This window comes from Triturus cristatus, chromosome 6, assembly GCF_964204655.1.
Source record: "Triturus cristatus chromosome 6, aTriCri1.1, whole genome shotgun sequence".
Classification (NCBI taxonomy): Eukaryota; Metazoa; Chordata; class Amphibia; order Caudata; family Salamandridae; genus Triturus; species Triturus cristatus.
Genome location: NC_140589.1, coordinates 1,921,391,612 through 1,921,463,700, shown reverse-complemented (window position 1 = coordinate 1,921,463,700; position 72,089 = coordinate 1,921,391,612). Strand labels below are relative to the sequence as shown.

The following is a 72,089-nucleotide window of genomic DNA, read 5'->3' as shown; positions in this document are numbered from 1 at the left end:
AATATTTCTTTTAGATGCATACATAACATAGTACTTCTCCTTGCTCCATTCAATTAGGCAAAACCCTTTAAGAGCGCAATATACCTAGTGCTATTCTATATGTGCTTGTGAGGATGGTGACGTTATATGTTAGGCGGCCGTCTGTGGAGTGAGAAATGGGGAAAACAAGCCAGCTACCTCACACGACCTAATTGTGTTATCCTGGGCATTTCATTTTCATCTTAGCAACTTACAACATCTTTCTTAATAATGGGAACCCAGGCCACCCAGATCATTCATCTTTTAGCTCAATAGCTAATATGTTCAAATGCACACTTTGAAAAACCAGCACTTGAAACAGGGACAATACCTATCAATGCACGGAAATAACATGATAACTGGCAGGAGGATCCTCTGTTCCCCCTGCTTTTTAATTAAGTAGCCTTTGCGCAATGTAATGGAATCTTTTGTCCTTTAAAATAGCAAATGTCTCCTGTTGTAAATCACTCTGGGAGATGGGGTGGGGGACCTGTGGATAACATCACTCTGGCCCTCACAATGTCAATTGACAAGACACCAAACGGGCACGCACGACACACATCTTTTCTCTGACGTTCTTGCATCTGAAAATGTTGAACCAAAACTTATTAAAGAGCATATACACAAAATAACATTTCCCTTCATCAATCTTTAAATGAACCTTAAACAATAATAATTTCTAACAGTTATTCAATCCTATTTTGTTAATATACCCTTAAGAATGGGCATTTCCTTCCATTCTCCGCTGCGAAGAATACATATTTTTTTTGTATAACCAGTTCTGTTTATACCCACAGAAAACTGTTGTAGTGTGTGGTGTAGTCTTGGCGCAATGCCCAGAATCTGTGGCCAGCCCACGATCGTTATTTCAAAGCCAGTCCAAAAGAGTTTTCTTTAACCCCTTAATGTATCATATAATCAAAGGCCGTGCTGGCCATTTCTCAGTAACTATTGCTTTATTTTTTTTCTCACTCTTTCTACTCTACAAAATTATCAGGCGTTCCCTTCCATCTATTTGTCTCCCTTCCTGTCTCATTAGTTCTATGTACCCTCTTCTTTGTTCTACATGTAATTTCAGAAATACGTTGGTAAAGGACATGAGATCTGCTCTGGACCATGAGACATGTACAAATTCCACTTTATTCTCCTTTTCCCCAGGTGGAGGGGGCACATTTCACAGGGGCATTATCAATGTGGTGCGTTGTGGGCACTTGGAAAGAAATCAGGGAACGTAAATTTGACAACATCGCAACTATAATATGGAGAGAGGGGGGCTGTTCCCGTATTCTGTGTTTGTCTTAGGGCCATAGCTTTCTGCTTAGAAGCACAGTGGGCCTCAGGACCTTAGCCCATTAAGACGCGGTATTGTATTTTATTTTTCGGTGCATAATCTTAACAGCTTATTTTTCTTTCTGCAGAACTTGAAAGGTGCATAGGCTGCGTCCAATCCCATAGTTACAAGAGACGCAGTATTTTGAAACATCCTGTCAAAAGTTCTATTTGGTTAACTTCCCCATTTATGAGTTTGTGCACGAGAAATTTGCAAAAGGTCTGCTCATCATGGGACAGCTCGGTGGGTTGTGCCCCTGTGGTAGAGAATACCAGTGCATAAATATGTGTTTAGCACGCACAATGTATCCTCTCTAAAAACACATTTACTTTGCACTGGTAAGGGTAAACACACTTCAGCGCGCCCCCCACTTCCTCACAGAGGAGAAGCGTGCTCACTCATGTACATTAATCTAACTGAAGGGATGTCTATCAACCCCTTACTGACGATAGAGTGGGCCTGCCCAAAATTTGTTGTGCAAGCTCAGGGTCCACGAGCTATGTTGCTAGAGTATTACAAAACAAACCCTATAATTAAATAAAAGTACTTCAAATAAATGCACATAATACAGATCTTCAAATTAATGCATATAATGCAATACCAACACCAACACCCTCCTTGTTGTGAGTAGGTGGGCACCTATTCACATCTGGAGACCACCCTTGGTATCCATCAGGAGGCAGTGCACCAGAGCCAACTGATCTCTGGTCACCACTTTTTCATGTCGTACATTCCTTGACACGGGGACTGTAAGTCCGGTCTTCTAGCAGTCATGTCATGCCATTATGTACAAACAGTATGGAGTGGAGTCCTTGGCTTAGGGCCACTTTGTATGCCAGGGAGTCTTTGGGGGGGGGGGCTGGCTGAGCGTTATCTAGTTTGTTTTTACCTAGTGAATTTCCCATTGTGAGAGGTGAGTGTGGAGTGTGTCAAGTGCAAGTGCTAAACAGGGACAGGGCAGACACACCGGACAGATGGGTGGGGGCCTCGCGCCGGACAATGGACAGACACCACCACAGTGGGTTAACGTATGTGATCATACTCTTCTCAGCCACTCTCCAGCTGATGTGATAGCAGAGGGAGCCATTCGTCAGGCAAACAGACAGATCAGTTACTTCAAGTTCACCCAAGCGGTTATAAGTGAGAATGAGAAATAGTTCTGGGTGCTAAATACTGGCGTCCCATGAACGGAAGAAAAGGTGACAGAATAGTGTCGGAAGGAAGGTTAGTAATTCCGCCTCCTTGCAGTCTTCCGTTATCCCATAAGCTGGCGGAAGGGGCGGCTAGGCGGAATTGGAGTCTGTCAGGCAATCCACTAGATAGTGCAGGGTGGTGAACTCTACATGCAGTGCAGGCAAACATATGAAACAAAACACATCCCTACGCGCAGCGCTGTCAAAGAGGCTGTGTACTAAGAGTATGTGTATTGCCCTTACGCTAATCCCAAAATAGTAACGGGGGGACTTTTATTACGTCAAGAGTTCTCAGGGTCAGGACGCAGAGGGTCACTTGCCCTGTATATTATTATTGAACGATGGCGTACAGGACAATTGATATGGGGCAGTCAGACAGATTAGCAGCGTCAACTGTTAGTGGTGTTAGCGTCACAATACCCAAAGAAGAGATAACATCATACAGAGACTAGTAAAGCTCTGGAACCCTAACCAAACCTTGCCACTATATATAAGAGGCCTATGTAGTACACAAAAAAATGCAAGGAATCCCCATAGCAACAAACAAATCAGCAACCACGAATAAATCAACAACAACAAACAGGTCAACTACAACAAATAGGTCAACTGATACTCCCCCCCCCCTGTGCCTAGGAAATTCCCTAGGCACAGCTGGAGACCGCCTCAGGCGTCCAGTAGGAGGCAGCGCCCCATTGGGTACCCGGGTCCAGCGGCGCTGAGGTGAGGCAACTTGGCCCAGACCTGAGTACAGGGACCTGGAGAACTGGCGCCCTAAGAAACCGTTGCAACCAAAAGAGGGGCAGTCCAGGGACCGCCACTCCCACGATATCGTACCTGTACCAAACAGGATGCACGCTGTCAGGGGTGCAGAACCGCCACCACCTGAACCTGGGGAGCCAAACTGCCACAACTCTAAAACGAGGGGCTACCTGCTACCACCCAAAACCTGGGGAGCATAACTGCTACAACTCTAAAACGAGGAGCTACCTGCTACCACCCAAACTGGAGTACATAACTCCCAAAGGAAACTTACCGGCGTCTGTTGAGGCTGGCAAAGCGTACCGACCTCTGGTCAAGTCAATGGGAAAAATCCGTGAATGTCCTGCCCCCCCCAACGGCTGAGGACTCTCTGCTAGCAAGACAGGGGGGTGCAGTAGGTCGCCCTCCTCGGCACGCCATCAGCCAGGTGCTGCCTGGCAGCAGGGAGTCACTGCGTGCTGGGAACCTGCAGAAGGGCGCTGTCACCAGGTGGGGAGGAAATCCGGACCAGGAACTGAACGGTAGAGCAAAAATGCACATGTAAAAATTCAGGCAGAGAGCGGCAGCAATGTCAGAGATCAAGAGCTACGCACGGAACCAGAGGAGAAAGCCTGTCTGCATCCTCTAACGAGGGGCAGACACAAAACAGGAACTCAGTCCACATCCGAATGACGACAGACCGCAAGGTAAATCACAAGAGCCACAAAAAGAACACAGAAGAAAGTGATAAGTACAGGCGTAATGATAGCCATTGAGGTGTCCCACAAGTCGGGGAAGCAGACCTTATATATGTCGCCCTGGCACAAGCATATTACCCTTGACATAGGAGAGAGAGAGAGAGAGAGAGAGAAAGGAAAAGGGAGCAGGAGCCAGAGGCAAAGCGAAGTCAACAGACGGGCAGACAGTCCCCCAGCGTTCCAAGGGAGGCGGAGGAGAGAGGAAGGCAAATGGAAATCGTCCTTCATCCACACGTCTCCGAACCCTGATGGAAGCTGGAGTCCAGGCCGCCAGTCCGTGAAATCGCCAGTGGTCTGGAAGCTGCATTCTCCACCAAATGTGGAATCTGAAATATAAGCAAGAAATGAATCCACACAAACGGTCCTCAGTCAAGGGTAAGATAACAGCGTTTATTAGTAGAACCAACAACGAAATAACGTGCAGCACGGGGGCACCAGCAAAGTCACTGAGTGCCCAAAGATGTGACATTGGTGATAAGCTTTTATAAGCCAAAACCACAAAGGATACGGCATCATCACATACGTAGCACAAATTAAGCATAGTTCATTTGACCAATTTGCAAGGGCCTAGATAGTTATATACCATTTAAGGTCCGAAAAGTACTGTTGCAGACTGTGTGACCTAGGTCTGCTTCTGGGACTTTCCACTGTAATGTAAGATATAGGTCTGGTGCTTTTTCAGTTAATAGTTGCAACATAATAGAATGGACCAGACATATTACAAAATGTGCTATGCTGAAATGTCTGTGTCTACATGAGCATCTTCTGTTTTCTTCTTGATCGAACCGTGTGTTACAAAAGCTGTGTCTCTGAAGCGAATGGTAAAGTACAGGCATTTTGTGCACTGCTTTCCATGTCAACTTAGCAGGGCCTAGAAGCTTACAGCATTTGGTATCATACAAAAAAGATGGCTTCTACACCTGCATTATGGTTACTTGGGAAGCAGTTACGCTGTGGTTTTAAATTTCAAATATGCCTCGCGCATCTTACCTTGTCCGTGGTTTTGCGCGCAAAAGTTCCAAAGCCTTTCATGACATAGTCGATTCTTGCTCATTTTCAATGCTTCCCATTGACGTTTTGCAACAGGAGCGCGCCGTGAGCCACTCGGTTTTTGTTACCTATTCTATCGGTGAGTTTTTACAAGTTCTTTTTCTGCTGCCGAGTACTTTGTCCTTCGGTCTTCAGTGGAAACTGTATTTTCTGGGAGGTACTTTCTGGTGGCAAGTCTCTTGGAATTATTGAATGCCTGTTCCTTATCACGGTGACAGGCACACCATTGTCATTTTCGAAATACAAGTTTGTTGTGTAGTTTTATAAGATTCAACGCAAAAATGTTTTATTTCACAGGAAAATAACATTTATAGGTTTACAGTGTGTTATGTTGTTGCTACATGTCAACATTGTTGAGTTTACAGTGTGTTTTGTTATTGCTACATGTCAACATTTTTGAATGGCATTCCACACGTACATGTTTTGTTGGCATGGGAGTGGGTATTAGTCCCATGTCTCTTATTTATGCATTTTATTGTTTTAGATATTTTATCCCTGCCTAGGGATGGGAGTGGGTTTTTAGTCCCATTACCCTATTTCACATATGTTATCCCTGCCTAAGGGATAGGAGTGGGTTTTAGTCCCATTTCCTTTAATGGTATTTTTTATCCCTGCTTAGGGATGGGAGTGGGTTTTTAGTCCTATCACCCCATGTTTCAGATATTTTATCCCTGCTTAGGGATAGGAGTGGGTTTTAGTCCTATCACCCCATGTTTCAGATATTTTATCCCTGCCTAGGGATGGGAGTGGGTTTTTAGTCCCATGACCCCTATTTCACATATGTTATCCCTGCCTAAGGGATAGGAGTGGGTTTTAGTCCCATTTCCTTTAATGGTATTTTTTATCCCTGCTTAGGGATAGGAGTGGGTTTTAGTCCCATTTCCTTTAATGGTATTTTTTATCCCTGCTTAGGGATGGGAGTGGGTTTTAGTCCCATTTCCTTTAATGGGATTTTTTATCCCTGCTTAGGGATAGGAGTGGGTTTTAGTCCCATTTCCTTTAATGGTATTTTTTATCCCTGCTTAGGGATGGGAGTGGGTTTTTAGTCCCATCACCCTACGTTCACAGTAATGTTTTGTTTAAGGGGGTGTGAGTCCCACCTTTGTTACGTTTGTGTTGGGTATTAGTCCCTTCATTTAAATTTTCGCTGTCGTGTGTGTGGGTAGCCATCTTTTGATGCCACACTGTGCTGCATTTCTGTTTTACATGCTGCACAATTCCGTGGGTTTTAGTCCCATGTGACGTATTCTGTACATTTGGGTGTCAGTCCCAAACAATGTTTATTTCACTTGGGTTTAAGTCCCATAGTGTCCCTCACATGAGGGGTGGCGTATTGGGTTTCCTCCACAGTCTTCTCACGTGAGAAGTACTTCCTTGGGTGTCCTTCTACCCATAGTATTATAGTCTGGGTATCATATTCACTTGTTTTATGTGAGCTCTTATTTCACTTCTTAAATGTTTCCTTGTTCAGTATTAAAGGAGGAGGATGGTGTTAGTGTGTTGATCTATGCTTCATCTTCCTTTCTTCTTAGTGTGTCCGTTTTCCCTCTCGTGATGTATTTCTTCATGCATCGCTGGGTTTATGGACTCTTTACATCTTTTGTACATTTCTGTGTATAGTTGCTTTCATTTTGTTTGAGTTTAGCTTAGGTCATATTAATTTTCAGTGTAAAGGGAGAGGATGTGTAGTATTCTCAGGTTATGTTAATATGTTCCCTTTCATTCTGTACCTAGCTGCTCAGCCAGTGTGAGTGTTCCGTGTAGAATGTTAGTGTGAGTGGAATGTTTGGGTGCATGTGTGTGTGAGGGACAGTTGGGAAGATGGGCTGAGCAGCTAGGAGGCTGCTCCTGGTGGGGCTTGTTCTGGGCTTGTTCTAGCTTGCTGTAACTTCCACTTATGGACTTAATAAACTACATAAAATCATCTCGGCTACGTCTACTTCATCACCTGAACACGTGGGGTTAGCTCACTACAGTTCCTCTCTGAACTCACAGCAATCAGCTGTGGAGTGCCTCAGGGCTCATCCCTGCGCCCCACTCTTTTCAACATCTACATGACCCCCCTCGCAGCCGGCATAAGGAACCACAGACTCAACATTGTCTCTTACGCCAATGACACCCAGCTGATTCTCTCCCACACCAATGAACCCCCAGTCGCCAAAAACAAATTTCACAACGAGATGAAGCGAATCACCACCTTGATGAAAATAAGCTGCTTCAAGCTTAATTCAGACAAGACCGAAGTCCTCATCATGGGCTCCACCCCCTCTGCCTGGGATGACTCCTGGTGGCCCACAACTCTTGGAACCCCCTCACACCCACAGACCACGCGCAGAACCTCAGCCTCATGCTGGACTCCTCACTCACCATGAGCCGCCAGATCAATGCAGTCTCATCATCCTGCTTCCACATGCTACGCCTGCTCTGAAAGATCTTCAAGTGACTCCCCACCGAGTCCAGAAAGATGGTCACCCACTCACTCATTAATAGCAGAATAGACTATGGCAACGCACTGTATGCCGGCATCACCCAGAAACTCCTCAAGAAACTGCAGAACATTCAGAATGCCTCTGCCAGACTCATCCTCAACATCCCCCACTGCAGCCACATCACCAGCCACCTGAGAGACCTTCACTTGCTCCCAATCAACAAAAGAATCGCCTTCAAGCTCCTCACACACACCTACAAAGCCCTACACGACATAGGACCTGTGTACCTCAAACACCGCCTCGCATTCCATGCACCCACCAGGGATCTCCACTACCCTCAATTGGCCCTGGCTACTAGCCCACATATCCACCAGACCACAGCCGGAGGAAGATCCTTCTCCTAGCTCACAGCAAAGACCTGGAACACCCTGCCTCTCCACCTAAGGCAATCACCTTCACTGCCTCAATTCAGGAAGGACCTCAAGACCTGGATCTTCAACTGAACTACAGCGCCTTTGATGGACCTGCAGTTCCCCCGAGCACCTTGAGACCCTTACGGGTGAGTAATTGCACTTTGTAAGTCACTTGATTGGTTGAACCCCTCGCTCATTGGACGCAGAAGAACACCCCTATCAAGTGCCTTTGCAAACACCTCAAGTAGCTTATCCAGCAGTGTCTGGAGGAAACATTTATGAAATTCCACCAGCAAACAGTGGCTGCTCGGCAGCTTTGCAGGTTTCAAGGCAAACATGACTCTCAGCAGTTCCTGCTTGGAGACTGTAGTCTCCAGATCCTTCCTCTCTCCAGGGCACAAGACTGCAGAGGGAGTGCATCCAAATAATCAGTGAGATCTTGTGGGAGCATCACCCCTGAAAATGTTCCACAAAGGCATTATTAATGACCTGTTGAGTATGGTAGTCAACGCTCGAAATGTCTTTAATAGTCACGATAGGACATGGCGCTGCATTAGCTCATATCAATCAAGCCAGAATCCTTTCTGCCTTGTCCACCTCCAGGTGCCACTGCCGTCTCGCTGATTTCCTAGTGAACTTCTCCAATTGATCCGAGAGCTCACATACCTTCCACTTCTGGTCAACCCATTCTACCTGCGCGGATGGGCTTGCCGGTGAGGGCATCTCCCAGGCCTACTAATTCCCGCTCCTGTTGTGCAATGTCAGAGTCAAGGGCTTGTCACACCCCCAGTGCCGTGACCATACACACTCCCCTCACCACCAACTTCATGGCATCCCATGGTCCGTCCTACCGCATAATTAGTATCGCCCGCCAATAGTACCCCAGCGTCTGGCAACAGCTGCATGGTTTCACTGCCAATCCCAGAAACCCCAGAAGTCATGACCATCCAGCATCCCCTCAAGGTTAACATAGTGCCCCTCTTTATCTCGGAGAACCCAGGTGGGTTTAAATGGGATGACTAGAGCCACCCATATCAAGGCCCCCCTAGCATTGTCAGAGGAGGTGCGAAAAGAACTGGCCCCTTCACTGCTTCTTCAAAGTGGTGACACAATCCCCCTATGTATGGGTCTCTTGCAAGAGTGCTATCAATACCCCATATCTCTTAAGGAATTGCAGCACTCTGTTGCATTTCTATGGACTATTTAGCCCCTGGATATCCACGTCATGAACATATACTTGGAATCCATAACAACCATTCATACACACTACAGGTCCGAACCTGGCCCTGTCCCTCAAGCACAGACCTCCCTCCTAGCCCAGTACATTGCACATCTGTGGAAACCTTCCTCACCCAACTGCAAAACACATTTCCACACAAACTCTTGAGGCATGTCAACAAACCTTAGTGACAAACAGCTTACAATATATCCCCACCTCCATTGGGCAGTAGCCACCACCCCTCCTGGCACAACCCGCAGTCAAGAGGGTCTCAACTCCTGCCCAATCGCCCACCCCTCTCATCCAACATCAGTAAGTATTAGAAGTCACCAGTGTGTGTATACACTGATTGGGACCGCCATACATCTGCTGGTCACAAGCCCCATCACAGAGCTCAGCAACTCACAGCTGTCTGGGTCCCAGAACTCCCCAGCCCGGGAAGAAAAAAAACCCGACATCAACAGTTTCAGCAACTAGTACATCAAATAGCACGCCCCCTCATGGCAACCCAGAAAGGAAAAGGGTTAATTTAAACATCACTTTTCCCTACACCTGGCTCCAGCCGGTAGTAGCAAGCAGGACCTCAGCAATGGCAATCCGTTTTCTCGTGCTTCTCCCTGAGGGCATACCATCACTCTGAGTCTCTGGGACCTTGTCCAAAGGTGAGTAGGAGTCTCAAGGGCTGGTGTTCAGATCTCAATGTACCCACCTGATTGACTAGGATCTGTCTCCCTGCACGGTCCGAAGTTGATCCATTCTTTTGTGCAGAGGGCTCGCAGTGGTGTTGCAATCGCCTCATTCCCCTGCGTCTCAGTTCCGTCCATTCAAGGTTCTGGTCCTGGTGTGGGAGGCCAATCGAGTCCATCCAGTCGAGCGCCTCCTGGGGAGTCTTGTAGAAGAACCTTTTACTCTCATGGTGTACTCAGAGTTGCCCCAGGAATAGCAAATGTTCTCACAGACGTCACTTGACCATCAAGAACTTCTTATGCAGTTCCTGGACTTTCTGGGCCTGATTCACAAAGGCAATCTGAGACAAATGTTTAACGGCCCAGGTGCGGAGAGCACGGTCCGGATGCGTAGATTCCGGGCCGACTGCAGATGTAAAGATACTACTCGTAAATGATCTCTGTGAATACCAAAAGTCGTAAAGTTAGACTTTTGCCTCAGATTGCCTTGGTGAATCGGGCCCTCTGGGGGTAAACTGGGTACATTTGGATTGGGGCATCTTCATAACAAGGCAGGCCATGGGCTTGGACATGCTGCAAATTATGTCTCTCGTCTAATAAACAAACAGGTGACAATAGCCCGGGGCAGTGCCCCGGGGCATGGCAATGGGCCCAAAGCCCTGTGAGCATACTCAACAGTGAATAATCTGGATAATTTCATTCGTCGAAGTGCTGAGGTGAGCCAGTCCTCCAGGAACAATTTGGCCGAGGGTCCCTCCGGGCAACCAAGAAAATGCTAATTCTTGTGCTGGGACCTCCCCTCTGCATCCTCCTGGCGCCGATCAGTTTGCATTGTACTGTATTTGAGCCCAGTCACTTTAGATTGCAAGTCCTGAACTGTGCTTTTCAGGCCTCAGTAGTCGTGATACTCTCCACCACCCCACGGAGTTCACTCTGCAAAAAAATAATATTGATGGAAAGGAGTCAATTTTGGTCTTCATGGCAACCCTGACCCTTGGATAGCCTCCAATATTGTCGCTGTTCCCTGTGGTGCCCCCCTCGTCCTCTGTCTGGGGTGATATCACCTGGTCGGTCCCTGGGGGGCCCACCCCAGGGATCATGTACTGTCAAATTTTGTTACCACCTCTCGCCCTGGGTTTATCTTTCACCATACTGTCGTGCAGGCAGGCACAGGAGGCTCCCCAAACGTGGGGACCCAAACCAGTCCACCAATGCCAGATCACTCTCTGCCGGCTACCTCTAATGCCTCGGTCTCCGACTCAGCCTCCACAACAGTCAGTTCACACTCAACAGCCACTATACTCTTGGCAGCGAGGAAGGTGTGACCCTTCCTATAGATCCCAAACCAATGCAGGCATCATGGCCGGGCAAGTAACACGTCCAGGCAACTCCAAACGGACCGACTGCAGCAGCAACAGCGTCTAGGGCAACCAGGCAGGCATAAGTAGCCTGCAGTCTAGCCGCTCCAGCTGCTTACTTCCAGGGACCAGACTGTCCCTCTAGGAATGGGTTGCCACGTGGCCCCCTGCACTCGACCTCTGGCATCACTCAATGGCTTCCATTGGCCTCCAACTCCTGCTGGCCTCAACACATCACCGGCCTTCACTTAGGGCCCAGGAACTATCTGCTTTCTGTCCGGCTTCTTTTCTCCTCCCCCAGAGCCAGGTAGAACCAACAGGAGTCCAAGGGAGTCCCAAACAACAGGCCTCTAACTCTCCACTTTGCACCACCACCTGGTTCGAGCCGCCACTACGCCACTGTGCCATGGCAGCTCTGGCAGCCCCTCCAGACAAGCAGCCTGTATGGTGTGCCTCCCCTCAGTGTCAGCAGCATCACACGGAGTCCCTGCCTGGCACCCCGCTCACCTGTCTTATGTCGCCTTTCAGCCGTTCAGCTCAGAAAGATCACCAGAGGCACCGCTCCGATGCAGAATGTCATGCCAACCCCAGGCTCAAGCGACAGTTTCACAGGCACCCCTGGAGCCAAAAGAGAACTCAGGGGTCTCACTCATCTTCCCCAGCTGGTGCTCAGGCGAGGACACACCCCCACCCCAGTGCAGGTTCCAGGCAGAGGTCAAGTCAGGATAGTGCATGCCCAGCCTAACACCCTCCAGGCCACTCCGATTAAACTATGAGCCGAGTCCACCCTCTGGCTCCAACAGGCCTCTGCAATGGCTGGCTGCCATCCAGTCACTAGCGGTAGGCTCTGGTTCCGCCGCAGCCCCCAATTGCTGGCAGGGCTCCTGTGTCCAGCACCAGTATATTATCAGGACAGGATGACGCTCACCTGAGAGGACTCACTCCGGGCCCCTCCACCACTGACACAGGTTGAGCCTGCCTACTGACTTCAGCAGGCCTCAGCCACATTCGTCCACCGACTTCACTCCCTGTGGCATGTTTCGGCTTTGCCACAGCCTTCAGTTGGGCACACGCACCCCTCGTTGGCAGTGTTAGCAGGAGTTATGCTGCTAGATTACTGTCTGTGTATAAGGATAGTGCAAGATTATTGTGCCTGGTCTGGGAGCTCCACAGAGGCACATCTAGTCTACCATCTCATCAGGTCACGCCCCTAAATGAATGCGTCTTTCTGTCCCAGTGCAGAATCGGTCAGAAGGCTCAAACAGATAGCAATCTGCATTACGGATATAAAGGCTGCAATGAATTCCCCATATACCCTCATTTCTGTGATTTCTATGCTGACGAGTGCTGTCAATTGATGAGTGCTCTCACTTGAGCCATTCTGTGCTCTTTAGTCACTGCAAAACTGTTAGTTCTACTTATATGTTTGCCGCATTTCCCAGAGTTCGGTTTTTAATAATTTGGTCATCCTACCCTTCATCCATTGTGTGATATGAGATTCCCCACTACAGTGCAATTTATAGTAAATACTTTCTCACATTCATTTCATTCTAGTGGTTTCTGTCTGGTGTGAACTTTCTTGTTACATTATATATTCCTTTCTAATGAATGTCTTGTCAGAGTCAGAATACTCATGTTTTGTACCTAGTGGGGACACTGACCCTTGTCACGTTCAATAACATTCACAAGGTTTCTCTCCGGTGTAGCCATTCTGATATACTAGTATGTTTCCTTTTATAATTAAATCTTGATCACATTTGGTACATTCGTATGGTTTCTCCCCAGTGTTGGTGTCCTGCTATTGCATTGGCTTAACCTTTCTACTAATCACATTGTCACATTCAGCAAGTTCATATGGTTCTTCCCCTTGTGGAGATTCAGATGTGTATTTAATGATGAGTTTGTAATGAAAGTCTTTTCACATTCAGTACATTTATTAGGGTTCTCACCAGTGTCAGATTTCAAATGATATAGTAGCCCAGTCTATGTAATGTATGCCGGGTCACATTTAGTACACTGATGTGGCTTCACCCTGTGGAATATGTCAAATCAGAAAACACTCTTTCTTTTGGTGAATAAATGACTTGTCACATTAGGGCTCATTCCGATCAGCGGAATGGCTTCCACCCCGTATGAACCTACCAATGTAAAAATAGTCCTTACTTTTCAACAAATGCTTTGTCAGATTGAGTACATTGATAGAATTTCACTCTGGTATGATTTCACATGTTTTCTCTTCTGTTTGGTTTCTATGATATTGCAGTGTTTTTTCTAATGAATGATGCCCTGTCACACCGATTACAAGCATATGATGCACACAGAATGAGGGTAGAGGCTATAGAGGGTGACTATAAGAGGGGACGCATCTTTACTTTTGCTAGAAAGTTTGATGACTTTGTTTCCAAACCTCAAGAAAAGGAAAAAACATGTGAGAAACCGGTCAGTATTTCCTCAAGTAACACCTCAATCTCCTCCTTAGGAAGTGATCCTGGTGAGGGAACGAGCAGTGTTCCATCTATAGATCCCCCCTCTGTTTTTTTACAAGAAGTACGGCGGTACCGTTTGGGAAACCGTACAAAAACCTACAACGAAGAGGCAGGCGGAGGGGTGGCAAAAAACACAAGATCAGGCATGAGGGCAAGGGAACAGAACATGGGAAACAAGAAGTAAATTGTCCAATACTGAATGAAACTCTAAACTCTGATATTCTCCCCCCTTGTAATGCACTGACCATTGTAAATTTGTCATCGAAATGCTTGTCCTCTCAGGAGGAGTTTGTTCTTAGCAAAGGCCTTAACTTTTGCCCAACGAACAAATGTGATTTTGTCAATGTACATACGGACTTATTTAAATTCACTCGCAAATTGAAAATAAAAAAATTCTTTGAAGACAGACCTAGTGCTCAATGTGTTCCCTTTTTGAACAGCAATGTTTATTGTGAATTTTCTATTTCTGACATATATAACACTCACTTGCTGGCATCATTGTATGATGAAGAAGATGTTGGTAACATCATGCAGGTAGCAAATAATTTGGGCGTTATACAGGACTACACAATAGACAGTGGACTACGATCCAACTCTAAGTTTATACCACCTCAAATACACAACTCAGCCATTGATAGCTTTCATAAACAAGTCACAAATGACCTTTATGAATTAGAAGACTTACATTACAAAAGAAGAGGCTGTATGCATCCTGATAACCTGAATGCCGATGAGTATAAACTTCTACAGACTCTCAGAGAAGATAAGGATCTGATTATTAGAGAAGCGAATAAGGGTGGCAACGTAGTTCTCATGAATACCATCGACTATTCGAAAGAAATAGATAGACAGTTGAATGATACCTTGTGCTATGAGAAGTTGGCTACCAATCCCATCGCACAAATAGAAAAGGACATCAATTCTAAACTTTGGGATTGGCATGAATCTTGTCTGATATCAGATCAAGAATATAAGTTTCTACAGTCTCATCATTCCAGATTACCGTGCATATATATTCTACCTAAAATTCACAAGGGGGGTTCTTTCCCCCCGGGTAGACCCATAATCTCTGGGAATGGTGGACCGACAGAGCATATTGCCCAGTATGTTGACCACTTTTTGCAACCAATTGTAAAGAATTTACCATCCTATCTAAGAGATAGTTCTGATCTTCTATGCAAATTGGAAGATTTTCAATGGGATTTGAATAATCTACTCTGTGTCTATGGATGTAGAAAGCCTGTATACCTGTATTCAAATGCGTGAGGGAATGAGAGCTCTCAAATACTTTCTGTACAAGTGTGGTGCTCAACATCTTGAGCATACCAACATGCTGCTTGATATGACAGAGATCATTTTGACAAAAAATGCTTTTCTGCATAATGACAACTGGTTCCTTCAGGTTCAAGGGACAGCCATGGGCTCCAGATTTGCTCCCTCATACGCCAACCTTTTCATGGGGCTGTATGAGCTGGAGCATGTCTGGGGCCCGGGAGCTCAGAACTGGAATGACAACATTATCTTCTATGGACGATACATAGATGATATCATCATGATCTGGCATGGCACAGTTGAGAGTTTAAACATGTACTACAACTATTTGAATCTTAACATTTTCAATGTCAAATTGACCATTCAATACTCCAGCACCCACATGGAGTTTCTTGACCTAAGACTTTTTATAAATGGAACAAGAATAGAAAGTGACATGTATAAAAAGAAAACATCTTGCAACAGTTATTTGCATGCCACCAGTGCTCATCCTCAATCCACCATTAAAGCCATACCGTATGGTGAAATGGTGCGAGCCAGAAGAAACTGTAGCATGGAGAAAGATTTTATAAAGAACATACATCATCAAATCTAATTTTTCAAAGAGAGGATATAATCAGACATATTTGGATAATGCAGAGAAAAGAGCTCTTTCTCTAAACAGGAAGGAAGTACTGATTCCTAGAACATATAACAAGCGACCTGTTACTAAACATAATTCTGAAGTTTTATTTATCACTGAATATAACATAATCAGTAACCATATATATAACATCTTGAGAAAAAATTGGCATTTACTAGAGACAGAAGATCTTATGCGCCATATCATCTCAAAAAAGCCCAAGGTGGTCTATTCCAAAAGTAAAACTCTCAAGGACATACTAAGTCCAAGTTATGTCACTGACAATAAAACGTCCATCAAAACATGGCTGCCTGAAAAACCTTCAGGCTTCTACACATGCAATGATTGTTGTGTATGCAAGTTGGGGCAGAACAAGTTAAAGAAATTTAAGAGCAATCAATCAAGGGAGTTCACTATAAACTGTTTCATTAACTGTAATACCACCTTCACAGTCTATATGATCACATGCTCTTGTAATAAGATATATATTGGTAGTAGTATTCACAGTTTGAAACTGCGAATTCAAGAGCATGTGCGAGCAATCAGAAACTGTGACTCAAAATACCCTATGGCCCAGCATATACACCAGGAACATTCAGGAGAAAAGAATATCTCCTTCTGTGGGATTGACCATGTTAAAATGCCAAGGAGAGGAGGGAATAGAGAATTATTGCTTAGACAACGGGAAGCGAGCTGGATATGCCGCTTGAGAACAAATAAGTTTGGTTTAAACATTAATGATGAGTTACATCATTTTCTATAGGCCAGCTGTATCATATGTGCCTGTAGTGAAAACTCATCAGCCATGGCTATGGATACCCAGCTCATATTATCTAATTGTTGCCATATTTTTGTTAATGAATTCCTACTGCACTCTTTATATGTCTTAGCACCTGATCTTGAAATCTATCACTGTGTTTTCCCTCTGACATACATGCAACTTTATCTTATTTTCGGTACTGGTCTCTGGTGTATTACTTATTGTTCTTTAGTCGTTTAAGATCCTTCCTGTGCTCAACTTTAGGAGTTTAGACACACACTAAAACCGTTCGCTGAATATATGCGACAGGGTTTAATGTAGTGTTGTCCTTAACGATATTTTCGTTAGTGGCTCCTTACTGTTATATTGGTGTATACTGCACTAAGATGGCCGCCGTACTAACAAGGTTTACCTTACAGAGAACAACTGAACAAGTGAAATATCAGTTAAAGAATTGACTACAGCACATTTAGGCATTACCTATATGTGTTTAATGCTTGTATAAATTTTAATTATGCATTCAATAATGTGTTCCACCTAGATTAATATAAATATATCGTACTAAGAGGGTTGCTACAGTTGCGATAGAATTTTCCGTTTAATTGACATCTGACAAATATTGGTCCTTGTATAAGAATTTTCTGTGAGATATATTGTATCTAACCCTGGGCGTAGTTCGCGAAGTGCTACTTCGCGAAGCTACGCAAAGTGCAGTTCGCAATACGCGAGCTACGCGTAGCACTTCGCGAACTGCGTAGTACCTTGTTCGCACTGTGCCAGATGTCGTTTTCAATGATTGCACAGTGTGGACAAGCAACCGGCACTGTGCAATCATTGAAAATGGCATCCTGCACAGTGCAAGCTGTAGTTTTCTGCTGCTCGAGTAGATCTTTACTCAAGCGGCAGCTTTCTCAACGCGAACTGGTAGTTTCTCATCGCGAGTGGTCGCGAGCATACGCGACCACTCGCAATGAGAAACCTGACCGCCTCGCGTTGGGAATCTCGCCGGGAGGTTTATTTTCCATGCTTGCGATCGCCAACTTGATGTTGCTGATCGCGAACAAGGAAAAAGTCTCACCGGGATGTCATTTTGCTTGCTCGCGGTCGCCAACTTGATGTTGAGGACCGCGAGCAAGCAAAAAATGACCGCAGCACTACGCAACACTACGCTACGCGTGTTCGCACTGTGCTACGTGCAGTTCGCGTAGTGCGAAGTAGCGCGAACTTCGCAAACTACGCGAGCGTAGCGTAGTGCTTTGCCCAGGCTTAATTGTATCATTATAATCTTCATGTTTTGAGTGACTTCTTTAACTATGTTTATATTCAGCACCACGTTGAGTGAAACATGATCATCCTTCTAAGATGGCTGCCATGTGAGTGCCAGTACGTCATCTTTACATATTTACATCGCTATGTAGCGTGATGGAACACATTGCGTTTAAACTTAATACTTTTTAAATAGGATATTAATCGGATATTCTGATAACATTTTTCAGACATATCAACAATAAACATATAATTGCTTTACTTTGCGCAAGATTCCTGAGCTTGAACTGGAAATTATCATTCTTACTAGGCCTGGGCGAAGCACTACGCTACGCTCGCGTAGTTTGCGAAGTTCGCGCTACTTCGCACTACGCGAACTGCTCGTAGCACAGTGCGAACACGCGTAGCGTAGTGTTGCGTAGTGCTGCGGTCATTTTTTGCTTGCTCGCGGTCCTCAACGTCAAGTTGGCGACCGCGAGCAAGCAAAATGACATCCTGGCGAGACTTTTTCCTTGTTCGCGATCGCGAGCATGGAAAATAAACCTCCCGGCGAGATTCCCAACGCGAGGAGGTCAGGTTTCTCATTGCGAGGGGTCGCGTTGAGAAAGCTGCAGCTCGAGTAAAAATCTACTCGAGCAGCAGAAAACTACAGCTCGCACTGTGCAAGATGCCATTTTCAATGATTGCACAGTGCCGGTTGCTTGTCCGCACTGTGCAATCATTGAAAACAACATCTTGCACAGTGCGAACATGTTACTACGCAGTTCGCGAAGTGCTACGCGTAGCTCGCGTAGTGCGAACTTCACTTTGCGTAGCTTCGCGAAGCGCTACTTCGCGAACTACGCCCACCCTTAGTTCTTACATTCTGTTAATATGACGCATTATCCTCTTAAAAATGGCCGACACATAAACCCTGAATCCTTAACCATTTGGGCCGTCGTTGATCTTTATGTTCACACAGGTGAATGAGATTATAGAGCGGATGATTTAAAAACGCTCGCTTCTGGTAACTCTGTTCCTCTACTGAAAAGAACAAGACCAGAAGACACGGGTTACCATACCCTTATAGGTAAGATTATGAAAATGATAATATGCCACTTATCTGTTGCTCAGATATGTCTTTTTTACTAGGAGCAACTAAATAGTGGAGCTCTCATTTTATTAAACATGAATTCTTTTTAAATGTATTGCAGTGTTTCTCGGGTGTGGGTGTATATTAAATTAGTGTGCAACCCAAGTAATTTTCACCCAACTCTGCCAGCTTAATAAAATCTAATGCGACCGCGAGTAATTTTAGAAAATATATAAATTTCTCCTCATTGAGCTCATTTACAACTCGCTATACATAGTCTTTGCAGTATTGATTGGCCGTAGCTTTTATCCACAGGAGCAAAGAACCTCTTGTAATTATTGATTGAGCGAGAGATTTCTCGTTCTTTGACAGGGTCTTTAGTTAAGGCAGCTGCTTGCATATAGAGCAGTTCCTATGCTGTAAACAGAAATTTTTAGATGTCTATCGCTCGGGCTCTTATTTGCTGTTTGTTAAATTTTATTCAAATAGGACTCACAAAAATAAATATTAATCTTTTTCCTTCGTTGATTTGCTTATAGATACTCATTTGTTGGATTGTCTGTGAATTGGTATGTATGACCTTATTAGAAAATGCTTATATTATAATTATTTGAAATATCCAGTTCCCTGATATGGGTTGCTTTCTGTGCATTTTACACAACATTGTTTTGATATAAATGATTTTTTTGCAATGGGTGAAACTTTTCCATTTGAACAAGATGGTGATAACTGTTGCTTCATTGGTAGCATGAGGTTACAGCTGGTATGCCAGTAAGTTCTTTAGAATAATAACCAGGATACGATGTATTAAGCTTTGCTCTCATTGGTTGACAATTTCTTCTATACAAAAAAAAGATATTCGAATAATTAGCAATGATCTTCTACTTGATTGAATGTCTATCCAGATTGTCGATAGCTGTTATATGTTCTAAAGCTGACTTTGGTGTTTACCACAATCCTTTTTATTTTAGCAAACCCATGACAACATGAAGTAGATGATATATGCATATTGATGTTGTTTATATATACATTTGTGTCATCTGATTTGTCTCAAACATTGACTTTTATAGACTAACAATCGTCATTGAAATCCTTTTGCCAGCGTGAAAAACTTGGGTTGCTGGCTCTATTTTCAAATAATTTGCAGTCTTCATCAGTTAAATGTTGTGAAAAAAGGTATGAAATTCAATACTCACATGATGAAATATAAATATTTCTGTGCTCAATGTGCTTAACATCTTTTATTATATTTCTTATGGACATGCTCAATTGATTATTTGTATTCAAACAATATGCATTTCTAACTTGGGTTTGTTATCTCAAAGGCCTGATTTAATAATTTTTTTTAAAAATGACGCAGATACATTCTTGGCTCTGTTGCTTTTATATTGAAATTGTTTTATTAGTTCTGGTACTCTAGATATGTATAGTTTGATAGCTGTACTTGTGCACACGTTGACTTATTTTCACGGTGATAATTGTATGTTATATATGTTTTTCTATTAGCCCTGAAGAAGTCTCCTTGTAAGAGACGAAACGCGGCGGCTAAGATCCTTCATGTCCAATGTGATTATGACTCTTCATTTCCATGTGATTGCACAATAAAGAAAAAGAATCTTCTCAAGAAACTGACTGACGTCTTGAACATTTCTTTGAATATTTATTGACTATTCCTGAACGGTGCTGAACCTTTTTGAATGAAAGATTACAAGCATATGGTTACTTCCTGGTGTGGATTTTCTGAGATGGTACTAATAGGTGCTTTAAAGCGAATGCCTTGTCCTATTCAGTAGATCCATAGGGTCTTTCCCCAGGGTGGACTTTCTGATGCTGCATTAGAATGTTGTTTGCAACAAATGTCTTGTAACTTTCTGTACATTCATATAGTTTCTCCCCAGTGTGGACTTTCAGATTTAGCATTAGGCAGTCCCGTGGAAACCCCTTCTCACATTCACTACAATCGTATGGTTTCTTGCCAGAGTGGATTTTCTGAAGTTGTACAAGCTGTGCTTTAGAGTGAATCACTTGTCACATTCAGCGCATTCATATGGTTTCTCTCCAGTGTAGATTTTCTGATGTCGCAGTAGCTTGTGCTTTGGAGTGAATGCATTTTCTAGTTCAGTATATACATATGGTTTCTCTCCCGTGTGGGTTTTCAGGTGTTGCATTAGGTGTGTCTTTCTCCTAAATGCCTTGCCACATCCAGTACATTGATATGGTCTCTCTCCTGTGTGGGTTTTCTGATGTTCCAGTAAGTGGTGTTTTCTACTGTATGCCTTGTCACATTCAGTGCATTCATATGGTTTCTCTCCAGTGTGGGTATTCTGATGTACCATTAAGTGTTGTTTTCTGAAGAATGCTTTGTCACACTCACTACAACCATAGCGTTTCTTTCCGGTATGGATTTCCTGATGCTGTTCTAGCTGGTGCTTTAGAGTGTATGCTTTGTCACATTCAGTACATTTATACGGTGTCTCTCCAGTGTGGACTTTCTGATGTCGCGTTAGGCTTCCCTTTGCAAAAAATGCCTTGTCACATTCATTGCAGTTATATGGTCCCTTCCCAGTGTGGGTTTCTTGATGTTGCATTAACCGCTGTTTTGTAATAAATGTCTTCTCACATTCACTACAACCATATGGTTTCTTTCCGGTGTGTCTTTTCTGATGTAGTATAAGGGTGTGCTTTGCAGTGAATGCCTTGCCACAGTCAGAGCAATCATATGGTTTCTCTCCACTGTGAGTTTTCTGATGTTGCTTTAATTCCCCTTTTGTAACAAATGCCTTCTCACATTCACTACAACCATATGGTTTCTCTCCAGAGTGGAATTTGTGATGCTGTTTTAATTGCAATTTTGTAAAAAATGCCTTCTTACATTCACCACAACTGTATGGTTTCTCCCCAGAGTGGAATTTCTGATGTTGGTTTAATTGCAATTTTGTAACAAATGCCTTTTCACATTCTCTACAAGCAAATGGTTTCTCTCCAGTGTGGATTTTCTGATGTCGCAAGAGATAGGTTTTTGTAAAGAAGGCCTTCTCACATTCACTACAACCGTATGGTTTCTCTCCAGTGTGGATTTTCTGATGTCGCAAGAGATAGCTTTTTGTAATGAATGCTCTGTCACATTCAGTGCCTTCATATGGTTTCTCTCCAGTATGGCATCTCTGATGTAGAATAAGGGCTCCTTTTGTAATGAATGCCTTATCACACTCAGTGCATGTATATGGTTTCTCACCAGTGTGCACTCTCTGATGTCGTTTTAGGGATGCACTTGTATTGAAAGCCTTGTCGCATTCAGAGCATTCATATGGTTTCTCTCCAGTGTGGATTCTCTGATGTCGTATTAGTTCTCTGTTAGTAATGAATGCCTGCTCACATTCACTACAACCGTAGGGTTTCTCTCCAGTGTGGATTTTCTGATGTTGGTTTACCAGAGCTTTTGTAAAGAATGCCTTGTCACATTCAGCACATTCATAAGGTTTCTCCCCACTGTGGACTGCATAATGTCGATGTAGCTCTCCCCTTGTAACGAATGCCTTGTTACATTCAGTACATTTATATGGTTTCTCCCCTGTGTGGACTGTATGATGTCGTATCAGCTCTTTTTTTGTAATGAATCCCTTGTCACATTCTGTACATTTATATGGTTTCTCTCCAGTGTGGATTTTCAGATGTCGCATTAGGGATTCTTTTTCAACGAATCCCTTGTCACATTCAGTACATTTATATGGCTTCTCTTCAGTATGCATTTTCAGATGTCGCATCAGGTTTGCCTTTGCCGCAAATGCCTGGTCACATTCTGTACATTTATATGGTTTCTCTTCAGTGTGAATTTTCAGATGATGCATTAGCGCTCCTTTAGCAACGAATGCCTTGTCACATTCACTACAACAAAAGGGTTTCACTCCAGTGTGGAATTTCTGATGTTGCTTTAACAGCTCTTTTCTATAGAATGCCTTGTCACATTCTGTACATTTATATGGCTTCTCTCCAGTGTGAATTTTCAAAAGTCGCATTAAGTTTGCCTTTCTGATGAATAACTTGTCACATTCTCTACATTCATGTGGCCTTTTCCCAATGTGGATGTTTTGTTGTCGTATTAAGTCTGTCTTTGTAATGAATGCTGGATTACATTCAGTTAGGTTAAAAGGTTTCCCATCAGCATGACCATTCTGATATGCCTGCAAGTTCCCTTTTGTAGTGAATGTGTTTTCTTCAGCATGGCTTGCCTGTTGTACCGGTAGCTGTCCTTTTGCATGCATTGCCTTTTGACATTCAGTACATTCATATAACTTCTTCCAGGTGTCAAGACTCTTTTGATTGAATGTCTGCCCACATTCCCCACATTTACCTGTTCTGAGTCTTGCATGGGCGACCTTGTGTAACTTTAGACGGCCAGTGGCCCTGAATGTTTTATCACATTCTGAACACTTATGCCTTTCCATTGTGTGTGCTTTATGTTCAAACCCTTCTTACAATCAATACATATTGTCTTTCTTGTATGCCGACTTCATCCACTCCTTATAGAATGCTATAAGAAACAGTTTTGAGTGTTTTAGTACATTTAGAAAGTTCTCTATTCCCTAGTGTCTCTCACGTTAGTCTTTTCAAGCAGAGTATTTGTTTTCATGCTACTTCAGTGTATAGATTAAGATATCTTCTTGGTTTTTGAGCGGATCTTCATGGGATGAATTTTCAATGCCCAACCTTGCAGACTTTTGATTTTAAAAATGTATCCTAATGTCCTTTCCATTTTCCATTCCTAAAGCATTCCTTTCACCTGTAATAAAAAAGCAAGTCAATAATAAGGAAACTATAATTATGACCTAATGTTATCCAGAAAGACTTATACTGCACATTTAAAACAAAGTGAAAGAAACTCTGCAATACATTTAGGGCCTCATGTAGGTAGCCATATACCGGTCGGTAACGGCCGATTTTCGGTAATTATACCGTTACCGACCGGTATATTGGCTATTGGTATGTAGGGGGTCAATTTCTGAAATCGGAATTTACCGAATCGGTAAAACTACCGAATCGGTAAAATTACCGAATCGGTAACGTTACCGATGTGGTAATTTTACCGATTCGGTAGTTTTACCGAATCGGTAAATTCCGATTTCAGAAATGATATGTAGGGGGAGTGTGTGTGTGTGTTTATGAGTCGGTATTTACCACCAACTTTTAGTTGGTGGTAAATAATTAATGTATGTGTGTATGCATTTGGAAGCGCGTAGCAGTGTGCAATGTGGCATACATACATGCCCTTAGGGCATGTATGTGTGCCACATGTGCACACATGGCCGAATCAGGGGTGCAACAGGGTGTCAATGTGACACCCTGTCACCCTTGCATTTTCTCCACCATTACCGAATCGGTATTTACCGATTCGGTAATGAGGCATACCTTCCCCTCAATGGGAAGGTATGCCTCATTACCGAATCGGTAAATACCGATTCGGTAATTACCGAATTGTAACGAATCGGTAAAAAATACCGACTCATTACCTACATACGAGTTACCACTTCTAAAATACCGATTCGGTATCGTTCGGTATTTTAGAAGTGGTAACTGGTATGCTACCTACATGAGGCCCTTAGTCTTTCCTGTTTTCAGTTTTTGATGTGAACTGCAGAGGGGGTTTGTCAGTATAAAATCAGTGGTTATTAATGTTTAGGTGTTTTTAAGCAGTGCAAATTCATTTGCACAGTTTTTATCTAGTCTTTATCTATTAAAGCAGAGATCGCCAACCTTTTGTGTACTTATGTTCAATTAAAATCATTGTGAGCTACTAATATTATTTCTATTGTAATAGTGACCACATCAGACAAGATCACATTAGTGGCCCCCCCCATGCAAGATTACTCACAGTGATCACTTCAGTACATCCGGCAGCACTGCCAGCAGTAAAGTAAAAAAGCCTTTTCAGATTGGAATGCTTTATACGGTTAATATGACATCCATAGCTGCAATGCCCCTTATACCAAGGTAGTAATATCAGTAATAGTGTATGATTTATCACTTAGATATTAGCTTTACATATATTTTGGACATTCAGACATTTCTGTCTCCAAACATTAACTTATGAGTTCTGAAAACACACACTTTTTTGTCTTGAATACACACATTTGGTCTGTAGATATTAATTCAACAAAGCAAAACGTTCCAATTTAGTAGGCTGGGATGCACATAAGAGAGCTACTTCTAGATAGTTGGAGAGCTACCAGTAGCTCACAAGCAACTAGGTGGAGAAGCCTGTTTTAGAGACTTGTGCATTAATTATTGTTTGCTTTGTGCACGGACATTGTAGGATAAACATAGTGTATATGAGGTTCCCCATGCTGTGGGTAGTCCATGGAACAATACTATTCACTTGTATTATTTTGCCCAGGACCACCTATGACCAAAGGGGAAAGGAGATTCACTCACTAGTACAGTACATGCCTGCAGCAGCACATGACCAACCTCTCACCAAGACATGCCCTTCTGAAGAAAACAAAGTATGAAACATATCAAAGGTGACCAAGCACTGGGCTACAACTTGTCACAGAAAAAAGCACTGTACAGTGAGTAAAAGATGTGTTTGTTTACATGTAGCATCATGCATTGGAATGGCTAGGACAGTCGTGCCAGAACCAGTGTGCAACTCAATCCCTTGTTAATCTTTTGAGCTCACGGTGCTTAAGGGTTGTTCTAGGCCAATCATTGCTGACTGGCACTGAGTTCATCCACAGAGACTTACTTAGTTCTTAGTTTTAAGCTTCAGATTCTCCATGAAAGCACATTTATGCTGAAACATAAAAAAATAAATACACATAGGCCAGAAAGGTAGGCTGCTCTAAAAGTAGCTAGAATACTGAATTTGGTAAGAAGTCATTCGTGTAGATCAGTGGTTCTTAACTGTGGTCCGTGGACTCCTGAAGGTCCACAGCGCATATTCAGGGGATAGGCAGACTAATATCTCTAACCATTATTTTCTGCAAATCATAAGCATTTTGAGCTAAATAATTGTATAAAAACAGATTCACCTATAAGGATATTGGGTTCATCAAGCAACAATACTTATTTTAAATCAGTACTGTATAACCATCCCAATGTATTTGAAAAATGTCTTAATAGAATCCATAAATATATGGTTAAAAAAAAATAACAATTAGAAACATGTTTTTAGTTGGAATCTTCTGCTACTTCATGCTGGACCATGTGTTAATGCACTTCAACCTGAACTAGGAATCAGCTGTTACTAATAACAATGCTTCACTGTTTATGATTTTCAGGAAACACGTATGTATTTGCACACTTAGAAAGCCAGTGTTCTAAGCCCTCTGTGATCTATCAGTTGTGTACACCTACACAGCCCAAAAGAGTCTTCCAGGCTGCATGTACTCCCACCCACTGCTTTACATGAGCAGCACTTACAGACTCCAAGCACTTCCAATTTATTTTGAAAAGGGGCTTTCCCACACTTTTCAGCAGAGCTAAAATATAAATAAAGTACCACTTCTGAGTAGCAGAATAAACTGTCAAAATTAGTGGTCTTTTACCTTTTAGGCAATAATTGCCTTTGCCTACTTTTGACATAAAAACCCTGCATGGCCACCAGCTTTGTCCCTAAAATGTTTGAGTGTTGCCCAGCCTGTCCAAGGCCAATGCCAATCTGTGCCAATCTGTGTCTCAACTCTGTGCCCCTTCATCTTCTAGGATATGTGCAGTGCCATTTTAGGATTTAGAGGGATCAGGCTTCCTCAATCTGTTCTGCACATATTAACCATACCTTCCAGAAAGGATGGATAATTCTACACAAGCAAGTCTTGAGGAATAAATCTCCTCCCTCTATTTGAAATCTGGGGCAGGATGGGCCAGGGCTATGCTGTGTTCACCAAAGCAGTGGTGGGGTTAAATAAGTTCTATGAAAATAAGTAATTTGAATGGTATTATACAATACCCGGTAGATCCCCCTCACATGCTACCCACAGCTTATTGAATGTGTCTGGGATATATACGATGACGACCTTGTTTACTTCAGATATTCTGCCGCTCTGTGGTAATTTTAAAATAGTAATTCTGGCCTCTAGTAAACTAAAGGTGGGAGCCTCTTCAATGCTAGACAAATATAGTATGATGTCACGTCGGAGCTGCAGATAGCAAATGAACGGAGCCTTCAAGAGTACAAATTTCTCACTTTTCTCTGCAAAAATATTACCTAGTTTGAAGTAGAGATATCATCTAGAGTGGAGCAAAGATTGCCCTATTCTTTAAAACCTTTTAGACCAATGAATTGTGAAAAATGGAATATATGTAATAAAGACAATTGTAAAATATTGAGTATTTTAATGTGGAGGTAATTTTGTGATTTTCATTACTACTAAGGCTCCCCCTTTTAGATTTTACTGATATTTGCAGAAATATAGAAACAGAAAACAATGTGTCTTCTGTCTGTATTTATTATTATTATTTTTTAAATATTATTTAAGATTTTACAGATTAACATAACACAGGTGTGCATTTCAAGGCCGGCAAAAAGATGATATAGTCATGTATTTTGGTGGTTACAGTTCAGGACATTGTCCTATTCACGGTCGTCCCCCCGCTCCATTGTCTATAGCAAAGTATTAACGGCATTTAATCCCCCTCCCCTTAGCACCCACTGCACTTCCCCCAGCCAATGCACGTGGGGAACATGCCCGAAGGCCTTCGGACCAGTAGGTCATGACAAGGCTCCCTCCAGAGCCCTAGGTCATCCTCTAATTTTTCATCTCTGCGACACCTCTTCATGTGCATCTCCTCGGCTATTGTCCACTCACGTACGTCCCGAATCCAGGCTGAGATCTCGGGAGCCCTCACTCCCATCCAAACAATTGCAATTCTGCGCCTTGCCAGCACCAAAAGTAATTGCAGGAGCCGATATGCCATCTTACTATGCTTTTTGGGGTTTCGTATCTGCCCTATTAGACAGTGGTTGGGTGTCAAGCGAACTCGTCTGCTTACGCTGCCTCTTATCCGCTCCACTACTTCCGACCAGAAGCTACTGACCTCAGGACATTCCCAAGCCAAGTGCAGAAAGTTAGCTCCTCCCTTGTGACACCTAGGACAGGAGTTGGGCCTACTGGGGGCCAAGCGGTGTATTCTCATTGGGATCATGCATGTGCGCTGTGTGTAATTATAATGAATTAACCAGAAACAGCCATTACAGGATATCATATGCATGAGAGCACCTACCACCCACCAGTCCTTGTCCTTGTCCTCCAGGGGTTCCTCCAAGTCTGCATTCCAAGTTGCAAATGCCCCAGGAGGAGGGGCACTGGCATCAGCCCTCATCGTCCTGTACAATACGCTTACCCGTCCCGCACGTAAGTAGTCTGCCTAGTGTCTGTGTGAGCTGTGGAATCGAAGGATATGTGGGCCAAATTTCTTTAAATAAATTGTCTAACGTGGCGTATTGTAGGTATTGTCCCTGCCCCAGTCCAAAGTCGCTGCAGACCTGTTCAAATGTGATAAAGCTCTCGCTTGGGTACAGGTCCGCAAGCATGTTGCAGCCCCCCTCCCGCCTCAGCTGATACGACATTTTGGACATCCCCCACCTAACCGGTGCAAGGTCCCACGCCGACAATTCCAGATGGAACGGGCGTGTCTCAAGATTGGCAACACAAATGATTGGCGGGTGTGAGCGGTCTGTCTAACTAGATATGGTACCGCTTCAGAGGTGCCTGCGCCCTCCAGAAATAGAGACATAGATTGATACTCTACCCTGGAGTAGCTGTTTCTCGAAGTTGTCCCCATCAGCGAACCATTTCGCAGAGTGCTGTCGTTGTGCGGCGTAATAGTAGAGCTCCAATCTGGGAGCCTCCAGACCGCCTTCCTCATATGTGTGATTCAGCGTGGCAAGGGCCACCCTGCTGTGACGACCCACCCAGTACCAGTCTATCAAAATGGTATCCATGGCCCGAAATATTCTCCTAGGTATAGGACACAGAGCATTCTGTAATATGTAAAGGCAGTGAGGCAGTACCACCATTTTGGCTATAGCCAGCCTGCCCATTAAGGAAAGCGGGAGTGTGTTCCAAAATCCCACTGAGCCCTTTAGAGATTCTATCGTGCTTTGAACATTGAGTTGTAATATCCGTGAGTCTTGCATGCCCAAGTACCTGAAGTGCTCCGTCTCCCACCGCAGGCTCCATTGGGAAAGAGGTCCCGCAGAGTGACCAGCCAACCGACCCTGTGGGAATATCAATGATTTTGGCCTAAGTCGCAGCCCGAACAAACTCCAAACTCTTCTAGCACCTGTAGTAGCCATGGTACCGCCTCCTGTGGTGAGAAGACATAGAACAACGCAACATCCGCATACAGTGATATAATATGAGAGGTTATACCAGAAGGAGGTGAAGGTCCGAATGTGAGAGACTGGATGGATTCCCAGATAAAAAAGGCGATCCTGGAATTAAAAGGCGATTTGACTATCACAAGAGCAAACAGGGGACCAGCACAGTGACATACTAATGTAGGATATCCTCAGACAATACAAGTTGATTTTGTGGACTGTGATATTAGAGAATCCATCCTGTCTAAGGCTATTGAAAAGAAAACACTATTTACTCAGGAAATAACACAGTTTAAGGTTTTTATTTTGGTTATGTCAGCTGCATCGGCACGCAGACAAAGAGATTTCATCAAAATTTTTGACTAATTTAAAGAACATGGAACACAGGCATCAATTGCACAGCAGTCAAAACAAAGTCCTTGTAAAGGGCAAACTTCACTTGTGTACAGATCTAGAAGAAGCTCAGGCGCTCTTACAAGATGTGTCTAGTTGAAAAGTATCTTAAATTCAGGGATTAGAGGGGCTTGGGGGTCTTCTGGTTAGACCGGAGGCAAGGGTTCACTGGAGTGCAACAACATGGCATCAAAGGAGTTTTCAGAAGGAGGGTGGAATGTGGTCAATCCCCACCTTGGGGGGGGGGGAGGGGTGGGGGGAGTTCCAGGGAGAGATGGAGAGTCGTGGGGATTGGGTGGCGGCAATGGAAAATGTATTGAATCAAGGGTGGAAAGAAGGTCATTTATTTTCAGTATTTTTAATAGCGAGCTATCTAATAGGATGAAAAATGATTTTAAAAAAATAAGAATCTATCTGAGCAGAAGGAGAGATGTAGGCACAGTCTGAACAAATTTGGCACTTTTGGGACGTAAGTGGTATGATACTAAAAAAGCAGGTGATGACATTGTCATGTTCTTTAGGCTATTCCTGCCATGTATACTCCTATTGTATACATTTGTCCCATCCACACGACAAAAACAATTCTAAACAGGAGACCTTTTATCTAAAGCTTGCTCCGGTCTGTTCGACACCAGGCTCTCAGTACTCTATCATAATCCCTGTACCTGACGTAAATAAACATGTCCTCAGGCACGGTATAATTATTATGTATAAGGGTCACCACTTTTTTCAACCTTGGCCAACAGCCAGCTGTGCACTATCGCATTTGATGGAAAAACATTCATGATTGTTTTCAAAACATTTTTGACTGTTTTCAAAACATTGATTCTAGAAGAAACCCTGCAGTGACCACTCTAGTATATAAGACCCTAACCCCCACCCGCAAATTAGAGGAGAATTCCTTCCAAGTTTACACGGAGTCCTGCATGCTGGCTCTTCGACACGCAGCGGCCTGACATCCCTTGCGGGGTGTCATCCTTGAAGCAGAGATCAGGTCCTACATTCTCAACCATCAGGTGAGGGGGCTGGTTCATCCCTAGGGGTGTCTTGGCTACATACACGCATATACATGTTGCACATACAGATCTAGGCTAGGTACATTTAGGCAAATTACTTAGGGCGCGCATTTTAGGAATATACAAGTGCTCCTGTTTTTATCCGAACTGCTTACGTTCATCTTATTAGCACTATGGTAGAAATGTATCTACTATTGACTATATTGCGCCTTGCAATCTCTTTTGCATGCTTCTGTCTCTTGATTGTCGCAGCACATATGTCTTACACAAGACTGTTGCTGGACCAATAAATACTTATTGAAACGTCCTAATCACCATCCTGTTTATTTTCTGGGATTAAGCAAGCATGAGTGACAGAGCGAAAAGTACTGTACTGTTTTCCACGATCCCTGAGGAATCAGGGTTGTCATGTTCAGTGGTTGCCAGAACCTACCTACACCACTGTAGAATACAGGGGTTTGGTAGTGGCACTGTAGAGCTAGCTGGTCTAATGGTTGACATATCCTGTGGGGGGTTTCGGAAGCGGTAGGGACACCAAGCCCTCAGTTTAAGTCATCCAAAACACGCAGGTCCTGGGGGATTCCTAGGAACTACATGACGAGATGTCTTACGAGGTAATTAGACAAGTGAATACCAAGTCTGTTACAGCACATAAGCATGACGCACTTTCAAGTTATACGCAGCACTTTATTAAATAATCTGAAGGAATATCCTGCACAAAGAGTAAATATGACAGGATGAAGAATGGTAGATGCGGGGAGATTACACAGAAAGTAAATGGGCACAGGGTTAAGGGAGAAAATATTATAGTCATTTTGGTTATTATGATTTGCACAGTGTACTATTGTCTAAGACAACGATACTTTGACAAACCTTTCAGATATGTAAACAATAATATGAAATGACAGCGCAATTCAGAGAAATAATTAGATTGTGATGCTGAGTGCTTATGGGTTAAATAACAAATTTAAGGCTAGAGCAATAGATATATGGCTGAGAGGACACTCCCTGGATGCAGTATTGATTCAGGAAACACACTACATTGAGAACAAGCATTTACAATGCAATGGTCTCGGCATTAGTAAAGTTAGAGCTATTGGCATTGTTTATGACATTGTTTTTGGGTAAGTTTTTGTTGTTAAAACATTTAAACAAAAGGTATTGTTATTTCCAATGTTAATACCTTAATAAGTCTTAAATGCAATATTTATTGCCTTTGTACTTACAGACAGAGTTAGCTACACATATATTGAGTTAGCTATTGATACAGTAAATACTAATGTTTTTTTTGTACTGTTTTCTAAAGATAAGCAAACCATAATGTTATTAGCAATTCGAATAGCTGTAACTTTAACACTAGTAGTATTGTTGGGTGACCTACTGTTTAGATAGTGTACTATTAGTTGTGAAGAGAAAGGTTTGAATAGGACGTTCTATATTCTAAATGGAGGAGTAATTATCCTTATCCAAGTGCATTAAGTAATATTTAGAAATTATATATATTTTTTTTTTAGTAACACTAGTACCCAATTTTTGCCAAATGTATACATAAGTCATTGTGTAATTATTTATCCGAATGGCGCATATAAATACATGCAAGTACATATCAAACATTATTTCGTAGAAAAAATAAACAGTAAGTCAAATGTGATTTAAGATTTTTATTAACTAAAATATTTATTTTGTATGTATCCATTTTATTCAAAGTTACAAAAGTAGTTATATTTTTGCAGATTGCATAATTTAATCTTCGTCAAGAATTTCGACAATGTGTTCATTTTGAAATATTATATTTAGTGTTTTCGGTAGATGTGGCATAAGAGCCTCTGAAAAGTCCTCAATATCTGCTGGAATTTGTAGGTGGTCCATTAAAAGCGCATTGCTTATTTGTACCGATTTTAAATGTTCATTATCTTGAATTTGTATGGTAATGGTGCTTTTTTCCTGAGTTGTATTTTCGAGTCCATATATAGTTATCTGCAGTTGTTCTTGGGGTGGCTCAATTTTCTGCAAATAGAAAAAAACATCAGTTATAAAACCCATTTTTTACTGGTTTTTTTTTTCTATATTTTAACGTGCTTTTCAGAGAAATAAAAAATTTTTTTAGATGCTGAAGGAATTTCTCCAAGATTTTTCTGTGAATTGCATTTGTTCAGCGCGGTTCAGAGAATGTGAAAAATGTAGTTGAAGGCAAAGACCCAAAGTGCGTACTTATGTGTTCTTACCTATGGAATTTATGAAGGCGGTGTTGTATTTTTTTTGATGCAGAGTGTTTCTAAATGTAGTGCAAGATGATGTAAAGGTGTCAGATATTTATAAAAATGTATGTTTATATGGCACATTTTGTGAAAAATTTGCAATAGAATTCGAATATGCACAGGAAAGTAGTGAGAGAGTGCAAATAAACTCCAAGTTAAGTAATAGGTAATGTAAAATCGAAAAGTGCATTTAAGGCAGTTTTGGATTAGTATGTATTCCAAAAAGGTAAATATAGACATAGATAGAGAGTTGGATGTTGTTTTGCTTGAGATGTAGTAATGTATGATTCTGGTGCTATTCTAATAGTAAGTTAGTGCTATATATAAAGTAAGATATTTTATGTTTCCATGTGTTTGTAGGTAAGGTGTAGATATGGACAAAAATAGTTTATATGGCATGGTTATGGACTAGCATTTTAAAATGTGTGCCAAATTATTATAATGAAAGGTGTAGTATGATTTGCAATGTATTGACCTACATGTTTTGAAGTTTGTCGTTAGGTGTTGAGCTGTAGGAAAGGTAAACAGAAAAGTTGTTTGTGATATTTCGAGAGTGTTTTGTATGAATGTATATGCATGTATTTAAAGGCGATATAGTATTTTGGTGTTTCAGCTATGTGTATGAGATTTATGTGTAGAATTCCAAATTGTATGCTGAAAAAAGAGCAACTGATGTTACTACGTGTGATATAAAAATGGTGAATTTAATGAGTCTTCTGTTCTAGATGTGTAAGTAATTTCTTTGCAAAGAATACATTTTTTGTTTTTGCGCATTGTATTTTTACTTTGTACTTACTTGCAATTGTGTATTCCGAGTAGAATTTAATATTTTTTCGTTGTTAAATTCATGCACTGTCAGATGGGTTATTTTTATGTAGCTCCCAAGTTCAATGGGAAAGTCTGCTGCGTCCCTCCACAGTGTTATTTTCACTGAGTCTGTTGCATCGTTTACTGTTATTGATTTTAGTTTTGTTTCTTGCCCTCCAATGAATACAGTTTTGGTTTCTTCCTCCTGTCAAATTTGATAAACAATCATTGTTATTGGTTCTTGCATAGATAGTATACACTTGTGCTGTATCTTTGTTTATTGGAGAGAACATGCGAGTGAAAAGTTTGTTGATTGTTGTGGTGTATTAGTTGTGTAATAGTGTGTGCTACAGTGTGTATGTTAGAGAGTGTGCGTTAGAGACTTTTGTATGGAAGTATATATATGATATAATTTGTGGGAGAGTGCACATAAAAGAGTAGATGATGATATTTTGTATAGCTATCATTTTTAGAAGTGTTTGAAATAAATAGTAAAAATACTTTACATGTTTGAAACTTGTGGGACTGTTCCATGTAATCAACACTTTACAGTGCATTTAGTGTCCAATGTGTATTTTTACAGATGTTAATGTTTTTTTTCGTAAATTATATTAGTTAAATATAATTTAGATTGTAAAATGAGCGAGTAGAGTTGCTAGAATATTGTATGTGTTGTGCAGTAAGTATAGTGCTATTAGCAGCAATGTTGTGTATTCTATTTGAGTTTCTACATCGATTAGTCCTAAATATAGCCTTTAGATGTTATTTCTCTATAAAAAATTGTTGTATGCTTGTAGTAGATTGTACTACAGAGTATTGGCAAAGTTTAAGTAGCAATGAATGAGATGGAGAGTGTCCGTTTTTAACTATTTGTAACCTTGTGGTGTGTGTAAAAGGAGTAAGCAACAGCTATTACTTGAAATGTTTGTAGATAGTATGTGTGTTGGAGTGAGTGTTGTATATAGTTTATAGTAAAGTGTGCTGCTAATAGTGTGTGTTTTAAAGAGTTGCAGTTACTAAATGGGTTTTGAATGTATGGTATAGTGGTTTGAAGAGTGTGATTACAAAGTGTGTGTGGCAGATAGTGTTGCTGATAGTATGTAAGTTTACAGACTACTACATGCAATAGTTAAGCACCTTAATTTTTTTATGATACGTACCTCTGATATTGTCCCTAATATGCTCATCAATGTCCGTAAATTAGCTTTTCTTATAGTTTTTATTGGAGAAACTGGGGGTGCAGGCGGCTGTAGCAAATATACTGCTTCTTGGGTTATTGTTTCCGGGAGCGTTAATGGTGGCATTCTCGAAATCTTTGTTTGTTTCGTTAAGATGATGACATTGTTCTTGTTTATAAAATTCCGAATTATAATTCCATTCCCTTCTTTTGTTAGCTTGAAAAAATCATCATTGTAGCAAGTTCCTTTAATGGACCCACTTTCATCAGCAAGAGCAATGTGGAATAAAATCTTATTTTCTTGCTTAGCGTTTTTGTAGTGTGTTTTTGCAGAGCATTTGACTATGTTTGCTCGTATTGCTTTTTGATACGGTTTGCTTTCCTCGTGTTTGGTTTCCTTAATTTCTTGTATAGAAATCATCTGCAACGAGACAAATAATGTAAGTAGACCTTCTGAATCTAGCATGTAAAGAAAGGAAATTCCTAAAGCAAAATAACATACAAATTGATAATTTCAGTCTATTAAATAGCTACCCATAATGCTTTGTGATCGCTATAGTAGGACTCTAGTATACCAAAGTGAGTTATCTCTTCATTAACATATATATGGTCTAAGGTTGAATTGTAGTCTGTTGTGTAGTTTTGTATTTTTTGGTGACATTGAAATTGGTTTCGCATGTATTCTAAAAGTAGTGTTGCATTATGTGATACTTGTGCTAAATCTATGTTGAAGTCGCCCATTATTATATATTTGTAGTTTGGGTAAAAGCTCAATACGCTAGTTAACACTTGAAAAAGTTTTTGTAGTTGTACATGTGGTGGCCTGTATATTATCACAAATAAGTAATCACAATTCTTTATAAATAAAGTAAAATGTAAAATGTCAATTTCGTGCTGTGTTTCATAAATTGGCAAAAGGCAAATATTTTTCTTGTAATAAACAGCAATCCCATGCTTGGTATTTTGATTATGGAATTTATCAAATAGCATCAGATGATAGTGGTCAATATATAATAAATGACTGTTCCCTTCCCTAGTTGTGTTTATTTCATTGAGACATATAATATCTGCCTTCATGATATTTGTGTCGGCTTGTATAGCTTTGTGATTTTTTTGTAGTGAACGTATGTTGTGTACAATAACATTAAAGTTTAGCAGATAATTACATAATTGTGGTACTGATATTTCTAATAGCATATCTGTCCTTAAGCGGGCCATTTCTTCATGAACCTTTGGGTGGACAACTATTTTGTCCTGCTTAAAGTTTTTAATATATATGTTTTCTAATGATTTTGCTCTGCTTAAAGCAACATAATGCAAATGATGTATTTTACTATTGTTAAAATGGATGTAAAGTGGTTCAATAGTTTCTCCTTGTGTTCTATGTATAGTACGTGCAGATGATTGGCGTAGTGGGAATTGCTTGCGTATTATTGTTATAAATTTTTGTGTAAATTGAAAATGTCTAGAGATAACATGAATTGGTGTCCAATGAGGTGAAATGTTACTGTGATATATGTGCCTATTTTCCTGTCTTGTTAATTTGCCAACATTTTCTTTATCAAAAAGAATCCATATCACATTTGGAATGCTATTGATAGTTTCTACTAATTCAACTATACCTGTTGCACCATTTGTTAAGCCATCGTTAACATTGATATTGCATGTTAGATCGTATCGTAATTTTAATGCAATATGCAATATAAATGGCAGGCCCATGGTCTTAGTTGCATCTGCAGGTAATTGCATTAGTATTTTTTTTTTTACAATTTCGCTTAGGTCAGATGCAACTGTATCTATTGCGGTTGATGTGTATACAGGGTATTTTGTTATATGTTGTAACAAAACTTCATTATTAATATTATTAACCTCTTTGTTTGTTGCCATTATATAAGGGATGGTTTTGGTAATGTTTTGGGGTGGGTCTTGCTCGCGTGTTTGTATTTGTATAATATCGTCATTAGTTTGTTTTCCTTCTCTTAATCTATTTAGTAATTGAGCAAATGGTAAGTCGTTTAGCTGTCTCATAATTTTTGTTAATTCAAACAACTTAAAGTGTGTTTGCCATAAATTTGTACTTACTGGTCTGTATGAATGCCTAGAATTTTCAAATATGTATGTGTCAAATACTGGTTTTAACTGATAAAAATCTCCAATAGCTAATATGGATATCCCACCAAAAGGGAGTTTGGACATTTTAATTTCTTGTAACCTGTTATGTATAAAATTGAAAAGATTTGCCCCTACCATTGATATTTCATCAATTATCAGCAATTTAAGATGCAATAATTCATTTTGAAGTGCACTCCTGTTCTCATGAGTGAGTGGTTTATGAGACAGCGATTGCGAAACTGGTATTTTGAATGTACTATGTAGCGTTTTACCATGGATGTTATGTGCTGCTTTGCCTGTTGGAGCTGTAAGCAATACATAAATGTTATCAGGATTTTCCCCTGCTTTGGTATTGTAATAGCGTAGTAATGTTTGGTAAAGGGCTGTTATAAGGAAGCTTTTCCCTACTCCTGCACCACCTGTGCAAAACGTATAGCAAGGTGTTTCTTTGGTTTTTATCCAATGCAAGTGATGGTATATAAAGTTAAGTTGCTCATCTGTAAGATTTTGCATCAAACTGTGATATTGGTCATCCGGCATTATATTATTGGTTAAAAGTTCATCATTACTTGTACTTCTAATGCCTAAATCAAATGATAAGTCATATAATAGTGGTTCATTTGTTTGAACTTCAGGACAAATGTTTTCGTCAGTTTCTATATCCATTGGGGGTATAAGTAATGCGTCCAATGTACAGTCTCCATTGGCATTAGGTGTTAAAGGGGTATTATGCCTATTATACTTAGTATGATTAGCGTCAACTATATTTTGAAGTTCTAGGTATTTTTCATAATATGTTTCCTTATTACCAATAATTTGATTTTCTACTCTCCAGGGATAATAAAGCATTAGCAATTCTCTGTAATAATTTTCAGGGTCATTTTTTTTATTAAACCTGCAATACCGAATTATTTTTTGTTTTTGCCGCTTTGTATAATCTGTTTCTGCAGTTTTATTTGGTATATTAATTTCAAGTTCTTCCTCATCCGAGCTATAAAAGTTGTTTTCGGTGAGGAAATTATCATGGTCTGTTGCATTTTTCTGCTTTCTATTTTTATGATTTCCATGATACATAGATGCATAGTCAGCTAATGTACACGTTTCCAAATCTGTAGGACGTTTGCTGTACTTTACTATTACATTATCATATTGTATTTGATTGGATGTATCAGGTAACAAATTTATAGTCTCAATGTCTTTTAATAAGTAGGTACGCTTTTCTGGAGGGCTTGTATTAATGAAAACATACGATCTAGAACTTTTGCGTAAAGGAATTTGAAGTATAAGATAGGCTGCTTCTTGCGCGCTTATTTCTGTACAGTTTAGGAATTTGTTACCTATATGCTTAAGCTGCTCTTTTATGCTTGGATTGTGATAAACTTCTTTTGCTGCTTGTGCAATCAACTTGCTCATTCCACGCTGTGATTTACTAATATATGATACTATATATACGGCACATGCATATGCGTCTAAGATGTATTGTATATCAATGTTTGCTTGCCATGCTTGTAAAATTGTCGTATTGTAGTTATTAATAAAGCATTCAGCTGGTGTTCTTTTTAGGAAAATTGTATTTTTTTCTATAATGCAGCGTATACATCTAACATATTGACTTAGATCTAGTTTCATTGTATCTAAAAACTGTTCAAAGGAATAATGTGAGAACTCTTGCGTGTTCATAGTTAGGTGGATTAGTTCGATTTTCTGTAAGAGCTCTTGATCAGTTTTGTCTAGTGGTAATGGTTCCAGTATAAAAGTTTCTGGCATTGGATATTTTGGGTACTGGTATTTGCATGTTCTTTTATGTTTAATACGACAATTTTTGGTATGTCCATGCTTTTGTAGTGGCAATAAAGGCTCGATATTTGTATCTTGTTGTTTTGCACAGGTTATATATTTATCTATAAAAGCTGTAACAGTAGTAACTTCTGAAGTTTCATACTGTGGAGCTCTTTCAATCCATATTATAGCATGTATATGTGGTGATCCTCTTTGTTGAAATTCTACTCTATAAAAGTAATCTATCACCTTGCCAATTGGGTTACTTTTATGCAGTAATATACAATTAAAGAATTTTCTAACTTGAAAGTCAAAATGTCGGGCACAAGTAATGGGATTTCTCTGTATTAATTTGCATTTTTCCTCCCATGACATTTTTTTGAATTCTTCTTCTGTACATTCTTTTTTTTTCTCAGTGCGTAATAGTATGTTGATTAAATGATACCATTTAGTTTCTGCTGCTGATAATGTTAAAAAAAATGTTGGTATCCCTAATTGTCTTATCATAGCAAATAAGTCTTTTTTGCATTGCTCCCAATATGGTGGTGAGCCACGTATTGTTTTTAGTATTTTATATCCCTCATTAAATTGGAAAATGCTATCTAATTTTTGTTTGATGTCTTTTGCTGTAATAATGTTACCATTGGTAAAATATTTTCTAAGTGAGATGTATATTTTGCTCTGTATTTGCTTAATATGCAACTTTTTCAATTTGAAGAAAACATTTGTCATGGAGTTTGCTACTCTTAAATCATAACTTCTTAATTCCCATTGACATATTGTACTGTAATGTATTGGTACATGCCTTTCTTTGTTTGTTGGCCTTCGCTTCCCACAAAAAATAGTGGGGAAAGCTAAATATTCAGAATCTTTGTCTTCATATAGACCCCTTGGTGTGTTATATTCTGCAGGTGCCAAGTTAATAATGTTAATGCTTTCTGTAGTTATAGTTTCATTAGTTAGCATAGTATCTAAATTCCCAGCTGCAATGTTGTCTGATGAATCTGATGTATTGTTTGCATCAGAAGTGTCATTACAAGGTGGCATATTCTCTGGTGTATATTCCCAATCTTTATTAACAGTGACTCCATATTCTTGGAACATACTGCTAGTAGTTGCTAAATATAGAGCTGCACGCTTTACTTTGTTTGGCCTTACATTTTCGAAATGGGTATAGGATTTATAGCTTAATTTGTGTTTTAATTTTATTGGAATCGTCATGTTATCATTAATTTGTCTTGGTAAAACAGTTACAGTTGTCATAACATCGGCAGGAACGTTAACTACTGCACCTGAGAGAGATTTTTGGAAGCCTCGCGGCAGCGTTCTGATTTGTAAAAAAGGTATTCTTGGCGATACTAATCTCTCTTCTAAATTATGCAAGTGTAATTCAGGTGGGATATCAGGAAATGTCATCCCATTATAGAAAGAACATGGTGGTATTTTGTCCTTGGCAATATAGTTGTAACATGTCCGGCATATATCTTCTGTTTGATATTGACTAATGTTACATTCTATGAATTTAGCCCTTTTTTTTAACTTGTGCGTTGTTTGCAAACTTTGTTTATGCCACAACTGATTGCAAATAGTGCAAGCATACTCTGGGCCATATTTAATTTGTGCATGGAAAGTACTAATTGTGGCATTTGTCAAAGATGTTATATTTGTGGCATTAAGTGTATTTTCTGTTTCTTGTTCATGCAATCTTTTTCTGTTACAGTTATTTGGTTGTACTTCTATTGCATTTGGTTCATTGTGTATCCCAGCATTATGTGTAAATGTGTTTGTTATTGGATTGGGATTGTTAATAGCTATGATAGATTCAATATGACTTGTGGTTGTGGAATTATCTGTATGCATTTGCCTATCGCTGTCGAGTGTTTCTGTAATTGTATTTTCTAGTTGTAACTCTATAGGTGTGATATGTATAGAGGCATGTAGAGTTAACTTAGTAGTATGGATATACATGTCTCTTATAGGTGTAACTTTTTTCTCTCTATGTTTTCTTTGTGTTGTCTCAAGTGACAATTTGCTAATTTTGCGTACTGTAACTGGAGTGAAGTATAAAGTAAAACTTAACGAATGTGGTACTTTGTTCTGGAGAGCCAACGTTCTGATGTAACCAATAACCTGCTCAGGTGATTTGATTTGTAAAGCAATAGAGGTCCCCTTAGCAGGAGGTATTATCTCCTCATTTTGGCTATTTGAATTAAATACAAAGTATGCATGAATCGTTTTGAATATTGAAATAGTGTATGCATTAAAACAAATCAATATACCACTGTTCAAATGCATTGAAGTAAGGGTTCTCAAAAGCCTTGCATTTTGCATTTCTGTTTGCTTTTCCTCCAACGTTATGCTCTTTTTTTGCTTAATTGCATATATAACGTCATTGTGCTCTATGTAATTGGGTAAATATTGTGGTTGCATACAATTTTCTTTATTAATTGACTGCATTTCAATATATAGTGCCTTTCCAAGTCCCATAATAGATTGCAAGTCTTGACTATCCCAACTATGTGCGGGTTTACAGTAGTTATGTAGAATAGCAAATAGACTATTTTGTATAGATTGTGTACACCTTGATGGTAGTGTAAGATTTGTTTGTGTTTGCTGTTTGTCTGTACTATATACGACATTTATATGTTGTTGTGTTTGTGGCCAAAAAGTTTGTTCTATGTTGTTCCTGATGTTAATATGCATTTTTGACAATATAGTCTTGGTGTTATTTTTTGGGCTAAGTATTTTGTTACCCTGAGTGTTATGTTTGTTTGTAGGATGGGAGCTTTGTATATATGCGTTATTATGCAAATCACTTGTTGAGCCTGTGATGTTTTGTGTCTGTATGGTTTTTGTATCACAACTCGTGACTCTTGTGTTGTGTCTAAGTGTATTTCTAAGTATATTTGCGTATGTCGGAGTATTATGTGAGTTACTTGCATATTCTGTTGTATCTATGCTAGTGCAGGTAGGTAGCGTCAGTTGTGCAGCTGTTATAGGCACAATGCAATTTTGTGAGGGGGGAATATGCTGATCACTAGCTAATGATGCTGATGGCTGAAGAGTACCTGCCTTTGATCTTTGGAGGCAATCTCTTTCATTTTGTATGCGAGTTCTTAATGTGTGTGTGAATAAATCTGTACATGCTTTAGTAGAATGCACATAAATATGCTTGTGTAATATGGCACTTGCATTTTTCTCTGCTATGAGCATTGCCTTATGTAGTGAATCTTTTTTAATTGGAATTATATCTATTGGAGTTAATTCATATGGTAAGTAATTACTATTGGGTCGCTTTAGACTATATGCCAGATTTGTTATGTACTGTATAAGCCCTTCAAATGATATTTGTATGGTAATACATGTCCCATTTGGGTGAGGCATTCCTGTGGTGTCGCGGCTATGCGAGTCAAATACAAAGTATGAATTTTCACTGTGCATAATAGCTATAACATACATATCCATGCAAAGTAAAACACCGCAATGCAAATTGAGTGCAGCTCTCAATACTGTTTGCATATTTGGCGAAGATGGGTCAAACTGTTTCAGTATATCCCCATAAGAAGGTTGTTTAAGCTTAAGCGAATAGATAGTGTCATTGTGTTGGATATAATTTGGTAAATCATCAGGATGCATAAGCTGTTCTTGATTTATGGAATGCATATCTATATATAAAGCATCCCCTAAGTCCATAATGGCATGTAAATCTTCTACAGTCCATGTATTAGCAGGTTTGTAGCTATTGTGTATGATTGCGAATGTGCTGTTTGGCAAACATTGTTTGCCCCGCGAAGTAGGAGAAAATTTGTTATGCCCTTGATGATAAGCTGCCTGCAGTATTTCCATGATATTAATAGCGACACCAAAATATTGTTCAAATAAACTGCCGGTATTAAACTACCTATTATAGGTTTGTATTGTAGCGTTCTTTGGATGCTGTATTTTAGTGTTGTAAGTTTCTTGTATGGACTATATATCTGTATGCTTCTATACAAGTATAATGCTAACTAGCATATATTAAAATTTATATACACTTTCTAACTTTTCTGAGTAGTTACTATTTATTTGTATAGCTATACAAGGTTCATGCAACTTCCCTTGTGCTGCTAATAACAGTAAGTAATAAATAGATGCTGTTCAGCAAACTAATTTCGGTGAGATAGGTTAGATGTATACTTTATTAAATTTATGCTATATGCATAGGATTCTAAAATGAATAGAAGTGTCTTCTAAGCATGCATTTGTTGTGTGTTTCTATACGCTTGTAGTGTTTCCACGAATGTTGTGCTTTAAGCAAAGGTCAGTGTTTCTTAAATAGTCTGTGAATGATGTTTACGGATTTGTAAGCACTAGACTTTCTCAACAGCCTATAGGTATCGTTAACAGAGGTTATGCATGCTGAAAACAATGAGTATGTTTCAAAAAATATATATATATATTCTAATGATCCCAACTGATTTGTTTTCACCACAGGCTGGTGTATCAACAATAAATTAAGATACTTTCACCTTGATGCCTTGAAAAAGAATGCGCAACTTCTCACAGTTATCTATGGAAGAATAAAAACAAGTATTAATGTTGATTTAGCATAGTAATATACAGTAAGTTGTCAATAGTAACGAAATTAAGTAATTTTTGCATGGCTCATAAAGTTGGTAGATGTAATGGAGGGAAAACACAAGTAGAAATTGTATCCCAAAGAGCAATACAGATGTAATAATATGGAGATGGTTTGTAGTGTAAGGTTTCTGTCGAGTATGGTAGAAAAAGTGTTGTAAAATGTAGCATAGTGTAGACAATGTGTAGCCAAAAAAGTGTACATCGAGAATGTGTAGCAGAATGTGAAGAAAAGAGTAGTAGAGTGTTTTTCTTAGAGTATAATATTTAAATAGTTTCATTAAGAAAGACAAACAGTACGGTACAAAAACAAAGGCAATAAAACTTGTCAGTGCTTCACATAATTCATCCCATGGTAGTCTGCAGCACGGAATTATGCAACATATTGGCGCATGCGCTAAGGTACAGGGGCTAAGGCAGAGGCGCAAAGTAACACGTGTTATGCCACATGTGTGAAGTCACAGAATGTGTGTGCTGTAAAGAGTAGATGGAAGAAATTGTGAATGAGAATGTATGCTAAAGAGTGTGTGGTACAGAATGTGTAATAGAGAATGCATGGTGTAAAAAGCATTGTGGCCAGTGTGTGCTATTACAGTTGAAAACAGGGACAGCAAACTGAAAAACTTTGAGAAAAAGTTGACAGCGCCTCACGTAAGTAACCCCATTGGAGTTTGCAGATTGGTTCTCACCTGCATGCTCACTTTCGCATCATCAGCTATTGTCAACTTAAAGGTTTAAAGTTTGAAAAAAGCTAGGTAAACAAAGAGGAGAGTAAAGAAGAGGCAGTGTGTTATACGTCAAGGAGTAGCAAGTGGAGTAAGAGTAATGTATGTACAGTACAATTTTAAAGGATAGTAGTGAGGATAAAGACAGTAGAGATGTAACCATTAGCTCTGGTGCATGTTGTGAAGATGTACATAAAAATGCGTGCAACAGGTAGTATGGTAAACATTATGTATAATCATAGTGCATGAGAGTGTGCAACAGAGCACGTGCAATAGAGCGCATGCAACAGCATGCATGCAACAGAGCGCATGGAAAGGAAAGAGGGCGCGTGGAAAGAGGGCGCGTGGAAAGAGGGCGCGTGGAAAGAGGGCGCGTGGAAAGAGGGCGCGTGGAAAGAGGGCGCGTGGAAAGAGGGCGCGGGGAAAGAGGGCGCGGGGAAAGAGGGCGCGGGGAAAGAGGGCGCAGGGAAAGAGTGCGCGGGGAAAGAGGGCGCGGGGAAAGAGGGTGCATAAAGAAATAGTCTATTAATGGCGCAAACACTGAGCTATCTAAAGGATAAACTTTCTTAAAAATTTGACAGTGCCTTACATAAGTAACATCATTGCATTGTGCAGATTGGTTGTCATGTGCATTCTGACTTTCTCATCATTAGTTATTGCCAACAAATAGGCTGGAAGTGTGAAAAATTTGGCGGAAAATAAAGTGAGAATAAAGAAGAGCCAGTATGTAGTATACATGGAGTAGAAAGAGCAGTAAGAGTAGTGTGTGTAGTGTTGGCTTGATAGTAAAGGCTAGGAGGATAATAAAGGTAGTAGAGTTGTAAGCATTAGCTAGGGTGCATGTAGAGGAGATGTGTATTATAATTTGCACAGTAGCTAGTATGTTAAAGTGCATACCAAAAGACAGCGTGTAGTATTGCATAGAGCGTGTGGCAGAGAGGCTGTGGTAAAGAGCTGGTAGTACAGAGAGTGCCATAGAGGCTGTAAATATAGTGCGTGCTATAGAGTATATGCACCATGTTGTTATATGCGCTAAGTTACACGCGCTAAGTTACCTGCGCTAAGTCACAGTTGCTAAGCCACATGTGTCAAGTTACACAATGAGAGTACTGTAGAGAGTGGCTAAAAGAGTGTGAATGAGAATGTGTGCTAAAGAATGTGTGGTACAGAATGTATAATAGAGAATGCATGGTGTAAAAAGCAGTGTGTGCTATTACAATTAAAAACAGGGATAGGATACTGAAAAACTTTGAGAAAAAGTTGACAGAGCCTCACGTAAGTAACCCCATTGGAGTTTGCAGATTGGTGCTCACCTGCATGCTCACTTTCTCATCATCAGCTATTGTCAACTTAAATGTTCAAAGTTTGAAAAAGCCAGGAAAACAAAGAGGAGAGTAAAGAAGAGGCAGTGTGTCATACGTCAAGGAGTAGCAAGAGGAGTAAGAGTAATGTATGTACAGTACAATTTTAAAGGATAGTAGTGAGGATAAAGAGAGTGGAGATGTAAGCATTAGCTGTGGTGCATGTTGAGAAGATGTACCTAAAAATGTGTGCAACAGGTAGTATGCTAAAGATTATGTAAAATCATAGTGCATGAGAGTGTGTGTGGCAGAGAGCATTTAAGAAGTGCATGCAACAGAGTGTGTGCAAAAGAGTGTGTGCAAAAGAGTGTGTGCAAAAGAGTATGTGCAAAAGAGTTTGTGCAACAGAGTGTGTGCAACAGAGTGTGTGCAACAGAGTGTGTGCAACAGAGTGTGTGCAACAGAGCGCGTGCAACAGAGCGCGTGCAACAGAGCGCGTGCAACAGAGCGCATGCATGCAACAGAGTGCATGGCAAAGGAAAGAGGGCGCGTGGAAAGAGTGTGCGTGGAAAGAGTGTGTGTGGAAAGAGTGCGTGGAAAGAGTGTGGGTGGAAAGAGGGCGCGTGGAAATAGGGCGCGTGGAAAGAGGGCGCGTGGAAAGAGGGCGCGTGGAAAGAGGGGGCGGGGAAAGAGGGGGTGGGGAAAGAGGGGGCGGGGAAAGAGGGGGCGGGGAAAGAGGGGGCGGGGAAAGAGGGGGCGGGAAAGAGGGGGCGGGAAAGAGGGGGCGGGAAAGAGGGGGCGGGGAAAGAGGGGGCGGGGAAGAGGGGGCGGGGAAGAGATTGCGGGAAAGAGGACGCGGGAAAGAGGGCGCGGGAAAAAGGGCGCGAGAAGAGGGCGCGGGGAAAGAGGGGGCGGGGAAGAGGGGGCGGGGAAGAGGGGGCGGGGAAGAGGGTGCATAAAGAAATAGTCTATTAATGGTGAAAACACTGAGCTACGTAAAGGAAAAACTTTCCCAAAAAGTTGACAGTGCCTTACATAAGTAACATCATTGCATTGTGCAGATTGGTTGTCATGTGCATGCTCACTTTCTCAAAATTAGTTATTGCCAACAAATAGGCTGAAAGTGTCAAAAATGTAGGGGAAAATAAAGTGACAATAAAGAAGAGACAGTATGTAGTATACATGGAGTAGAAAGAGCAGTAAGAGTAGTGTGTGTAGTGTTTGCCTGATAGTAAAGGATAGGAGGATAATAAAGGTAGTAGAGTTATAAGCATTAGCTAGGGTGCATGTAGAGGAGATGTGTATTACAATTTGCACAATAGGTAGTATGTTAAAGTGTATGCCAAAAGACAGCGTGTAGGAAAGTGGGTTGCATAAAGCGTGTGGCAGAGAGGCTGTGGTGAACAGCTGGTAGTACAGATAGTGCCATAGAGGCTGTAAATATAGTGCGTGCTACAGAGTATATGCACCATGTTGTCATATGCGCTAAGTTACACGCGCTAAGTTACCTGCGCTAAGTCACAGTTGCTAAGCCACATGTGTCAAGTTACACAATGAGAGTACTGTAGAGAGTGGCTAAAAGAGTGTGAATGAGAATGTGTACTAAAGAGTGTGTGTTGTGGAGTGTGTTTTGGAGAATGCATGGTGTAAAATGCATGCTGTGGTGTGTGCGCAATTTCTGTTGAAAACAGGGTTAGTAAAAGGAAATAATTGTATAAAAAGTTGACAGAGCATCGCGTAAGTAACACCATTGTAGTTTGCACATTGGTTCTCACCTGCATGCTCACTTTCTCATCATCAGCTATTGTCAACGTTTAGGTTTAAAATATGAAAAAGAAACGAAAACAAAGAGGAGAATAAAGAAGAGGCAGTGTGTCTTTTACGTTAAGGAGTAGCGAGAGGAGTAAGAGTAATGTATGTAGTGTTAAATTGTAAAGGATAGTGTTGAGGATAAAGGTCAGTAGTGATGTAAGCATTAGATGTGGTGTATGTTGAGGAGATGTACTTAAAAAGGTGTGCAACAGGTAGTATGGTAAAGAGTATGTAAAAGCATAGTGCATGATAGAGCGTATGCCAGAGAGCATTTAAGAAGTGCATGCAACAGAGTGCGTGCAACAGAGCACGTGCAATAGAGCGCGTACAACAGTGTGCGTGCAAAAGAGTGTTTGTAGAGGATTAAAGTATATTATTGCTGGAAAAATTGACATAGGCAAAGTCCAAATCCCCTGGTAGTGTTGAGTGTTTAATGTCAGTAACACTATTGAGGTTTGCCAAATACTTTACTTGTATCTTCACTTCTTCATTGTTAAATTTCGGCAGCATATAGCTTGAAAGTTCCCCAAAGAAAGGATTAAAAAGAGGCGCGTCTAACGACCAACAGTAGTCTTAATGTAGGCATTAAGTATGATATATGTAGAGGAGGTGTCTCTAAAAAAGTGCGCTTTAAATTGTATTCTGTACAATATAGCATGTTAAAGAGTGCATGTTAAAGATTGTATGGTAAACAGTGCAAACGCAAGACTGTTTGTAGAAAACTAAACTATATTGCTATCTAATAAATTCAACTGCTCTAACGTAAAATTTGCCAGCGCCTCATGTTATTAACACCATTCGAGTTTTCCGATTGTTTGGCATGTGCATGCTTACTTCCCCATCAACAGCTAATGCCAAATGTGGTTTATATTCACATTTTCACGATGTCACACAGGCATTTACATAAACCTACACATACACACTGCTTCATTCAATCGTGAATTTAAGTACTCCATGCAAACTTCCCATTTTGCTAAATTCTTTAAAATCAATAATACATTATTTGATTGTGCACAGCCATCTATGTATTGTTTTTTGTGGCCCAACTCTTTTCTCTCCCCTTTCCCATAGCAAGCATTTGTTGAGGAAGTTTCCCTCAGCCTGCCCCACGCTCTTCAGAATCATGGGTGTCTTTTTTTGCAACTTTTCTCTTTTGCCCAGCCGGACCCATATTTGATGGTGGGCATGTTTCTTCTATTTTATCTTTGGCCTTTTCCGGCTTATGTTTATGGCTGTGAGGCAAATTCTTCATGAAGCAGTATGGCAAGCAATGTGCTATGTTTTTTGGCTGTTTTGTTGTTTGCTTGCTTTTTATCTAACTTTTTGTTTCTCGAGCTTAAGCGGTGTGGGTCATTCCGGTGCAGCGGCGTGCAGGGAGTGCTTTCCTCGGTAAGTATGGTGCTGTTTGTGGGACTTAGGTAAGGCATATTGTAAGTAACTCATTTTTTTTTTCTGTTTCGTTACAGGTCTTCAGCAGTGAGGGTCGTTCCAGTGCGGCGGCATGCAGGGAGGCTTTTCCTTTGTAAGTATGGTGTTGTTTGCGGGACTTAGGTAAGGCATATTGTATGTTTTGTAACTAACTGTGTATCTTTGTTTGTTTACAGGGCTTCATCGTTCTGGGGTGCTACGGTGGAGATGCCTACATGGAGCACTTTCCCCAAATGTATAGTGCTGTTTGGGCTATACATCTATTAAAAAAAGCTAGCATTAGCTACGATGTTTAAGAGGTGTGCTACAAATGGTGTGCAGTAAAGTATGTGTATTGAGAGTACGTGTGGAAGAGGGCGTGGGGAGGAGGGCGCGGGGAGGAGGGCGCGGGAAGGAGGGCGCGGGAAGGAGGGCGCGGGAAAGAGGGCGCGGGAAAGAGTGCGCGGGAAAGAGTGCGCGGGAAAGAGGGCGCGGGAAAGAGGGCGCGGGAAAGAGGGCGCGGGAAAGAGGGCGCGGGAAAGAGGGCACGGGAAAGAGGGCGCGGGAAAGAGGGCACGGGAAAGAGGGCGCGGGAAAGAGGCCGCGAGGAAGAGGGCGCGGGGAAGAGGGCGCGGGGAAGAGGGCGCGGGAAAGAGGGCGCGGGAAAGAGGGCGTGGGAAAGAGGGCGCGAGGAAGAGGGCGCGGGGAAGAGGGCGCGGGGAAGAGGGCGCGGGAAAGAGGGCGCGGGAAAGAGGGCGCGGGAAAGAGGGCGCAGGAAAGAGGGCGCGGGAAAGAGGGCGCGAAAACACTGAGTTAGCTAAAGAAAAGTTGCCCACAAAGTTGACAGTGCGTTACATAAGTAACACCATTGCATTGTGCAGATTGGTTGTCACGTGCATGCTCACTTTCTGTTTATTTGTTTTTTTTGACAAATAGGCTGAAAGTGTCCAAAAAGAAGTGGAAAAAAAGGTGAGAATAAAGAAGAGACAGTATGTAGTATACATGAAAAAGTAGTTTTGAGCAGTAAAAGTATTGTGTGTAGTGTTTGACTGATAGTAAAGGATAGGAGGATAATAAAGGTAGTAGTTGGAAGCATTAGCTATGCAGCATGTAGAGGAGATGTGTATTGCAATGTGTACAGTAGGTAGTATGTGAAAGCGCCTGCCAAAAGATAGCATGTAGAAAAGTGTGTGGCATACAGTGTGTGGCAGAGAGCCTGTGGTAAAGAGCTGGTAGTACAGAGAGTGCCATAGAGGCTGTAACTAAACTGCGTGCTACAGAGTATATGCACCATGCTGTCATATGCACTAAGTTACATGCGCTAATTTACCTGCGCTAAGTTACCTGCGCTAAGCCACATGTGGTAAGTTACACAATGAGAGTACTGTAGAGAGTGGATAAAAGAGTGTAAATGAGAGTGTGTGCTAAAGAGTGTGTGGTGTGAAGTGTGTTTTTGAGAATGCATGGTGCAAAATGCATGGTGTGGAGTGTGAGCAATTACTGTTGAAAACAGGGTTAGGAAAAAGAAAAAATTTCAGAAAAAGTTGACAGAGCCTCACGTAAGTAACACCATTGGAGTTTGCAGATTGGTTCTCACCTGCATGCTCACTTTTTCATCATCAGCTATTGTCAACTTATAGTTTGAAAGTATGAGAAAAGCAAGGGGAAACAAAGAGGAGTATAAAGAAGAGGCAGAGTGTAGTATACATAAAGGAGTAGCGACAGGAGCAAGAGTAATGTATGCAGTGCACAAATAATAAAGGATAGTAGTGAAGATAAAGGCATTAGAGATGTATGGTGCTGTTTGGGCTATGCATGTAGTAAAAAAAGCTAGCATTAGCTACGATATTTAAGTGGTGTGCTAAAAATGGTGTGCAGTAAAGTATGTGTATTGAGACTACGTGTGGAAGAGGGCGCGGGGAAGACGGCGCGGGGAGGAGGGCGCGGGAAAGAGGGCGTGGGAAAGAGGGCGCGGGAAAGAGGGCGCGGGAAAGTGCGCGGAAAAGAGGGCTTGGGAAAGAGTGTGCATCAAAAAATAGTGTATTAATGGTAAAAACACAGCTAGCTAAAGAAAATAGTTGCCCACAAAGTTGACAGTGCGTGACATAAGTAACACCATTGCATTGTGCAGATTGGTTGTCACGTGCATGCTCACTTTCTGTTTATTATTTTTTTTTGACAAATAGGCTGAAAGTGTCCAAAAAGAAGGGAATAGAAAGTGTGAATAAAGAAGAGACAGTATGTACTGTACATGAAGAAGTAGTTTTGAGCAGTAAAAGTAGTGTGTGTAGTGTTTGACTGATAGTAAAGGATAGGAGGATAATAATGGTAGTAGTTGGAAGCATTAGCTATGCTGCATGTAGAGGAGATGTGTATTACAATGTGTACAGTAGGTAGTATGTGAAAGCGCCTGCCAAAAGATAGCATGTAGAAAAGTGTGTGGCATACAGTGTGTGGCAGAGAGCCTGTGGTAAAGAGCTGGTAGTACAGAGAGTGCCATAGAGGCTGTAACTAAACTGCGTGCTACAGAGTATATGCACCATGCTGTCATATGCGCTAAGTTACATGCGCTAAGTTACCTGCGTTAAGCCACATGTGGTAAGTTACACAATGAGTGTACTGTAGAGAGTGGATAAAAGAGTGTAAATGAGAATGTGTGCTAAAGACTGTGTGGTGTGAAGTGTGTTTTTGAGAATGCATGGTGAAAAATGCATGGTGTGGAGTGTGAGCAATTACTGTTGAAAACAGGGATAGGAAAATGAAAAAAAATCAGAAAAAGTTGTCAGAGCCTCACGTAAGTAACACCATTGGAGTTTGCAGATTGGTTCTCACCTGCATGCTCACTTTCTCATCATCAGCTATTGTCAACTTATAGTTTGAAAGTATGAGAAAAGCAAGGGAAACAAAGAGGAGTATAAAGAAGAGGCATAGTGTAGCATACATAAAGGAGTAGCGACAGGAGCAAGAATAATGTATGCAGTGTACAAATAATAAAGGATAGTAGTGAAGATAAAGGCATTAGAGATGTAAATTTGCTGTGGTGCATGTTGAGGGGATGTATATAAAAATGTGTACAAAAAGTAGTATGCTAAAGAGTATGTGAAATGATAGTGCATGAGAGCGTGTGACACAGTGCATGCAACAAAGCGCACGCAACAGACCGCGCGCAACAGAGCGCGCGCAACAGAGCGCGCGCAACAGAGCGCGTGCAACAGAGCGCGTGCAACAGAGCGCGTGCAACAGAGCGTCACACGCGCTAAGTTACACGCGCTAAGTTACACGCGCTAAGTTACCCGCGCTAAGTTACCCGCGCTAAGTTACCTGCGCTAAGTTACACGCACTAAGTTACACGCGCTAAGTTACACTCACTAAGTCACACAATGAGTGTGCTGTAGAGAGTGGATAGAAGAGAGTGAATTTCAATGTGCGCTAAAGAGTGTGTGGTGTAGCGTGTGTTTTGGAGAATGCATGATGTGAAATGCATGGTGGCGAGTGTGCGCTATTACTGCTGAAAATAGGAATAGCAAAAGGTAAAACTTGTACAAAACGTTTGCAAAGCCTCATGTCAGTCACACCATTTGAGTTAGCAGATTGGTTCTCACCTGCATGCTCACTTTCTCATCATTAGCTATTGTCAACTTTTAGTTGTAAATTATGAAAAATCATGGAAAACAAAGAGAAGATTAAAGAAGATAAAGTGTGTAATAAACATAAAGGAGTAGCGAGAGGAGTAATTTATGTAGTATACAAATATTAAAGGTTAGTATTGAAGATAAAGGCAGCAGAGATGTATGCCAAACAGTGCATGGCATTTTTAAGCTATGAACCATATGTTCTGAATGAAAAAATTCATTTTTTTCCAACGCGTGATTCCCCAAAAACAATTGCACAGTAGTATCTGCATTACTGCGGGTAATACATACATGAACGCCAATGTTTGTACAGCAAACACTAAAATTAAGTAACCTTCGAGGAGCGATGAAATAATTTAGAAAAGGATACCTCGTCCCGCTAGCGTACTTTGTGAAACCCCTCCCACCCCCTCCAAAAGTCTAACAAACATCACATGACAAAATGTCACTGCTAGTATAAGCTTAACCCCCCTCCCCCCCTTTTCGCCCCCCTCATCACACACTTGTTTCAGTTGGTTCCATTAGCATAGAAGCCTTAGAGATTTAAGTAAGGTAAAGACGCGTTTTAGACGGTACCTATACGTAAACAATGCACCTTGAAAGCATATGCAAAGAATTCCAACCGGAAGATGGTAAATGTATTCAAATGTCAAGAAAAAGGAATAGAAATAAAGCCAAATCTATAGAATGCGCGCACCATAACTGCAATCATAGGCCAAAAGTCAGATCCAAAAGGAGGCATGCACATGAAAGCATTTCACATAAATGTTTCGCATCACAAAACACATTTTTCCAACAAAAGTAAAACAGTCGTAAGACATGTAAAAAGTAGCAAGCGCATTAATATTCCACTGGTGCGAAATTTGTATAATAGCATATAATTGCAGATGACTTGCAACAGTCGCAAGTTTGCAATGCAATCGATGTTAAAGTATCTTATGCATAGAGTGTTTCAGTGAGGAGGAAATAAGTGGCAAACTAAAGCCAAACGTTACCGTAATAAGGCTAGCATTAGTGCACATGACAAAATGGCACTGCTAGTAGAAGGTTAACCCCCCTACCCCCCTTTTCGCCCCCCTCATCACACACTTGTTTCAGTTGGTTACATTAGCATAGAAGCGTTAGAGATTTAAGTAAGGTAAAGACGCGTTTTAGACGGTACCTATACGTAAACAATATACCTTAAAAGCATATGCAAAGAATCCCAACCGGAACATGGTAAATGTATTCAAATGTCAAGCCAAACGAATCGAAATAAACCCAAATCTATAGAATGCGCGCACCATAACTGCAATCATAGGCCAAAAGTCATTTCCAAAAGGAGGCATGCATATGAAAACATTTCACATAAATGTTTCGCATCACAAAACACATTTTGCCAACAAAAGTAAAACAGTCGTAAGACATGTAAAAAGTATCAAGCGCATTAATATTCCTCGGGTGCGAAAATTGTATACTAGCATATAATTGCAGATGACTGGCAACAGTCGCAAATTTGCAATGCAATCGATGTTAAAGTATCTTATGCATAGAGTGTTTCAGTGAGGATGAAATAAGTGGCAAACTAAATCAAAACGTTACCGTAATAAGGCTAGCATTAGTGGTGCAAGCAAAAAGAGCAAGTCAATGTACTGCATGTGCATTCGTTAAAGTTGGCCTAATATGTTTCGAAAGCTGTTCGGTTTTAAGCTAAAAACAAAATGATGGCATCTAAACGTTACGCTTACAAATCAAAATAAGCAGGATAACCAACGATGGCGAAGCGGTACCGTAATGTATACCGAAATACTGGCGAAAGCCAAAAGCATCCAGGTTATGTGCTGTCTATGTGTGTCCCTTCTAAATTCTGCCCAATCTACGCTCACCAAATATTTTATTGCAAACTTGACAAACAAAAAAGCGCGGGTCGGAAGTTTAAATGCATTCAGATACGAAGCGCACTGTGGTAACTACAAAGCGCCTAACATGTTGCCAAAGGTTGAGATCGCAAAACCACTGCACTTGTCATTAGCCAAACACGACAGAAAACGTTCAGTGAGTTCATTGTGTAAACGGAAATACAATAGAAGCTGCTTACCTTTTAGCAATAGAGATCGTTTTGGTCGTACTGGATGACCCACGAAATGTCTTGAATGTCTGCTCTCCCAGTTTAGGTCAAGGAAAAGAGAAATAAAAGGGAGTTAGTTCAAATGTTTTCTGAAATCTAGCCATCTATTCGAAAGGCAAATGCATTGTAAGTTGTATTTTAAGTAATAATTGTACGATTTTGGACAACAGAGCAAGTGTGCAATGCAATCCAGGGAAACGTTTGTAATGCAGTGTGCGCCTCACAAAGTATGCAAAACACGCGTACCGTAATGTGTATAGTAAGAGTGGCAAACACCCAAAAACTGCAAAATAACGTGGTGTGCGTGCGTGCTCCTTATAAATCGTGTTAAATCTTTCCTAGCAAGTGATTTCTTTTCAACGATTGTAATCGCGGCTTCGAAACTTAAAGTCAGCAAGATACCAAACGATGGCGAGCCGGTACCGTAATGTATATATAAATCGCGGCGAAAGGTAAAACATTAATGTAATGTGGTGTGTGTGCGTGTCCCTTGTAAATTCTGCCTAACATATGCTAGTAAATCTTTTCGTTGCAGCTTTTAAATAAAAGTGCGGCTTTGAAAATTTAAAGCCATAAAGACACTCAGTGAACTTTGCTAATAAATAAAGCATATAACATGTTTGCAAAGGTCAACATTGGAAATTTACTGTACTTGTCATTAGCAATCCACGATAGAAAACGTTCGTTGAGTTTATTTTAAAAAGGGCAATACAATTGAATTTGCTTACCTTTTTGCAATAGAGATAGTATACTTCGTACCGGATGAACCACGTAATGTCTAGAATGGCTGCTGTTCCAGTTCAGGTCGAGGAAAAGAGAAATGAAGCGTATTTAATATAAATGATCTCAAAAATGTAACCATAGATTCGAAAGCAAAAGGCATTTCAAGTTGTATTTCAACTAATAAATGTACGATCCCTGACAACAATAGCAAGTCTGAAATGTAAAGCATGGAAAAGTGTATTATGCAGAGAGCGCTTCACTAAGTATGCAATACACGGGAAACGCAGCCAATCGGTACCGTAATGTATTTATTAATAGCGGCGGACACAAAAAGCATGCAAGGTAATGTGGTGTGTGTGCGTGGTCCTCACAAATTCCGTCAAATATTTATCAGCAAGTGTTTTTCTTTGTAAAATGCAAGTAATCGCGGCATTGACAATTAAAGGGAGCAAGATACCAAACGATGGCGAAGCGGCCCCGTAATGTATATAATAATCCCGGAAAAAGCATAAACATTAAGGTTATATGGGGTGCGTGCCCCTTCTAAATGCTGCCCAATATAAGTTAGTCAATTTTCCCGTTGCCGATAGTAAATAAAAGCGCGGTTTTGAAAATTTAAAGGCATCAAGATACTGAGCGGACTTTGCTAACAATAAAAGCGCCCAACATGTTGGCTAAGGTTAACATAGTAAAACACCAGCACTTTACATTAGCAAAACACGATACAAAACGTTCAATGCGTATATTTACAAAACGGCAATACAAATAAAGTGGCTTACCTTTTCGGAATAGAGATAGTTTAGCTCGTACTGGATGACCTGGAACCAAGCAATGTTTTCGAATGGCTGCTCTTCGAGTTTAAGTACAGTCAAACCGGAGGAAAGGGGAGTTACTTTAAATGAATAACAATAGAGAAGTAACACTTGTTTACGAACAGCACGCGTGTGAAATCTTCTTGTTGTCTAGCCGTATGCTAATGTTTGGGTGGTGGTCTTCCTTGGATGAAAGGAATGTCTGCCTGAGAGTGTGTGCTATCGTTAGCGAGGAGGTGTGAATTCCTGGTGAATTGAATGTGAAAGCATGCATGAGACAGATAGCGATCCAGCAAAAGGAAACGCGGCTCCAACCTGTCTGACCGCGTTCAAAGTTTTTATCAAAGAGAATTCACCGCAAATGCGCTGTAAAGCTTAAACCTCCTTTACGAACACAAAACATTCTAAATACAGGCAAAATACGAAAATAAGTAAACAGACTTACCTTTAGATGCCTTACCTTAGACCCGCCAAAAGATTAATACCTACAGAGTAAAGGTCCTAAAGCACGATGCTGCCCGGGATAGTCAGGCCCGCGGAAGTCCCTGTAAAACCCCCCCAAAAAATGTCTTAGTGAAATACGAATCAGACAAGATGTCTTATGAAAGATCCGCAAACACCAGCATACATACCGGCTGAAGTAATCTTTGCATGACGCTTCCCAAGGACGGATCGGCCCGGTGAATTCCTGTGAAAAAAAAAGTAAAAATACAAGCGTTAGATAAGGGACAGACAAGATGCTTTACTACAGAGGCGGCAAACGCATTATACATACCCATGGAAAGCAGTGCAAGCACGTTGGTTCCCGGGAACGGGCCAGAGAGAGGCATACCTGGAAAACAAACAGAAAGTAATTTATTCCAATAACAACCTGAGGTAATGCCTACAATTGGTGAACAAACTTCAAGTGACCCGTTTATAACTGCGTAGCACCTACCATGCGATCTGCAAAAGACTGTCACTCTCCCCCAATAGCAGATTATGTTAAAAAACGTGCCCTTTTGATAACTCCCAAGCATTACAATCAAAGTAAACGCAATTTTACATTGAACATATTACGTTTCAAATAATTCAATTTAGCTGTCTGTAGCTGCGCCCGCCTACCGTGAGATCTAGAAAAGCGTGCCACTCCCACCACATCAGATCCAACCCAAAAACGTGCCCCACCCTCACCGTACGCAAATATTGAATTGCACACAATACACGTGACTGTACTTCCGTTAAAAATCCTGTATTCCAAAGAAATAAACCGCCTAACATACAACCTTAAAAAAGTGAACACATCCCCAAAAATTACAGCATCGATAACTCTCCAACATTCTAATTATCGTCAAAGTAATTTTAGAATGAACCTAAAAAGGAATAAAAGATTCGCACTTACCTGTCTGTAGCTGCGTCACTCCTACCGTCCGATCAGAAAAAGGATGACACTCCCAATACAGCAGATTCATCACAAAAACGTGCCCCACCCTGACGTAATCACATATTGAATCAAACACAATACACGTGACAGTACTTTCGTCACAAAACCTGTATCACAATCAAATAAACGTTCTAACATCCAGCAATAATTAATTCCCAAGAGAACATAACAGGTATAAAAGAATCGCACTTACCTGTCTGTAGCTGCGTCACTCCTACCGTCCGATCTTGAAAAAGATGACACACTCCCAAAACAGCAGATTAATCACAAAAACGTGCCCCACCCTCACGTACTCACATATTGAATAACACACAATACACGTGACAGTACTTCCGTTACAAAACCTGTATCACAAGCAACTAAACAGTGCAACACCGAGCATTAAATAAGATAACCTTTCATTACAAATACATCATCAATAACTCAAACATTATAATCCCATTAAAAATTCTTGCAAATTAAACATAACAAATATAACAGATTCGCACTTACCTGTCTGTAGCTGCGTCACGCCTACCGTCCGATCTAAAAAAAGGATGAGACACTCCCAAAGCAGCAGATTCATCACAAAATCGTGCCCCACCCTGACGTACTCACATATTGAATCAAACACAATACACGTGACAGTACTTTCGTGACAAAACCTGTCTCACAATCAAATAAACGTTCTAACATTCAGCAAGAAATACGAATAAACTTAGAATAAAAATACATCAGCAATAGCTCACAAACATTCTAATCACAGTAAAAGTAATTTCCAAAAAGAACATAACAGGCATAAAAGATTCGCACTTACCTGTCTGTAGCTGCGTCACGCCTACCGTCCGATCTAAAAAAGGATGAGACACTCCCAAAACAGCAGATTCGTCACAAAAACGTGCCCCACCCTGACGTACTCACATATTGAATCAAACACAATACACGTGACAGTACTTCCGTCACAAAACCTGTTTCACAATCAACTTTACAGTCTAACACCCAGCAATAAATAAGATAACCTTGTATTACAAATACATCACCAATAACGCAAACATTATAACCACATTAAAAATACTTTCAAATCAAACATAATAGGTATAAAAGATACGCACTTACCTGTCTGTAGCTGCGTCACTCCTACCGTCCGATCTAAAAAAGGATGAGACACTCCCAAAGCAGCAGATTCATCACCAAAACGTGCCCCACCCTGACGTACTCACATATTGAATAACACACAATACACGTGACAGTACTTCCGTTACAAAACCTGTATCACAAGCAACTAAACAGTGTAACACCGAGCAATAAATAAGATAACCTTGTATTGCAAAGACATCATCAATAACTCAAACATTATCACATTAAAAATACTTTGAAATAAAACATACCAAATATAAAAGATTCGCACTTACCTGTCTGTAGCTGCGTCACGCCTACCGTCCGATCTAAAAAAGGATGAGACACTCCCAAAACAGCAGATTCATCACAAAAACGTGCCCCACCCTGACGTACTCACATATTGAATCAAACACAATACACGTGACAGTACTTTCGTGACAAAACCTGTCTCACAATCAAATAAACGTTCTAACATTCAGCAAGAAATACGAATAAACTTAGAATAAAAATACATCAGCAATAACTCACAAACATTCTAATCACAGTAAAAGTAATTTCCAAAAGAACATAACAGGCATAAAAGATTCGCACTTACCTGTCTGTAGCTGCGTCACTCCTACCGTCCGATCGGAAAAAGGATGACACACTCCCAAAACAGCAGATTCATCACAAAAACGTGCCCCACCCTGACGTACTCACATATTGAATCAAACACAATACACATGACAGTACTTCCGTTACAAAACCTGTTTCCCAATCAACTTTGCAGTCTAACACCCAGCAATAAATAAGATAACCTTGTATTACAAATACATCACCAATACCGCAAACATTATAATTACATTTAAAATACTTTCAAATAAAACATAACAGGTATAAAAGATTCGCACTTACCTGTCTGTAGCTGCGTCACGCCTACCGTCCGATCTAAAAAAGGATGAGACACTCCCAAAACAGCAGATTCATCACCAAAACGTGCCCCACCCTGACGTACTCACATATTGAATCAAACACAATACACGTGACAGTACTTCCGTTACAAAACCTGTATCACAAGCAACTAAACAGTGTAACACCGAGCAATAAATAAGATAACCTTGTATTGCAAAGACATCATCAATAACTCAAACATTATCACATTAAAAATACTTTGAAATAAAACATACCAAATATAAAAGATTCGCACTTACCTGTCTGTAGCTGCGTCACGCCTACCGTCCGATCTAAAAAAGGATGAGACACTCCCAAAACAGCAGATTCATCACAAAAACGTGCCCCACCCTGACGTACTCACATATTGAATCAAACACAATACACGTGACAGTACTTTCGTGACAAAACCTGTCTCACAATCAAGTAAACGTTCTAACATTCAGCAAGAAATACGAATAAACTTAGAATAAAAATACATCAGCAATAACTCACAAACATTCTAATCACAGTAAAAGTAATTTCCAAAAGAACATAACAGGCATAAAAGATTCGCACTTACCTGTCTGTAGCTGCGTCACTCCTACCGTCCGATCGGAAAAAGGATGACACACTCCCAAAACAGCAGATTCATCACAAAAACGTGCCCCACCCTGACGTACTCACATATTGAATCAAACACAATACACATGACAGTACTTCCGTTACAAAACCTGTTTCCCAATCAACTTTGCAGTCTAACACCCAGCAATAAATAAGATAACCTTGTATTACAAATACATCACCAATACCGCAAACATTATAATTACATTTAAAATACTTTCAAATAAAACATAACAGGTATAAAAGATTCGCACTTACCTGTCTGTAGCTGCGTCACGCCTACCGTCCGATCTAAAAAAGGATGAGACACTCCCAAAACAGCAGATTCATCACCAAAACGTGCCCCACCCTGACGTACTCACATATTGAATCAAACACAATACACGTGACAGTACTTCCGTTACAAAACCTGTATCACAAGCAACTAAACAGTGTAACACCGAGCAATAAATAAGATAACCTTGTATTGCAAAGACATCATCAATAACTCAAACATTATCACATTAAAAATACTTTGAAATAAAACATACCAAATATAAAAGATTCGCACTTACCTGTCTGTAGCTGCGTCACGCCTACCGTCCGATCTAAAAAAGGATGAGACACTCCCAAAACAGCAGATTCATCACAAAAACGTGCCCCACCCTGACGTACTCACATATTGAATCAAACACAATACACGTGACAGTACTTTCGTGACAAAACCTGTCTCACAATCAAATAAACGTTCTAACATTCAGCAAGAAATACGAATAAACTTAGAATAAAAATACATCAGCAATAACTCACAAACATTCTAATCACAGTAAAAGTAATTTCCAAAAGAACATAACAGGCATAAAAGATTCGCACTTACCTGTCTGTAGCTGCGTCACTCCTACCGTCCGATCGGAAAAAGGATGACACACTCCCAAAACAGCAGATTCATCACAAAAACGTGCCCCACCCTGACGTACTCACATATTGAATCAAACACAATACACGTGACAGTACTTCCGTTACAAAACCTGTTTCCCAATCAACTTTGCAGTCTAACACCCAGCAATAAATAAGATAACCTTGTATTACAAATACATCACCAATACCGCAAACATTATAATTACATTTAAAATACTTTCAAATAAAACATAACAGGTATAAAAGATTCGCACTTACCTGTCTGTAGCTGCGTCACGCCTACCGTCCGATCTAAAAAAGGATGACACACTCCCAAAACAGCAGATTAATCACAAAAACGTGCCCCACCCTCACGTACTCACATATAGAATAACACACAATACACGTGACAGTACTTCCGTTACAAAACCTGTATCACAAGCAACTAAACAGTGTAACACCCAGCAATAAATAAGATAACCTTGTATTACAAATACATCCAATAACGCAAACATTATAATCACAGTAAAAATACTTTCAAATCAAACATAATAGGTATAAAAGTTTCGCGCTTACCTGTCTGTAGCTGCGTCACGCCTACCGTCCGATCTAAAAAAGGATGACACACTCCCAAAACAGCAGATTCATCACAAAAACGTGCCCCACCCTGACGTACTCACATATTTTATAACACACAATACACATGACAGTACTGTCGTCACAAAACACCAGTATTACTATAAAATAAACAGACTAAAAATTAATCCTTGCTAATAAGACCTGTAACTTACCTTGATACGAGACTAAATAAACGTATACAAACCATTCACTTACCTGTTTGTAGCTCTCTTCCGCCCAATGTAGCATCTAAAACTCAAATTACAGCCAACAATCGCAGATTCACAAGAAACCGTGTGACGAAAAGAGACATAACAGACAAGTCGAAAACAATCCTCAACATATTATTTGTACCTCCTAATTACTCGCCAAGTTCTACTTTAAACGCATAAAATATATACACTTACCTGTTTGTCGCTTTTTTCCACCTGCCGTCGCGCCGTGAAAACAATGAACAGTCAACATCTGCAGATTCGCAACAAACCCGGGCACAACGTCCCTAAAAATACACAACCCTTTCGACACCCAAAAACCCTATTGCTATACTACAACAATCCATAACAAACAAAACTACTTAAAAACAAATCGTCTAACACTACACCCAAAATCAATTAAATAAAAAGATGTAAATTTGCGTACTGTTACCTAATAGCCGAAGTGACGCCGCTGCACCGGACCAACCGTACAAAAATGGGCACCTAACAAAGAATTAGATATTACGCATAGACATATTATATTCACCTACAAACAATTCTGAAAGTCCAACTTTAAACGTAGATACAAAATGCACTTACCTGTTTCTAGCTGCCTTCCGCCTTCCGTAGCATCTGAAAAACAATGAACAGTAAACATCCGCAGATTCACAACAAACAGCGGTCCAACCCCACCAAAAATTTCCCCACACTTCCGACGCCAAAAACCCCTATTGCTATCCTACGAAATCCATAGCAAAGAAAACGACATAAAGATAAAACGTCTAACACTACACCAAAAAGTTAATGCAGTGATGTAAAATGGCATACTTTAGCTATTCGTTGAAGTTACGCCGCAGCACCGGCACGACCTTACAAAAACAGACACATAACAAAGAATGAGATATAAATCATACCATATTCTATTTACCTCCCACTAACTCTCAAAGTCTATCTCTAAACGTATATAAAAAATTCACTTACCTGTTTGTAGCTCTGTTCGCCTACCGTTGCATCGGGAAAACAATGAACAGTCAACATCCGCAGATTCAGAACAAACCCTGGCCCAACCCCACGAAAAAGAGCCCACACTTGCGACGCCAAAAACCCCTATTGCTATACTACTAAATCCATAACAAAGAAAACAACATAAAGACAAATAATCTAACAGTACCCCAAAAACTATTTAAATAAAACGATGTAAAATTGCGTTCCCTTACCTAATAGCCGAAGTTACGCCGCTGCACCGGGAAGACCCTACCAAAACAGACACATAACCAAGAATTAGATATGAGACATAACCTAATCTATGTACCTCCCACTAACTCTCAAAGTGCAACTTTAAACGTAAAATACAAATGCACTAACCTGTTTCTAGCTGTCTTCCGCCGACCGTTGCATCGTGAAAACAATGAAAATTCAACATCGGCAGATTCACAACAAACCCTGGGCCAACACCAGTCCAAATACACAACACTTCCTACGCCCCAAAAACCTCTTGCTATACAACAAATCCATTACAAACAAAACTACCTAAAGTTAAAACGTCTAACAGTACCCCCCAAAAATCGAGAAATGAAATGAAAAAAAAATGGCGTACTCTTACCTAATCGCCGAAGATACACCGCTGCGACGCCACGACCCACACCGCTGAAGCCCTGTAAATAAACAGAAAACAAAACAGAATTACTTCAAAAACATACAATATGCCTTACCTAACTCCCGCAACCCCCACCATACTTACCGACTAAAGCGCTCCCTGCAGCCGCTGCACCGGTACGAACCTCCTAAAACAGAGACATAACAAACACGTTAAAAAAATCACAAACATATTTTATTTGCCTCATAATTACTCTCCAACTGCAACTTGTAACGTATAAAATATATACACTTACCTGTTTGTCGCTTCCTTCCACCGGCCGTCGCGCCGTGAAAACAATGAACAGTCAACATCTGCAGATTCGCAACAAAGCCTGCCCCAACCCCACTCAAAACACACACTTTCGAGCACCCAAAAGCCTTTTGTTCTACTACAAACCCCATAACAACCCAAGCAACCTAAAAATAAAAAGTCTAACAGTACAATCAAAAATAATTGCATTAAATGCTGAAAAATGGTGTACTCTTACCTAATAGCCGAAGTGACGCCGCTGCACCGGACCGACCTTTCAAAACTGGACACATAACAAAGAATGAAATACTACGCATAGACATATAAAATTTACCTACCAACAACTCACCAAGTCTAACTTTAAACGTATAAGAAAAAATGCACTTACCTGTTTCTAGCTGTCTTCCGCCTACCGTAGCATCGGGAAAACAATGAACAGTAAACATCCGCAGATTCACAACAAACCCTGGCCCAACCCCACGAAAACGACCCCACACTTGCGACGCCCAAAATCCTATTGCTATACTACGAAATCCATAACAAAGAAAACAACAAAAAGATAAAGTGTCTAACACTACACCAATAAGTTAATGAAGTCATGTAAAATTGGCATACTTTTACCTATTCGTTGAAGTTACGCCGCTGCACCGGAACGACCCTACAAAAACAGACACATAACAAAGATTGAGATATAAATTATAACATTTCCTATTTACCTCCCACTAACTCTCAAAGGCTATCTCTAAACGTATATTAAAACTTTCTCTTACCTGTTTCTAGCTGTCTTCCGCCTACCGTAGCATCGGGAAAACAATGAACAGTCAACATCCGCAGATTCACAACAAACCCTGGGCCAACCCCAGTCAAAATACACAACTCTCCCGACGACAAAAAAAGCCTATTGCTATACAACAAATCCATAACAAACAAAACTACCTAAAGTTAAAACGTCTAACAGTACCCCCCAAAAAGCGAGAAATGCTATGTAAAAAAATGGCGTACTCTTACCTAATCGCCGAAGATACACCGCTGCGACGCCACGACCCACACCGCTGAAGCCCTGTAAATAAACAGAAAACAAAACAGAATTACTTCAAAAACATACAATATGCCTTACCTAACTCCCGCAACCCCCACCATACTTACCGACTAAAGCGCTCCCCGCTGCACCGGTACGAACCTCCTAAAACAGAGACATAGCAAACACTTTAAAAAAATCACAAACATATTGTATTCCCCTCCGAATTAGTCTCCAAGTGCAACTTTTAACGTATAAACTATATACACTTACCTGTTTGTCGCTTCCTTCCACCGGCCGTCGCGCAGTGAAAACAATGAACAGTCAACATCTGCAGATTCGCAACAAAGCCTGCCCCAACCCCACTCAAAACACATACTTTTGAGCACCCAAAAGCCTTTTGTTCTACTACAAACCCCATAACAACCCAAGCAACCGAAAAATAAAAAGTCTAACAGTACAATCAAAAATAATTGCATTAAATGCTGAAAAATGGTGTACTCTTACCTAATAGCCGAAGTGACGCCGCTGCACCGGACCGACCTTTCAAAACTGGACACATAACAAAGAATGAAATACTACGCATAGACATAAAATTTACCTACCAACAACTTACCAAGTCTAACTTTAAACTTATAAGGAAAAATGGACTTACCTGTTTCAAGCTGTCTTCCGCCTACCGTAGCATCTGGAAAACAATGAACAGTAAACATCCGCAGATTCACAACAAACCCTGGCCCAACCCCACGAAAACGACCCCACACTTGCGACGCCAAAAACCCTATTGCTATACTACGAAATCCATAACAAAGAAAACAACAAAAAGATAAAGTCTCTAACACTACACCAATAAGTTAATGAAGTGATGTAAAATGGCATACTTGTACCTATTCGTTGAAGTTACGCCGCAGCACCGGCACGACCCTACAAAAACAGACACATAACAAAGAATTAGATATCAAACATAACATAATCTATGTACCTCCCACTAACTCTCAAAGTCCAACTTTAAACGTAAAATACAAATGCACTTACCTGTTTCTAGCTCTCTTCCGCCGACCGTTGCATCGTGAAAACAATGAAAATTCAACATCCGCAGATTCACAACAAACCCTGGGCCAACCCCAGTCAAAATACACAACACTTCCTACGCCCAAAAACCCTCTTGCTATACAACAAATCCATTACAAACAAAACTACCTAAAGTTAAAACGTCTAACAGTACCCCCCAAAAATCGAGAAATGAAATGCAAAAAAATGGCGTACTCTTACCTAATCGCCGAAGATACACCGCTGCGACGCCACGACCCACACCGCTGAAGCCCTGTAAATAAACAGAAAACAAAACAGAATTACTTCAAAAACTATAATATGCCTTACCTAAGTCCCGCAACCCCCACCATACTTACCGACTAAAGCGCTCCCTGCAGCCGCTGCACCGGTACAACACACACTGCTGAAGACCTGTAAGAAAACAGAAAAAAAAAAAGTTACTTACCACACATACAATATACATCACCTAAGTCCCGCTAACCCCACCATACTTACCGAGGAAAGCGCTCCCTGCAGCCGCTGCACCGGAACGACCCACACATTTACCTCCCACTAATTCTCCAAGTCCAACTTTAAACGTAAAATACAAATTCACTTACCTGTTTCTAGCTGTCTTCCGCCGAGCGTTGCATCGTGAAAACAAGAAAAATTCAACATACGCAGATTCACAACAAACCCTGGCACAACCCCAGTAAAAATACACAACACTTCCGACGACAAAAAAGCCTATTGCTATACAACAAATCCATAACAAACAAAGCTAACTAAACTTAAAACGTCTAACAGTACCCCTCAAAAATTTAGAAATAAAATAAATAAATAAAAAATGGCGTACTCTTACCTAATCGCCCAAGATACACCACTGCAACGCCACGACCCACACCGCTGAAGCCCTGTAAATACACACATGAAAAAATTACTTAAAATACATACAATATGCCTTAGCTAACTCCCGCAACCCCCACTATACTTACCACTTAAAGCGCTCCCTGCAGCCGCTGCACCGGTACGCTCCACACTGCTGAAGACCTGTAAGGAAACAAAAAAAAAAACACAGTTACTTCCTCACATACAATATACATTAACGAAGCCCCGCAAACCCCACCATACTTACCGAGGAAAGCGCTCCCTGCAGCCGCTGAAGCCCTGTAAATACACACATAAAAAAATTATTACTTAAAATACATACAATATGCCTTAGCTAACTCCCGCAACCCCCACTATACTTACCACTTAAAGCGCTCGCTGCAGCCGCTGCACCGGTACGCCCCACACTGCTGAAGACCTGTAAGGAAACATAAAAAAAAACACAGTTACTTCCTCACATACAATATACATTAACGAAGCCCCGCAAACCCCACCATACTTACCGAGGAAAGCGCTCCCTGCAGCCGCTGCACCGGTACGCCCCACACTGCTGAAGACCTGTAAGGAAACATAAAAAACAACACAGTTACTTCCTCACATACAATATACATTAACGAAGCCCCGCAAACCCCACCATACATGAAAAAATTATTACTTAAAATACATACAATATGCCTTAGCTAACTCCCGCAACCCCCACTATACTTACCACTTAAAGCGCTCCCTGCAGCCGCTGCACCGGTACGCCCCACACTGCTGAAGACCTGTAAGGAAACATAAAAAAAACACACAGTTACTTCCTCACATACAATATACATTAACGAAGCCCCGCAAACCCCACCATACTTACCAAGGAAAGCGCTCCCTGCAGCCGCTGAAGCCCTGTAAATACACACATAAAAAAATTATTACTTAAAATACATACAATATGCCTTAGCTAACTCCCGCAACCCCCACTATACTTACCACTTAAAGCGCTCGCTGCAGCCGCTGCACCGGTACGCCCCACACTGCTGAAGACCTGTAAGGAAACATAAAAAAAAACACAGTTACTTCCTCACATACAATATACATTAACGAAGCCCCGCAAACCCCACCATACTTACAGAGGAAAGCGCTCCCTGCAGCCGCTGCACCGGTACGCCCCACACTGCTGAAGACCTGTAAGGAAACATAAAAAACAACACAGTTACTTCCTCACATACAATATACATTAACGGAGCCCCGCAAACCCCATCATACTTACCGAGGAAAGCGCTCCCTGCAGCCGCTGCACCGAAACGACCCACACTGCTGAAGACCTGTAAGGAAACATAAAAAAAAAACAGTTACTTCCTCACATACAATATACATTACCGAAGCCCCGCTAACCCGACCATACTTACCCAGGAAAGCGCTCCCTGCAGCCGCTGCACCGGAACGACCCACACTGCTGAAGACCTGTAAGGAAACATAAAAAAAAAAAAATTACTTCCTCACATACAATATACATTACCGAAGCCCCGCAAACCCCACCATACTTACCGAGGAAAGCGCTCCCTGCAGCCGCTGCACCGGAACGACCCACACTGCTGAAGACCTGTAAGGAAACATAAAAAAAAATCAGTTACTTCCTCACATACAATATACATTACCGAAGCCCCGCAAACCCGACCATACTTACCGAGGAAAGCGCTCCCTGCAGCCGCTGCACCGGAACGAGCCACACTGCTGAAGACCTGTAAGGAAACCTAAAACAAAAAAAGTTACTTACAACACATACGCAAACACCACCATACTTACCGAGGAAAGCGCTCCCTGCAGCCGCTGCACCGGAACGACCCACACTGCTGAAGACCTGTAAGGAAACATAAAAAATACACAGTTACTAACAAAAGCTACAATATACATTATCGAAGGCACGCAAACCCCGCCATACTTACCGACTAAAGCGCTCCCTGCAGCCGCTGCACCGGAACGAGCCACACTACTGAAGACCTGTAAGGAAACTTACCAAAAACACAGTTACTAACAAAAGCTACAATATACATTATCGAAGGCCCGCAAACACCACCATACTTACCGAGGAAAGCGCTCCCTGCAGCCGCTGCACCGGAACGACCCACACTGCTGGAAACCTGTAACAAAACAAAGGTCAAACAGTTAGTTCCCAAACATAAAGGATGCCTTTACCAACCAACCCACCCAAAAAAAGATCGCTTACCACACAGCTCCAGGAATGCTTCGCCTCACAGCAACCAACACAAAATGACCTTCCAAACAGGGAAAACCAAAAAAAAAAATACACGCCCATCAGCTGCAAAAGGGGTGAAAAAGGGGACGGCCGGCACGCTTGAGACTTCTCGGTAAAACCACGCCCCCCGATCCGAAAAGGACGGGGCTACAACGGAGTGACTGGACCTCTTCTCCAGTGGCTGGCCTGCATTTAAGAGGCCAGCCAATGGAGAACAGGAGAGAAGAGGGGCGGGAGCAAGCCCCTCTTCTCAAAGTCACTCAAAGTCATTAAATCTCGCGAGCGAGACTGCGCAAGCGCAGCCTTCGCTAGCCGAGACCTAAAAAGGAACCAAATTTCAAAATGTTCACGCAATGGGCCAAATATCAAGTGTTTATCATGTGCAAGTGCTACAGAACAGGGGGGTGTCACTGTATGTGAGAAAGCATTTCCCCCTACAAGTTACTTTTTCCCAAACAGATACAGAAGGCAGATGGGCTTATATTTTAGTGGATTTCTTAATAACAACAGGATTATGACAGCGACAATATATGCCCCAATAACTGATAATCCAACCCTAATTATAGATTTAGATGAGGTCCTACCTAATATCCCAGGATTTTGTTTATTGTAGGTGGGGGGATTTTCATTTTCTGCGATAGCCGGAGGTGGATTCATTCACAGGGAAGCGTAGACAAAATAAACCCTGAATGGCATTAGCCATTTCAGAATGTAAGCGAGGGCTAGGTTTATGGAGGGAACTGTTGGCAGTGTGTTAACACAATCACGGGTTCCCGTTAGCTTCTATGGGCAATGTCGCGGTTGGAAATTTAAAGATTAGGGACACTTAGAATCGAACTAGGACCAAACCCTTTTGGACTTAAGAAGTTCTAGGGCTAGCACCCACGGGAGTACCGGAGTACTCATGTTACCTCACCCAGGGAAGTCGGGTGCATAGGTGTCTTTTGGTGTCGGGTCGCGTCGTCGATTACAATGGAAGCTGGCGAAGAACTGCTGCTGCCGTGAAGAGGAGAAGTGTCCGAAGGGATCCAAGAATGGATCTAGGATGGAAGGAACCTGAAAGCAGAGAGAACAGAGTCTGGGTCACTAGCCAGTGACCGAGGGCAGGATGGACCAATGCCCACAGATGTCGGGTGCTTCAGGTGAGCTGATGGGTGTCTTGACTCTTCAGCCATGAGGTCCAGGAGGCGCCGATGATGACCAGGAGCTGGATTCGAGCTGTCCCACGAAGTCTGTCGAGTGCTGCGGTGTCGGCGACCAGATTGGACCCAACAAGCCTTGGCAACGGCAAGTCACTGGAAATCAGAAAAAGGACTGCGCTGCAGACCAGCAAGGTCTGAGGGACTCACCAAGTGAGGGTAAGTTGGGCCACGTCTGGAGCAACCAGGAAAGCCCAATTAGAAGAGGAGTCGCTTTCATGAGGACCTACTAGCCAATGGGCTAGCGATCGCGAAGGAGCCTCGAGCGGACGCACTTGAAACTGGCCCACGGGTCACTCGTGGAGTGGAGGCCAGCAATCTTCGGTGCAGGAGGTGATCAAGGCTGGGGCTACTCGGAGCCCATAAACAACTTCAAGGAAGTCCCAGAAGATAGTGTTGCTGCAAACGTTCACAGTGTCCAGGGGTCACAGTTCCACATCACCCACGATAGCCACGGGCCTCAGCTTCGCTGTGGACTCAGGGTAGCCTCTTGGAAGTCTGGAAGTCCACCTATGGTGATGCAAAGACTTCGGCATTTGGCGGGAGCTTCAGCGATGCAGACCGATCAGTTGCTTCTTTGGTGCCTGCCAAGCAGGGGTCACTCCTTGACCCCAAGGAATATTTCTTCAGTCTTCTAGTCGAGGTAGAACGTCGAAGGTCCAGGATATATATTGCAGAGTTTCATCCAGGGTAATCTAAAGTCACAAGGACTGGGTTCCCATACTTATACTAAGTTTGGGGGTTGGACATACTCTAGGGACCCACCAATGGGAGGGTTTGGAAAGAAGGGTGGTTACACCCATTTCCTTTGTCCAGTTTCACGCCAAAGCAAGGGCAGGTAGCCCCTGCAACTGGTTTGAACTGGACTATGCACAGGGACACTAGGTGTGCCCCCAGTGCAGGACTTCAAAGCACCAGGGAGTGCTCCTGCCCAGCCCTAACACACATCTGCCTATCTGTGGAGGTGGTTACACCTCCATGGGACAGGAAACATATTGTCCAGGCCTCGCCTGCCGCAGTTTTGGTCAGCAGCAGGAGGCCAGACCCGTGTCTGTGGCAGAGGCATCCATTTTGTAATGCAAGGGCTGTAGAAAGTCCTACCGGGTTAGACCAGTGTGAACATGTCTCTCCCTCTAGAACGGTGGAATGCTACCCCCGCTGCCAGAACGGGCTGGGGGGTAAAATTCCAAAGCGTTTGACAGCAAACACGACATGTTTCCGTGCAGCCATCCCAAAGTTAGCATTTACTGCGAGGAAATAATGCACTTAAGAGTATATGGTCAGGCTGCACCACAAACAGCATCAGAGGAGGTACTCCGAACGCTGCAGAGGGGCTCTGCTCATGCAGGGGCACCCTCTCACATAAAAACCAAGCACTCTGCCTTCAGGATTGTTAAGGACTGCCATATGAGTGACTTATAGGTTTTTGTATGTCTGCAATGGTAGTGATATAGGTAGCCTATACCACAGTAAGTTGTGCAAGCACACCCTTACCCAGGCTGCTGTAGCAGACCTGTGGTGCCATTCCAGGGGTGGCATAATACATGCTTCAGCCCCTGGTAGGCCTCTGAGGTACCTATCCCCTAGGTACACATATACCATATACTAGGGGCTTATAAGGCACTCCAGAATCCAATTAGACATGTACCTAATGTACATGCAAACCATTTTAGAGAGGAAGCAGCTAGGCTGGGGTCCTGATTAGCAGGGCCACAGCCAGACTAAGTTCGAAAAACAGTGAAACACCAGCAAAAAGTGGGGTAACCATGTGAAGCAGATCGTACTCTCCTACACAACCTCCCCACAAACGCAGGGACATTAAACTAACCTTGACCAGTTGAGTCTTCATGTTCTAAGTGGAAATACCTAGAGAGTTCATCTGCATTGGCATGGTTACTCCCAGGTCTATGTTCCACTGTAAAGTCCATCCCTGTAGGGAAATAGACCACCTAAGTAGTTTGGGGTTTTCACCCTTCATTTGTTTTAGCCATAAGAGGGGCTTATGGTCTGTCTGTACAAGGAAGTGAGTACCAAACAAGTATGGCCTCAACTTCTTCAGAGCCCAAACCACAGCAAATGCCTCCCTCTCAATGGCTGACCAACGTTTCTCTCTAGGGGTCAGTCTTCTGCTTATGAAAGCTACTGGCAGATCCTGACTTTCATTATTCAATTGTGACAGTACAGCCCCTACCCCCAATTCAGATGCATCTGTTTGGACAATGAACTTCCTGGAGTAGTCAGAATGGGAGCAGTGCACATGGCCTGCTTCAGGTCATCAAATGCCTTTTGACATCTAGCTGTCCGCTGAACCTTTTTGGGCATCGTTTTAGAAGTTAAGTCATTCAGGGGTGTCACTATTGATCCATTCCCCTTGACAAATCTCCTATACTACCCAGTCAGGCCGACGAAGGCTCTCACCTGAG

At 41.4% G+C, this 72,089-nt stretch overlaps 2 protein-coding genes across 4 annotated transcripts; both read right to left on the bottom strand.

Annotated features, from left to right (window-relative positions):
- Nucleotides 1-20,580: 20,580 nt before the first annotated feature.
- On the bottom strand, nucleotides 20,581-23,366 carry LOC146822475 (uncharacterized). The gene has a single exon (XM_085609470.1). The coding sequence runs from the start codon at nucleotides 23,113-23,115 to the stop codon at nucleotides 20,692-20,694; it is 2,424 nt and encodes an 807-aa protein (XP_085465596.1). The 5' UTR covers nucleotides 23,116-23,366; the 3' UTR covers nucleotides 20,581-20,691.
- Nucleotides 23,367-32,042: 8,676 nt separating this feature from the next.
- On the bottom strand, nucleotides 32,043-56,831 carry LOC146822474 (uncharacterized). 3 transcript variants are annotated; one of them, XM_085613589.1, is made up of 9 exons: nucleotides 56,442-56,831; nucleotides 56,299-56,354; nucleotides 55,634-56,211; nucleotides 54,860-54,921; nucleotides 54,102-54,160; nucleotides 43,039-43,079; nucleotides 34,623-35,060; nucleotides 33,452-33,667; nucleotides 32,045-32,404 (listed from the first exon to the last, which is right to left on the bottom strand). In XM_085613589.1, the coding sequence occupies exons 7-9, from the start codon at nucleotides 35,058-35,060 to the stop codon at nucleotides 32,141-32,143; spliced, it is 918 nt and encodes a 305-aa protein (XP_085469715.1). In that variant the 5' UTR covers nucleotides 43,039-43,079; nucleotides 54,102-54,160; nucleotides 54,860-54,921; nucleotides 55,634-56,211; nucleotides 56,299-56,354; nucleotides 56,442-56,831; the 3' UTR covers nucleotides 32,045-32,140. The 3 variants fall into 3 exon arrangements, with proteins under 3 accessions (XP_085469713.1, XP_085469715.1, XP_085469712.1); XM_085613587.1 differs by having other exon boundaries at nucleotides 32,043-32,404; nucleotides 54,860-56,211; XM_085613586.1 differs by lacking the exons at nucleotides 43,039-43,079; nucleotides 54,102-54,160; nucleotides 54,860-54,921; ... (1 more) ...; nucleotides 56,299-56,354; nucleotides 56,442-56,831 and having other exon boundaries at nucleotides 34,623-37,214.
- Nucleotides 56,832-72,089: the final 15,258 nt, after the last annotated feature.

Bases quoted from the DNA above. Each gene is read 5' to 3' on its own strand.
- LOC146822475 (XM_085609470.1), bottom strand. From the start codon at position 23,115: ATGGAAAGGCATAAGTGTTCAGAATGTGATAAAACATTCAGGGCCACT.
- LOC146822474 (XM_085613586.1), bottom strand. From the start codon at position 35,105: ATGCTAGATTCAGAAGGTCTACTTACATTATTTGTCTCGTTGCAGATG. The intron at 33,668-34,622 runs GTACGTATCATA...CAAATTTGACAG, and splicing joins TATTAGGGACAATATCAGAG to GAGGAAGAAACCAAAACTGT. The intron at 32,405-33,451 runs GTAAGTACAAAG...TTCTATTTGCAG, and splicing joins CTCGGAATACACAATTGCAA to AAAATTGAGCCACCCCAAGA.